Raw genomic sequence first — 71,245 nt, 5'->3', positions numbered from 1 at the left:
TAACTGCTGCACCCACCGCTCCCCAACACACACACGCACACTGACAACAACAACAACAACCGCCATTGGCCACTAAGTGGCGGTGACATCACCACGACGCTTGTGCCAGGCCATGTGCACCACATGAAGTGTCGAACGCCCGCGGGGCAGACCCAGGTGCCACAGGTCGACTGACTGAGATGACCGAGATGACAGGTTAACACACACACTGACACATTGACACATATACTAACACACACACTGACACATTGACACATATACTAACACACACACATACCGAGAAAACGAAACCCACCCTACTACGAAGCAAACAATTTTTTTAAAAATAAAATTAAGAAGTGGCACAAATATCATTGACACAAATACCCCCATCCGAACCCCTCTGGTTATGGTATCTTTTCTTTGTTCCAAATCCCCAGAAATCCCCGCACGACGGAACACATCCACATATTAGAATGCCATCACCAGCATCACCACCACCACCATAATCAGCTGAATAAAAGTCACCATCATCATCATCACACCACCACGAACAGACAACCGCCGTTCGCTGACGAGTGGCGAGGTAACATCATCCCCACGGCGCTTGTGCCAGGCTAGGTGCACGTGGAAGGCTGTTGATGCAGAGAGTCCCAGGTGTTACGGGTTGCGCTGACTGAAATGCTCCCCCGCCGTGCCGTCCCTACTGGAGATCTGTGAAAAAGAAAGAGCTTCATAGCTCTTCTTCTTGGTTCTTTCGGTAAAGTCATCACGTAGAAGTAAAATAATTAAAATAAAACATAATAAAATAATTTTCACGACGTTTCGGCCACAACGCAAGCAGCCGTCCTCAGGTGAAGAAACAGGTTTGTCGGAAAGACAGCGTCTGAATGAATGTCTTTCCGACAGACCTGTTCTTCACCTGAGGACGGCTGCTTGCGTTGTGGCCGAAACGTCGTGAGAATTATTTTATTATGTTTTATTTGTATTATTTTATTATTTCCATTCTACGTGACTTTACCGAAAGAACCAAGAAGATGAATCCCTGCAGTCACGAAAGCTTTAAATCGAAGCTTCGTAGCTCATTGGATTTCTTCAGGATAAATAAACATTCAGATTTTAATGCACAACATCATACATTTTATATATCTATCCCGGGTGGCTTACAGAGTTGGGGCAAGTGCGTTGATGACGTCACCCTGCTGCTGCTCTATATAAGACCGGGAACCAGAGTAGAGCCTCTCACCATTCTGGCGAATTGCCCGATGATGCTGGATCTAAAAAGTGGAAAATTTTGGAAAAAATTTTTCACGAAAATAAATTGTCACGCACAACGAGTCTGTGTGCAAAATGTCAGCTCGATTGGATCACGGGAAGTGGGTTAAAAAACGACCGAAAATATTTGCACGGTTGTAAGCGCGCAAGCAAGCAAGCAAGTGAACTTAATATAAAGGATTTAAAAATACGTGGATTCCCGATCCGGTATTCCTTATATCGGCAAAATCACGCCCAATAACTCCACATCTGGGCCAAAAGCACGAACATAAGCGATCATTCATTCTATCGCACATTCATGTTATCCTCTTACAGCGCCCATCACGTAACCGACATCTCACATCGCAGTTTTTTGTTTAAGCCTAGGGGAGTCCCGGCTAACGGAACAGTAAGAAATCGTCGTGGGGCTCACTCACCTCGCTCAGCTCGCTCCGTTCGTGGTGGGTGCAAGTGGCCGGGTGGCGGCGTGGATGGGTCGTGGACAATTCGCGGTCCCCACGCCGATCCGAAACCAACCCCTAGACCAGATCCGACCGCTCGCCCAGTGGAATTCGCGAACTCCGACTCCTCCGCGTGCCAAACAAGTCCAGTAGGTTCGCAAGTAAATAGTAATAGAATAATTGCTTCCAGAGACCGGTAGTCTGAAATATAATAGGTGAATACATGTGTCACAACGGCGGGGTGGGCAATGAACGGGTTCCGCGCCTACGTGGAGACGGAGCGATGGAACGAGGCCACGTCCCAGCTGCCAAGGTGGATTCGTCGCATCGCAGCATCGGCGATTTTTCGTCTGTTTGGGAGGCGTTCGTCCGGCCGTGGGCTTGACCGTGACATCCCTCCCATCCCACGGCGATGAAGATAACCAAACGCTGCGATTTTGACCTCTTAAGAACGGCCGCGTTTCCCATCGTTGCGTGACCTCGGCCAGGACTCAAACGTCTCGCCGAATATGCCCCGCGGTGTCCGCTGGTCGGCTGGAGTAGGTGGGGCATCTCTTCGTCAGCCACGGAGACAATATACGTCGAGTTGAATTATCTTGACGGGTTGATTTTTTTAATATGGCTTGGTTCTTTCGGCAAAAGTCACGTAGAGAGAAAATTAAAATTAAATTAGAATTAAATTAAAAATAATAAAAGCTAAAAAGCCACGACGTTTCGATCGCAACACGAGGGGTCTTGATCAGGCGGAGAGAGAAAAGAAGAGCCATTCTACCTACGTGACTTTACCGGAAGAACCAAGAATATGAATTCCTGCAGTCAAGAAAGTGAAAAGTCAATAGTTAATGTTTTGATTGCCACCGTGGGTCAACAGGGCCCATCAATTGATTTTCCTCCTCCTCCTCCTTGTCCATCCAACGGGCTATTTACAATTTTTTTTCAATCGAATTATCGTTTGTTTGTACACCACTCTGCGTGATCAATTCGGAGCTCAAGAAAGAAAAAACGAAAAATCCGATCTTCTCATCTCAACGAGATGTCAAATGGCGGCGGCTTTTCCGAGGCTTCTTGTTGTTTTACGGGCAACTTGCTGGAGCAGTCAACACCTGATGACGGTTGCTTGTGTTGCTTCCGAAACGTCGTTGATTTAATTGATTTTTTTCTCTTTTTATCCTACGTGACCTTACCGAAAAAAAACAAAAAGTATGGACCCTTGCAGTCACGAAAACTTCAAATCTAGAATTATACAATTGTGACGGAGGGCGATACGATGATTTCAAGATGAACAATTGGGTTATTCTATGAGACCTCCTCTACCAGTGGCAAAATATAGTGATAGGTTTTTACCCTTTAAACTGGTACAAAAACTGACAAGGCATCATGTTTGCAATAACCACAACACAAGCAGTCAAAATGCAAACAAAAAGAAACAACTCTGATAATGATAATGATATGCACTGTCCTTGAAGTTGATTGGTCCAATCAACTTCAAGGACAGTGCATCTGGTCCAACACCAATGGAGACTAGGCTCTAAGAAAAGCTGTCTCGGGTGTGCACCAATCAACTTCAAGGACAGTGCATATCATTATCATTATCAAAGTTGTTTCTTTTTGTTTGCATTTTGACTGCTTGTGTTGTGGTTATTGCAAACATGATGCCTTGTATAAAGGTGTCAGTTTTTGTACCAGTTGAAAGGGTCAAAACCTATCACTAATTGGGTTATTGTGAGCGGCGGCGTAGTTTTGATGGCAGTCAAGCAAGAGGGATTGATGAGGAGGAATGGAAGGGGGTGGGAGGTGGGGGGATGGGGCCTGGGCGTAACACTTGGGGCGAGCGGGCGATTGAAAGCTTGGGAACTTAACAATAATTAGCAATAAATAACTGTATTCTTTGGTTCTTGATCTGAAGCTTTTGTAACTGCAGGAATCCATACTCTGTGGTTCTTTCGGTAAAGTCACGTAGGTAGAAAATAAAATAAATATTTTTTATGAAATAAAATAAATACATTTTTTTAAATAAATCATTTTATAAAATAAATCATTTTTATATATAAAAAAAATCTTTTTTATAAAATAAAATCAATCATTTTTATATTTTAAAAAAATCATTTTATAAAATAAATACATTTTCTACCTACGCGACTTTACCGAATGAAGCAAAGAGTATGGATTTCCTGCAGTCACGAAAGCTGCAAATCAATCAATAACTAACAAACGACGCATGCTTGTCAACGTTGTACAGAGCGCTTAACAAACAGAAAACGTTTTTTTTATCACTTCTGAGAATTTGCAACAAACAACCACGATAAATTCGCTCCCCCCGGAGTTCTGGAGACCACCTGGAGAAGATTCCAGGCGGCGCCTTGAGAATTAACATACATTTGTTATCACATATTCTTGGTTCTTTCGGTAAAGTCACGTAGAAGGGAAATAATAAAATAATAAAAATAAAACATTAAATTCTCACGACGTTTCGGCCACAACGCAAGCAGCCGTCCTCAGGTGAAGAACAGCTTAAAAATACGCTGTCAAGGTTAGCAGTGTTCATTAGGACGCTGTCTTTCCGACAGCCCTGTTCTTCACCTGAGGACGGCTGCTTGCGTTGTGGCCGAAACGTCGTGAGAATGTTATCACGTTTTATTATTTTATTATTTTTTTATTTCCCTTCTACGTGACTTTACCGAAAGAACCAAGAATATGAATCCATGCAGTCACGAAAGCTTTAAATCGAAATTTGTCATCACGTTACAGTAATTTTTTTTTCATTCAAAAACGATAGTCGCATTTCAGTGTTCACAAAAATGTGAATCACCCCTGTGTGTGTGTATGTATGCTACGAACCCCGGCCACCCGAGTTCGATTCCCGCTCACGGCCAACACCGGTGACGATTATCCGAACCGGTCGTGGGCCTCCCCTAGGTGGACTCAGCCTCAATTGAGTTCCTGGTGCGGTGTGTAAACCTCGCCACTAGGGGAGACAAAGGCGGCCGGGCGTGGTGCTGGCCACCCACCCCCTCGTTCGTGTACCGTTCCGGCCTTCATAGGTGCTGCTCGCTAACAGCACTTGCCCCTACAGTCTGTTAAGACTACACGGGGGATATTTGAACGTTAGTGAACGTCAGCGTGCGTAGGCCCAGGGTTATTCGAAAGGTTAAAGGCGCAAGCCCAGCAATGTTACCAGGCGAGGCACCGTGGCTCGTTTTTTTTTAAGAAGCGATCTTCGCCTAAACATTTCGAAGAGGCCACTTTCGAGATTCGTCTACCACGTGCTCGGTACGGGCACATCGGACAAAGCTCGAACGCCACGCGTGTAAATCACAAAGCGGTGGGGCGGGGGGGTGGTTGTCTTTTTGCTGTAGACCACGTAGCTACTAGTCAAGTACTATTACAGTATTATTAATAATAGGGGTTTTCCCCTTTTTTCTGGCAACAAAACTGAAACCTTCTTACAAGGAATCATGTAGCTGCATTAACCACAATACTTGCAGTCAAAATGCAAACAAAAAATATACTATGATAATATATGCATTGTCCTTGAAACTGATTGGTCCACACCAGAGACAGCTTTATTTTTAGCCTAGTCTCAAACGATGTTAGACCAGAGGACGCCAAAAGGCGTACAGCTCAAAGGCAATGCACTATCAGAGTAATGAAGGCTTTAATTGTAAATGTTGTAGTGGGTTTACTCCCCAACATACAACCGGTTAGTGCTGTGCTAGTATGCTCCACGATCACACTACACGATACACCACACGATACACTACTATACACTACTATACACTACTATACACTACACTATACACTACACTATACACCACACTATACAGCAATTGTAAACGTTGTAGTGGGTTTACTCTCCAACACACAACAGGTTAGTGCTGTACTAGTATACTACAATATACACTACATGATACACCACACGATACACTACTATACACTACACTATACACTACACTATAATTGTAAATGTTGTCGTGGGTTTACTCTCCAACGCACAACCGGTGCAGTGCTGCACTAGTACACTACACTGAACACTACACTATACATTTCACTATACACTACACGATACACCACACGATACACTACTATACACTACACTGAACACTACACTATACATTTCACTATACACTACATGATACACCACACGATACACTACTATACACTACACTATACACTACTATAGACTACACTATACACTACACTATACACTACATGATACACCACACGATACACTACTATACACTACACTGAACACTACACTATACATTTCACTATACACTACACGATACACCACACGATACACTACAATACACTACACTATACACTACTATAGACTACACTATACACTACACTATACACTACACGATACACCACACGATACACTACAATACACTACACTATACACTACTATAGACTACACTATACACTACACTATACACTACACTATAGTTGTAAACGTTGTAGTGGGTTTACTCTCCAACACACAACCGGTGTGGTGCTGAACCAGTAACGAATTGGCCACGTTCTGTTGACGTGACAGAACCATCACTTATTGGCTGTGCCAGGTGGTGGCGGTTTTAACGACACATTTGTATTTTTCGATTTAAAGCTTTCGTGACTGCAGGGATTAATCTTCTTGGTTCTTTCGGTAAAGTCACGTAGAAGGGAAATAATACAATAATAAAAATAAAACATGATAAAATAATTCTCACGACGTTTCGGCCACAACGCAAGCAGCCGTCCTCAGGTGAAGACGCTGTCTTTCCGACAGACCTGTTCTTCACCTGAGGACGGCTGCTTGCGTTGTGGCCGAAACGTCGTGAGAATTATTTTATTATGTTTCATTTTTATTATTTTATTATTTCCCTTCTACGTGACTTTACCGAAAGAACCAAGAAGACACATTTGTACTTTCGCGATCTAACCCAACAACAACACGCCTCTATTATGGAGCATAATTATTATTACAACAACTATTAAAGCCTACGTGTTCATCATTATTCTTAGAAATAACAGAGTGGGCAGATAGGGAATCAGAACGAATTCCTGAAGCGACATCCCTCCCGGGAATTGGATGAGACGGGAAGAATTATAAACTCAGCTCCCCGTTTCCCACCCCTTTTCCTCCCTCCGCAATTTAGAAACACGCGTTGAGATTATTTAGATAATTTTACTGGTAGGAACCCACTGGTTCCACCAGCCCACAGGGGATTATTGTGTCCGTCCATCGTGCAGGGAGGGGCTGGTTGGGGAGGGTGGGGAGGGGCTGGGTGGGGAGGGTGGGGCTGGGTGGGAGGTGGGAGGGGTGGGGCTGGGTGGGGAGGGGCTGGTCACCCCGTGGTGTCCTTATAAAACTCAACGTTTAACCTACTCACGCTGGCTTGTGCCCGCCCTCACAGTCGGCCATATTTGCGGAATACACCACGCCGCCGTTAACCCTGGCCATTGACCGAGCAACCCAACGTTCCTACCAGCTCCCTCCGCAGGAATGTGTTTTTTGCTGCTCGAAATGTCCAAATGATGGGGGGGGGGGTGGCCACTTTGTTGAGCGGCTATCATTTGTGGTCGCCAGGTCGCTTCTGAAAAACAAGTTCACAGCCTCAGTGGGGCTTTGCCTGGTAGGATGGGGCATGGTTGAGTGTAGTATTTGTAGATTTGAAGCTTTCGTGACTGCAAGGATTCATATTCTTAGGGTTTTTCTGTAAAGTCACGTAGGTAAAAATTTTAAAGCAATAAAACCTATCGTGCTGTGACGGTTCCACCTGAAGACGGAAGCTTGTGTTGCCTCCGAAACGTCGTGATTTTTATTTTATTTTTTATTTTACATTTATAAATTTTTTACCTACGTGACTTTACCGAAACCTAAGAATATGTAGTATTTGTGTCTGTGTCTGGGTGATGTGTTTATCCGTCTTGTACTTTGTACACCTATCGTGTTTTTTTGTGTAATTGTTGTTGTTGCAACGTTCTTAGCCCGTGCCCCCGACTGGACATCTGTGGAAAAAAAAGAGCTTCTCTAGCTCATCGGATTCCACCTGCAGTTGAAATACCAAACAAATATTCTGCAGAGAGATAGAGTAGGAGGGGTGGGGGGGTGGGTGGAGATTGTTGGGATGGATTCCAAAATCCGCAGCTTCGTTACAGCTGCGTCGCCTTCCCTTGATGATGTCTGCATCCAGGTCGACGGAACGAGCACGATTGAAACCTTCCACGATTTCAAGCCGTCGCTGTTAACGGACCCCTTGGTATCAAATCCTCCCTCCCCCACCTCGTCCTCGACGGAAACAAAAATCTCGACTAATTTGCATTCAAATCCTTCGTTGGAAATCCATGTCCGCGTTTAAGCCTCCATCACGATCCGGGCAGAGACGCAGTTACACCAGAGGTCGCAAACGGGTTTTGATCCCTTACCCGTACCCGTACCCGGCCGCACCAGGGTCGCAAATGGGTACCCGTCAGAGGTGTGGACTCGAGTCATGTGACTTGGACTCGAGTCAGACTCGAGTCATGAATTTGATGACTTGCGACTCGACTTGGACTTGCATAACAATGACTTTGTCCCACCTATGAGATGTGGACTCGAGTCATGTGACTTGGACTCGAGTCAGACTCGAGTCATGAATTTGATGACTTGCGACTCGACTTGGACTTGCATAACAATGACTTTGTCCCACCTCTGGTACCCGTAGCCGGGTATCGGGTAGGGTACGGGTATCGGGTACCCGGTTGCGACCTCTGAGTTACACCAAATTTACAGCAGCAGCAGCAGCGGCAGCGGGGCACAAGGCTTCATTGTTTTTCCCTCCCCACACAAAAGCACGAAGCGACGTTAAAAAAAACCCCACAAAAGTCGATCGTGCCGCCTGTACGTTCAGGTCCATCCGCACACCCCAAACGCGGCATTCCGAGTTCTAAATCGAGTTTGATGGGTGTTCACAAAACAAACGAATATTCCAGAGCCGTAGCAATAATTATTGCTAGTTCATCGCGCCTGTGTGTGAGAGTGTGTGTGTGTGTTAGTGTGTGTTAGTGTGTGTGTTAGTGTGAGAGAGTGAGTGTGTGAGAGTGTGTGTGAGTGTGTGTGTGTGAGAGTGTGTGTGTGTGTGTGAGAGTGTGTGTGTGTTAGTGTGTGTGTTAGTGTGTGTTAGTGTGAGAGAGTGAGTGTGTGAGAGTGTGTGTGTGTGTGAGAGTGTGTGTGTGTTAGTGTGTGTGTTAGTGTGTGTTAGTGTGAGAGAGTGTGTGTGTGTTAGTGTGTGTGTTAGTGTGTGTTAGTGTGAGAGAGTGAGTGTGTGAGAGTGTGTGTGAGGGTGTGTGAGAGTGTGAGAGTGTGAGTGGGTGAAAGTGAGGATGAGAGTGTGTGTGTTAGTGTGAGAGTGTGTGTGAAAGAGTGTTATTGTGTGAGAGTGTGAGTGTGTGAGAGTGTGAGTGTGTGTGAGTGAGTGTGAGAGAGTGTGTGTGTGAGTGTGTGACTGCCCATACCTGGGCAGTGTGCTCATGACCGGCTCCAGTTTATCAGCAGAGGTCTCACTCCGAATCAGTCGAGCGGCAATATCTTTTCATCGGTTGCGTAACGCTGTGTGGAAGCTACCTGGTCTGTCGCTCCGCACGAAGCTTCAGGTCTTCTCGGCCACGGTCATTCCCTCCCTTCTCTATGCTTGCGAAACGTGGACCCCCCTAGTGGAGCATCTTCGCCGGTTGGAAACATTTAGGCTGGCCTGCCTACGATCCATCCTGGGTTTAACCAGGCTGGATTGTGTGAGGAGCTCACAAGTCCTTGAAAGATCTGGGCAAAGTCCCATCAGTGAGCTCCTCCGGCAGGCAAGGCTGCGTTGGCTGGGTCATGTAGCCCGCATGCCCAGCCACCGCATGCCTAAACAGCTTTTGTTCGGCCGGATCGAGGGGGCTAAACGGGCGCGGCACGGGCTAGAGAAGAGATGGAGTGATGTGGTACAGGAGGACGTGGAGCTGAGTGGACTTGCCGATGACTGGTACCAGCGGTGTCAAGATCGGCCTCAGTGGAGGAGGCTCGTGAAGGACGCTACTGGGCAGTTGGAGGCAGTCGCCCTCCAACAACAACGGAGGGCGGAGGAGCGACGCTCACAACAACGAGCGGAGCGCCGGGTGGCTAAAGCACAGCAAGTTGGCACAGTAGGGGGCACAGGTGGTGCATCAGCCAGTCATCTCGGTCATCTCGGTCAGTCGACCCGTGGCACCTGGGTCTGCCCCGTGACCTCCTGCCAGCGGGCGTTCGACACTTCACGTGGCCTCAAGGTGCACATGGCCTGGCACAAGCGTCGTGGTGACGTCACCGCCACTTAGTGGCGAATGGCGGTTGTTGTTGTTGTTGTGTGAGAGTGGGTGAGAGTGTGAGAGTGTGTGAGAGTGTGTGAGTGTTTGTGAGGGTGTCTATGTGGGGAGCGGTGGTGTAGTGGTTAGCGCCCTGCACTACGAACCCGAGTTCGATTCCCGCTCAAGGCCAACACCAGTGACAAATATCTGGGCCTCCCCTAGGTCGACTCAGCCTCAAATGAGTACCTCGTGCTATGTGTCAAAAAAACATCGCCACTAGGGAGACAAAGGTGGCCGGGCGTGGTGCTGGCCACCCACCTCCTCGTGTGCCGTGCCGGCTTTCATAGATGCTCGCTAACAGCACTTGCCCCAACAGTCTGTTGAGGCTATACGGGGGAACTTTGTCTTACTTTACAGAGCACCTTAAAGAATCGGGAGAACACGTTAACTCGAAATGCAGCGAAGCCGATTGATTTTTTTTCTTTTTCAATCTACAGCGTGAAAGATTCTTGGCGAAACGATAAAACTTGCAGCTGCCCCTCTCGATGTTTTTCCTCGGCATTATAAACGGGCGCGATTTGCACGCAACTTGTTAGCTCACGACACTTGCCCCAACAAAAATTTTGACTTAAAACTTTCGTGACTGCAGGAAATCATATTCTTGGTTCTTTCGGTAAAGTCACGTAGATAGATTTTTTTTAAAAAAAAAAAGTAAAAAAAATAAATTAATTGAAAATAATAAAAGCTTTCAATATAAATAAAAATAATAAATAGAAAATAATAAAAGCTTTCGCGACCAATATTATTCATAATAAACGTTTTTGGGTTTAGATCGCGTTATTTATAAATGTGTCGTAACCCTCCACCACCCGACATGGCCAATCAGTAAAAAAAGTTGTCACGTTGACAAAAGACAAAATAGTTCACTACACTATGGGAACCTCATTTGCCAGTAAAAATATGATAATTGGTTCTTTACCCTTCTATCTGGCAACAAAACTGACACCTTTTTACAAGGAGTCATGTTTGCATAGACCGCAATACCTGCAGTCATAATACAAACAAAAAACATAACTCTGATAATGTGCACTGTCCTTGAAGTTGATTAGTCCACACACCGAGACAGCTTTCCTTAGAGCCTAGTCTCATATGGGTTGGACCAGATGACGCCAAAAGGCGCACAACTCAAAGACAATGCACCATCAGAGTATGAGAGCTCGGGGCAAGCATCTACACTATGGGAACCTCATTTGCCAGTAAAAAAGGTGTCAGTTTTGTTGCCAGATAGAAGGGTAAAGAACCAATTATAATAGTTCACTACTTTAGCCCACCGGTGTGTTGAAGAGTGAATCCACGACATTTACAATTTTATTTTATTAAATTTGTATGATTTACATTTTTAATGTAATAATTTTTATTTATTTAATTTTTTGTTTTCCATCTGCGTGACTTTACCGAAATTGCCCCCTAAAAGTCTGCTGAGGCTACACGTGGGGTGGGGTTGGGATCTGTGTCTTCGTTGCGAGATTTCTTCCGCTTGCAACGGCGCTGAGCAAATGTTCGACAACGTCAGGGGGGGGGGGGGAGGAGGGGGGGCTCGTCGACGACGAACGTTCGTATAACGTCATCATCATCATCACCACCACCGTCGTTATACACAGACTCGTGGCCAAATCGTTCAACTTACAACTGAGCGCTCGCTCTGCATTTCAAATCGACGAAGCGCTTTGTAATTGTACATCTCGGCATATCGCGAACAAACAAAAACATTATTCCGCATCCTTCAAGCTGCCCTCTTGCGACGTGAAGAACAGCAGACGGCGTTGTACGCGAACAGGACAATGGCAATGCAATTGTGTCCCCGGGGTGACCAGCTACATCACGGGGAAGTGGAGGCCAATCAGAGGCGTAGGCCTCAATGAGTTTCAAAGACAATGCCCATTATAGTAGTAGTCGGTTTTTACCCTTTCAACTGGTACAAAACTGACACCTTTATACAAGGCATCGTGTTTGCAATAACCGCAACACAAGCAGTCAAAATGCAAACAAAAAGAAACAACTCTGATGATGATGATAATGATATGCACTGTCCTTGATGTTGATTGGTCCACACCCGAGACAGCTTTTCTTAGAGCCTAGTCTCCATTGGTGTTGGACCAGATGACGCCAAAAGGCGTACAACTCAAAGACAGCGCACCATCAGAGTATTGAGAGCTCGGGGTAAGCATTTACACTATGAGACATCTCCTTTACCAGTGGCAAAATATAGTAGTAGTTTTTTACCCTTTTAAACTGGTACAAAACTGACACCTTTATACAAGGGACAATGCCCATTGTATGAAACAGATACTGGATGTAACACGATTTTTGTCCCTGGGTAGTAAGTGTTATTTCCTAATTGCTTATGCCTCAAAGGTATAGAAAATACAGTAAATCTAGCTGTGACGGTCCCACCTGAAGACGGAGACTTGTGTTGCCTCCGAAACGTCGTGTTTTAATTGATTTATTTTCATTTTTCGATTTAAAGCTTTCGTGACTGCAGGGATTCATCTTCTTGGTTCTGTCGGTAAAGTCACGTAGAAGGGAAATAATAAAATAATAAAAAATATCTTTCTTTTATTATGTTTTATTATTTTGTTTTATTTTTATTATTTTATTTTTATTATTTTATTATTTTCCTTCTACGTGACTTTACCGAAAGAACCAAGAAGATTATTTTCATTTATTATTATTTTATTTATATTATTATTATTTATTTTTCCTACGTGACTTTACCGAAAAACACCTAAGAGTAAAAATGCCAATTGTTCCCCACAAACTTTGCTTTTGTGACCAGGAATGGCACAAATGCACAACACGTTTTGTCATTGAAAATAGGTACATTTATAAATATCAATGTCCTCGTCACAAAAGCAAAGTTTGTGGGGAATAACAGCAATTTTCTATACGTTTGAGGCATACGCAATTAGGAAATAACACTTAGTACCCAGGATCAAAAGTAAAAAAAAATGTTCGTTACACGGTGAATAACACTGGTCAACAAAAAAAACATTTTTTTCTGGCCTGGACTTTTGCAGCTGTTTTAGACTAATTTCAGGGTGCTGATTCCAAATCTGATCTCAGATTTGCTCTATCACATCATTTTTATGCTATCGGCATACCCCATTTTCATTGATTTTACCCGAAATTAACTCTGTCACTTATGATTGCAAGTTGAGTCAGTGACTGCGTTAGTGTTAAAATATGGTGCTGTATTTTTAGGATAGTGTGTTTATAATATCATTTTATGTAGATATCCACATTCATTTAATATTTTTCTTCTGTAGTTTTTATTGAAAATGCAATATTTGATATCTCAAAAACCTGATGTGATGGACAAAAACTGATGCCAGATTTGGAATCAGCACCCCAAAATTACATTAAACCCGTTGGAATACCTTATGCCAGAAAAAAGTGTGTTGACCAGTGAATTATCAGAGTGTTGTTGTTTGCATGCTCAGCACTGGCACTGCGTGTGGTGAACGCAGTAAGGTGATTCCTGGCAACAGGAATCATTTATTCGGCGTTCGAATATCTCAACGCCTCCTGTTTGATTACCAGAGAAGGCAGACACCTATTATTATTATTATTATTTTTCACACTTTGATATTGCCAGAAAGGTCCCCGTGTTGTATAATTGTACACCGCCGATGGCACAGGTGCCAACACAAAGACAAAGATCCCCCGTGTAGCCTTAACAGACTGTCGGGGCAAGTGCTGTTAGCGAGCAGCACCTATGAAGGCCGGCACGGCACACGAGTGGGTGGGTGGCCAACACCACGCCCGACCACCTTTGTCTCCCCAGTGGTGATATTTGTGTTTTTACACGTAGCACTCGGTACTCAATTGAGGCTGAGTCGACCTAGGGGAGGCCCGGTAACGGTTCCCGACAATCGTCACCGGTGTTGGCCGTGAGCGGGAATCGAGCTCAAAGCGCAGCGCGCTAACCACCACACCACCGCTCCCCCACCACAGGTGCCAACACAAAGACAAAGATCCCCCGTATAGCCTTAACAGACTGTAGGGGCAAGTGCTGTTAGCGAGCACCTGCCAAACACACACATACACAGAAACACACACACAAAACACCCCCCAATGAATATTCCTTTGCCCCCCCCCCACTCCACCCCTGCCACCCCACCGACAATCGTGATGCGAAATCATCGTCACACGTCGGTTCTAAATCCCGCGTGCTCGGGCAGGTGGTTCGTCACGTGCGCGCCGAGTTCCAAGCTCTTGTTGAACGACAGCCCGTCACCAGAGGCGGCGGCCCTCTCGCTCTGCACGCTCATCTCGCTGCTCGTGCGCTTCAAGAAGTCTCCGTCATCGTCGTCGTCATCTCCTGCTGCTGCTGCTGCTCCTCCTCCTCCGTTCACGTTGAAGCTGGACACGTGCAAGTACTGACCCAGGTCCTCGCCGTCCGTCTCGCGGTGGTAGAAGTAGTTGAAGTTGGAGACGATCACGGGCACGGGCAGCGCGATGGTGAGCACGCCCGCGATGGCGCACAGCGAGCCCACGATCTTCCCCCCGACGGTCTTGGGCCACATGTCTCCGTATCCGACCGTGGTCATCGTGACGACGGCCCACCAGAACGCGTCGGGGATGCTCGTGAAGTCCGTGTCGGGCTCGTCCGTCTCGGCGAAGTAGACGGCGCTCGAGAAGAGGATGACGCCGATGAAGAGGAAGAAGACGAGCAGGCCGAGCTCACGCATGGACGCGTTCAGGGTCCTCCCGAGTATCTGCAGCCCCTTGGAGTGTCTCGACAGCTTGAAGATCCGGAAGACGCGCACGAGCCGGACCACTCGCAGGATGGCGAGCGACATCGTCTGTTGCCCGTTTCCCTGCCGCTGCGCGAGCTCCGTGCCGAGCGTGACGAAGTAGGGCACGATGGCCACGATGTCGATCACGTTCATGATGTTCTTGAAGAAGGCCGGCTTGCTGGGGCACGCGGCGAAGCGCGCCGTGAGCTCGAAGCTGAACCACACGATGCAGACGGTCTCGATGATGAAGAACGGGTCGGCGAACGAGCCGCCGACGTCCGGTCCGCTGGTCCCGTTGTTGTTGTTGTTGACGAGTGGAGACGCCTCCACCTCCTTCTCGTCGCGGAACTCTGGCAGCGTCTCGAGGCAGAAGACGATGATCGAGACGAGGATGACGACCACCGACACGATGGCGATGCCGCGCGCCGCGCCCGAGCTCTCGGGGTACTCGAAGAGGAGCCAAACGTGGCGCTGGAACTCGCTCGCCGGCATCGGCCTCTCATCCTCCTCCTCCTGCCTCGCGTAGCCCTCGTCCTCCCGGTAGCGCACCATCGCCTCGTCGCCCAGCTCGTAGAACCTCACCTCCTCGGCGAAGATGTCGAAGGGCACGCTCGCCGGCCGCCGCAGCCTGCCGCCCGACTGGTAGTAGTAGAGGATGGCATCGAAGCTGGGTCGGTTGCGATCGAAGAAGTACTCGTTGCGCAACGGGTCGAAGTAGCGCGAACGCCGATCCGCGTCGCCCAGCAGCGTGTCGGGGAACTGCGCCAATGTGCGCAGCTGCGTCTCGAAGCGCAGCCCCGACACGTTCACGAGCACGCGCTCGCAACCTTCGTGATGGTGGTGATGCTGGTGGTGATGCTGCAGCAGCACGCCCGATGCTTCTCCGACACCTCCACCATCATCATCATCGTCACCACAGCAACCATAGCCGCCTCCTGCTGTTGCTGCTGCTGCTGCTGATGCTGCTGCTGCTGCTCTACACGACTCCGCGTCGCCGTGTCTCGGCTCCATTCTCTCGTCTCACGCATCTCCAAGCACAGCGCTTCCTCCCTCCTCCTCCTCCTGCTCTTCCCGCTCCCGTCGCTACGGCTGCTTCTCTCCCCTCCTCGTCCGCTCGTCCCGATGGCACGCTGAGACCCCCACGGGCAGATGTGAGGCTGGGAGGCGGTGGCATCTGCGTCGATAGCAAGCAGCAGGCGCGTTCGTCACGAAGAGCGCGGTGGTGGATAGAGCGGAGTAGTCGTGGTTGCCCCTCCTCTGTCTCCTCCTCCTCTTCCTCCTCCTCCTCCCCCCCACTCCTCCTCCTCCTCCACTCGCCATCGTTGGCTCCTGCTGTTCTTTGTTTCTGCTGCTGCTCCTGCTGCTGCTGCTGCCCGTGCGGTTTGTTTGGATGCGAGATGACGGGAGAGGCGAGGGATTGACGGTGCGCAGCGGAGAGCCAGCCACCGCTGGGTGGTTGTGGTTGTTGTGGTTGTTGTGCTGCTGCTGCTTGGTGGTGGTGGTGATGGTGGTGTTGTTGTGTTCAAGTGGTGGATCCAAGGGGGGGGGAGGATGGAGAAGGGAGGGGGTGATGGGGCGATTGCCGCCCCCCCACACACACACAGGTTGAGACACGACCAAAAAAACACATTTTGTTTTATTAATATTTAACAGACAAAATACATTGACTGCGTTTTTTGTTTCGTATTTACTAATGCAGGGCTCTTATTTTTTTAAGCTTTAAATGTAGGGTGACATCCACCCACCACCACCACCACCACGTCCTCCCCCCTCCACCCCGACCCTCTGAAATCCCCTCGAGAGGAGCGGCTCCGTCTCCACGCGGAAGTCACCCCGCACCTCCCGCGTGGAGACGGAGCGACTTTTCGATCCCAAAATCGCCGCTCATGCAGCCGCGACCCGCCACGATCGCAGGAGGCGGCAGTGGCTGACCCCCCCCCCCCACTACCCCCCACCGCAACCAGCCCTTCATCCAGCAGTGGAGTGACTGGTCGCAAGGATGATGATGGTGGTGGTGGTTGTTGTTGATGGGGAAGGAGGAGGGGAGGGAGCGGTGGCGCAGCGGTTAGCGCCACGCAGCGCTACGAAACATGCAACGCCGAGATCGATTGACGCACACGGCCACCAAGACCGGCAGTGACGATTTATCTGAACCGGTCCCGGGCCTCACCTAGGTCGACTCAGCCTCAAATGAGCACCCGGTGCGTTGTGTAGTAAACATCGCCACTAGGGAGACAAAGGCGGCCGGGCGTGGTGCTGGTCACCCACCCCCTCGTGCGCCGTGCCGGCCTTCATAGGCTGCTCGCTGTAGCAGCACTTGCCCCTACAGTCTGTTAATGCTATACGGGGGTGGGGGCTCTTTTGTCTTTGTACGTTGAACTTCTTTAGCACCGTACGTAGCCGACCGTGATAACCGGAGTTGAGGATGGAAGGAAAACAAACTAAACAATGTACGTTGAACTTTTTTCGCACCGTACGTCGTAGCCAGACCGTGATAATCGGATGTGCGGTGGGGTGGGTGGAGGGGTTACTCCAACATCTTCCGAAATGTTTCGATTTCAATTTAGATTTTTAAAGCTTTCGTGATTGCAGGGATTCATATTGTTGGTTCTTTCGGTAAAGTCACGTAGAAGGGAAGTATAAAAATCATAAAAATTTAACATATTTATTTTATCATGTTTTATTTTATTTTTTATTTTATTATTTCCCTTCGACGCGACTCTTCTGAAATTCATACATGAAATTAAAATTAATAAAAATAATTAATTTTAATTAAAAATTAATAAAAATAATTAATTTTTATTTCATTTTTTACCTACGTGACTTTACCGAAAAAAACAAGAGTATGAATCCTTGCAGTCACGAAAGCTTCAAATCTAGAATCTTCTGAAAGTGTTTAAGCGAGCGCTGAAGAGGAGGCGAAATGAGAGGCCGAGTTTCTCGACTCTCAAAGTCTCCTCGATGGCTCCATCTGGTTGACGAAGGCACCTTCCCCCCCCCTCTCTCGCGAGGCAGTGGGCGCCAGGAGATGCACCGATGGACAATTTAAATGAAAAAATAAACACATTCCTGCGGAGGGAGCTGGTAGGAACGTTGGGTTGCTCAGTCAATGGCCAGGGTCAACGGCGGCGTGGTGTATTCCGCAAATATGGCCGACTGTGAGGGCGGGCACAAGCCCGGCGTGAGTAGGTTAAACGTTGAGTTTTATAAGGGCACCACGGGGTGACCAGCCCCTCCCCACCCAGCCCCACCCCTCCCACCCCCCATCCAGCCCCATCCTCCCCACCCAGCCCCTCCCCACCCTGCCCCTCCCCACCCTCCCCTCCCCACCCAGCCCCTCCCCACCCAGCCCCTCCCCACCCAGCCCCTCCCCTCCCTCCTCCCACCCAGCCCCACCCTTCCCACCCAGCTCCTCCCCACCCTCCCCACGCAGCTCCTCCCCACCCTCCCCTCCCCACCCAGCCCCTCCCACCTCCCACCCAGCCCCACCCACCCTCCCCACCCAGCTCTTCCTCACCCTCCCCACCCAGCCCCTCCCTTCCCACCCAGCCCCTCCCTGCACGACGGACACAATAATCCCCTGTGGGCTGGTGTAACCAGGAGGTTCCTACCAGTATAAACTCTAAATGTATTTATACTTTCACCTGCGCTGTAGCTCTTTTTAAATCCTTTATATTAAGTTCGCTTGCTTGCTTGCTTGCGTGCTTGCTTGCTTGCTTAGGACCGTGCAAATCTTTCGGTCGTTTTTTAACCCACTTCCCGTGATCCAATCGAGCTGACATTTTCCACACAAACTCGTTGTGCGAGACAATTAATGTTCGTGAAAAAAAATTCCCAAAATTTTACACTTTTTAGGACAAAAATATATTTAATTACCAATTGCTTAATGGTGCCATGCAATCATCTGACCCATAGGTGGCAGCCATCTCAAGCCAGAGGACGAGAGAACTCTAGCCGCCACGCATATAAAGGATTTATAGTGAAAAACTTTGTTTTTACGGGTTATACTTGTTATTATTATTTTACACGCTTTTGTTTAACTCACTCTGTCTGTTGTCGTAGTTGTTGTTGTCATATCCTCAAATATTGTAACTCAATTTCAACCCACTTCCCAATGTGGTATCGATTGCAAACTTCGTATACTTATGTCATACTGATGACAATAATATATTATATCATAAAAAAATAGAAAAAAGTTTTTTAAACATTCTTTTTATATGTCATGTTTCGCCTTGGGTCTAATTGTTCACGCTCAACTGACGTTGGCTGAAAAGCCACCACTGCCCCTTACGTTACGGCAAGCTTCGGGACCACTTCCTGGAGTCGTGCAGTTCTTCCATTACGAGTACGGTACATTTCATTAAGGCGTGTTTAAAAAAAAGTTTTTTTAAATGTTAATTATTCAGAAGAGACTTTGCCATCACGAATGAGAGCTCAACAAAGTGGCCTTGTCTTTGGGACATTTATAGCAGCAAAATCGAATCTAAATAATAATCTCAATATCCGGTAGAGGCGGCTCAGAAAGTTACAACAATAAACAAAACGCACGCACAAAAAAACTATGTAAAAACTAAGTTTTTCACTATAAATCCTTTATATGCGTGGCATCGGTTTTAATTTATTATTCATTTGTTTTTCTTGAGTAAGAGTTTCATTTTTATCACATTGGTATTTGAAATTAAATATGAAAATTTTTTTTCCTAAAAAGTGGAAAATTTTGGAAGAGAATTTTCACGAAAATAAATTGTCACGCACAACGAGTCTGTGTGCAAAATGTCAGCTCGATTGGATCACGGGAAGTGGGTTAAAAAACGACCGAAAGATTTGCACGGTCGTAAGCGCGCAAGCAAGCAAGCAAGTGTTCTTAATATAAAGGATTTAAAAACACACGATGGGAGTGTAAAGTATAAGAAAGGTCATAATCACTAAAAATAAACTCTTTTTTATTATTTTTTAACCAGGTAAGGCCCCACTGAGCTATGCAGTTCTTTTAAAGAAGCGACCTCGCCCGTCACAGATGACAGCTCGACGAAGAGAGTGGCTCATTATCGTCGCGTGGACATTCACAGCAGCCGCAGACTCGAAGCGCGTGACGTCGGTTCTAAATGTGGAGGGGAAAACCGGAGGACCCGGAGAAAAATCCACGCGACCACGGGGAGAGAGAGACACCGAAAACTCCAAATATACAGCAGCAGGCATCAGGGATCGAACCCATGACCTCCTGCGTACCAGGCGAGGTAGTTAACATCTCCTAGCCACCGTGATGATGATGAGAGACGCAAACTCCAAATACAGCAGGCGTCGGGGATCGAACCCACGGCCTTCTGTACACCAGGCGAGGTAGTTAATATCTCCTAGCCACCGTGATGATGATGAGAGACGCAAGCTCCAAATATACAGCAGCAGGCGTCAGGGTCGGGATCGAACTCATGACCTCCTGTGTGCCAGGCGAGGTAGTTAATATCTCCTAGCCACCGTGATGATGATGAGAGACGCAAACTCCAAATATACAGCAGCAGGCGTCAGGGTCGGGATCGAACTCACGACCTCCTGTACACCAGGCGAGGTAGTTAACATCTCCTACGACGATGCTGATGATGGAATCTTGATGATATCCTCCGCCAAAGATAATTCCCAATTTCCGCGCAAAGGAATCCTGCCGGCAGATAACAGGAGTCGTTTGCGTTTTAGATTATTGATGTCTTCCCCTACTTTGAAGCCTATCCTCTTATTGATGTGAGCCAGCTCCAGGCATGCTTCTCGGAGGCTCGCAACGGGACACAACGGCGGAGATCGGTCCCGTGCCCTCCCTCTCTCTCTCTCGCTGTGTCTCTCTTTTTTTTTACGATCAGTGGAAACAAGAAGATGCTCGGTGTAATCGGCACTTTGCTTCGTTCATCATTTCGTAAATTTTTTTTTTGACATTTTTAAACTTTGCTTTATGTAAACCCTCACCTCTCGCTCACTCTCTCTCGCTCGCTCTCTCGGTCACTCTCTCGGTCATTCTCTCGCTCACTCTCTCGCTCACTCCCTCCCTCGCTCACTCTCTCGCTCACTCTCTCGCTCACTCCCTCGCTCACTCCCTCGCTCACTCTCTCGCTCACTCTCTCTCGCTCGCTCTCTCGGTCACTCTCTCTGTCATTCTCTCGCTCACTCTCTCGCTCACTCCCTCCCTCGCTCACTCTCTCGCTCACTCTCTCGCTCACTCCCTCGCTCACTCTCTCGCTCTCTCTCGTTCTGCACGCAGCCCTTCTCGCAGTCCGACGGCCTCCGACAGGTCTCTCTCGCTCGCTCGCTCGCTCTCTTTACCCTGAATTAGCTCCATCCTTATACTGGTAGGAACCTCCTAGTTCCACCAGCCTACAGGGGATTATTGTGTCCGTCCGTCTGTCGTGCATCTAAAAATGGGAGGGGTGGGGCTGGGTGGAGAGGGGAGGGTGGGGAGGGGCTGGGTGGGGCTGGGTGGGGAGGGTGGGGTGGGGCTGGGTGGGGAGGGGCTGGTCACCCCGTGGTGCCCTTATCAAACTCAACGTTTAACCTACTCACGCAGGCTTGTGCCCGCCCTCACAGTCGGGCATATTTGCGGAATACACCACGCCGCCGTTGACCCTGGCCATTGACCGAGCAACCCAACGTTCCTACCAGCTCCCTCCGCAGGAATGTGTAATGAGTGTCGCGCGGTTGTGCGTTCGTGACGACTCAAGTTGAATTCCTATCCTGCCAAAAACTACAAACAATGTATTTTTTCTAACCAGTTAAGGGCCACTGTATGTATGTGGAACTTCTTTTGCACCGTACGTAGCCAATCTTGCTCATCGAAGGTACAGGGGGAGGACAACAAACTATGTGTCTCTGTGTGAGTCTATGGGTCTCTGTGTGAGTCTATGGGTCTCTGTGTGAGTCTATGGGTCTCTGTGTGAGTCTATGGGTCTCGGTGTGAGTCTATGGGTCTCTGTGTGAGTCTATGGGTCTCTGTGTGAGTCTATGGGTCTCTGTGTGAGTCTATGGGTCTCGGTGTGAGTCTATGGGTCTCTGTGTGAGTCTATGGGTCTCGGTGTGAGTCTATGGGTCTCTGTGTGAGTCTGTGGGTCTCTGTTTGAGTCTTTGGGTCTTTATGTGAGTCTGTGGATCTCTGTGTGAGTATGTGGGTCTCTGTGTGAGTCCATGGGTCTCTGTGTGAGTCTATGTCTCTCTGTGTGAGTCTATGGGTCTCTGTTTGAGTCTGTGGATCTCTGTGTGAGTCTATGGGTCTCTGTGTGAGTCTATAGGTCTCTGCGTGAGTCTCTGGGTCTCTGTGTGAGTCTATGGGTTTCTGTGTGAGTCTATCGGTCTCTGTGTGAGTCTGTGGGTCTCTCTGTGAGTCTATGGGTCTCTGTGTGAGTCTGTGGGTCTCTGTGAGTCTGTGGGTCTCTGTGTGAGTGTATGGGTCTCTGTGTGAGTCTATGGGTCTTTGTGTGAGTCTATGGGTCTCTGTTTGATAATTTGGGTCTCTGTGTGAGTCTATGGGTCTCTGTGTGAGTATATGGATCTCTGTGTGAGTCTATGGGTCTCTGTGTGAGTCTATGGGTCTCGGTTTGAGTCTGTGGATCTCTGTGTGAGTCTATGGGTCTCTGTGTGAGTCTATGGGTCTCTATATGAGTCTATGGGTCTCTGTGTGAGTCTATGGGTCTCTATATGAGTCTATGGGTCTCTGTGTGAGTCTATGTTTGTTGAACTTCTTTCGCACCGTACGTAGTCAACCGCGCTAATCGGAGGTGCGGGGGAAGGAAAACAAACTAAACACAAACCGCAGTTCTAAATAGATGAGTTTCCATGGTGCAGCGTCTATGGCTGTGGTTCCTAACCTCGACTGCAGCCTTGCCATCCCATTCCTTCTCAATCGTTCCAAGTGTTTAATGTCAATAGACACACACTGTATGTTTGATGGAACAAAGCAAGCTCTACGTTCTTGCCCGTGCTTTATTTGCGTTGTCGATGATTTTCCTTCAAAGAAAATCCGTCCACGTGTCGCACGCCCCCCCAGAACGGGCATCTCGCACCCCCAGGAAATGCCAGATGCATCCCAGGATAAGAAGAACCACCGTACTCCTCGGTGGTTGACTTTACCGAATGGCTCTCTGGTTCTTTCGGTAAAGTGACGTATAAAGATTAAATAATAAATTAAATACTAGCATACGACGTTTCGATCGCAAAACAAGCGATCATCATCAGGTACAAATGAAATAGAAACACAAATCTAGTATGCTAAGAAATGTAATGTAATACAACAGAGAGTCGGATAACGTAACGGTCAACACCCTACCTATACACTACTACACTACACACTACACTATACACTACACTACGACACTATACACTACACTACTATACACTACACTACGCACTACTACACTACACTATACACTACAATACACTACTACACTACACTATACACTACTACAACAGAGAGTCGGATAACATAACGGTCAACACTCTACCTGGTTGATTACGTTCTTCCTGAGAATGCTAAATTTGAGAGAGAGAGACAAAACACAGAACCAGAGACATATAGACAGACATATAAGCAGAGACAAATACCACAGAGATACATAGAGAGAGAGAGACACGTACATAGGCACACAGAGAAACCACGCCTCTGTGTCGAGGCCTTAAATAGAGAGAGGGGGCGGAGAGAGAGGGAGGGGTTAGATAAATTAGCATGTCAATGAGTGGCACGGTGAGTGGCACGTGACTTTACCGAAAGAACCAAAGAGTTTGGATTCCTGCAGTCACGAAAGCTTCCAATCAAGATAAGAACCAACCGGTCTAGGCTGTCCAAGGTGCACCGTGCAAGCTGCTCGTGGTGGGGTACAGGAGACGGACTGATGCGGTGCAGGAGGATGTGGACTTGCTGACGACAGGTACCAGCGGTGTCAAGATCGGCCTCTGTGGAAGAGGAGGCTCGTGAAGGACGCTGCTGCTGCTGGGCTAGGGTGGAGAAGCGACGCTCAGAGCACATTGAGACACTTGAAATGCCTCAAGGTGCACCTAGCCTGGCACAACAGCTGTAGCGACGTCACCACCACTTCGTGGCGAACGGCAGCTGTTGTTTGTGTTTGTGGAGTGTTAGGCATGACCACCGTTGACTGCGACGCAGTGTTAATATAGACTGGCGTATGGATTGGCAAACAAGACTGTATATCATGAAATTACACCGCTATTCTTAGTAACGCCATCAGCACCAGCAGAGGCATCCCCCTATAGCGTCATCATCTGTAGCACCGCCACCACCGCCAACATCGGTAAACTACTCAACATTGTTACCACCACCATTATTAATTGCAAAATCGACCACCAACACCACCTATCATCATCATCATCATCATCGCCGCCGCCGCCTAAATTACCATCGTAATCTATTTGGTTATTTCGGTAAAGAACACGTAGAAAGAAAAAAATATAGTAATAGAGTACGACGTTTCGATTGCAACACAAGCAGCCGTCATCAGGTAGAAAACAAACCCAGTGAACTTAGAAACACAATGCAACCCAGCACAGAAAGTCGGCTAACACAACAGTCAGCACATTACCTAGTTGATTGCGTTCTTCCAAAGATTGCTAAATTTGAGAGAGAGACAAAACACAGACACGGAGATACACAGACACACAAGCAGAGAGAGACACACACAGACACACACAGAGAGAGACACACACAGAGACACAACATAGACACACAGAGACACACAGAGAGAGACACACAACATAGACACACAGACAGACACTTAAGCAGAGAGAGACACACACGCAGAAACACACAGAGAGAGACACACAACATAGACACACAGACAGACACACAAGCAGAGATATACAACACAGAGACACAGAGAGAGAGAGACACACAGACAGACACACAGAGAGAGACACACTGAGAGAGACACACAACAGACACATACGTACATTGTATATGTGTTGTGTGTCTCTCTCTGTGTGTCTCTGTGTGTCTCCCTCTCTCTGCTTGTGTATCTCTCTGTGTGTCTATGTTGTGTGTCGCTCTTTCTCTCTCGGTGTCTCTGTGTGTCTATGTTGTGTCTCTGTGTGTGTCTCTCTCTGTGTGTCTCTGTGTGTGTCTCTCTCTGCTTGTGTGTCTGTGTGTCTCCCTGTCTGTGTTTTGTCTCTCTCTCAAATTTAGCAATCTTTGGAAGAACGCAATCAACTAGGTAAGGTTCTGACTGTTGTGTTAGCCGACTTTCTTTGCTGGGTTGCATTGTGTTTCTAAGTTCACTGGGTTTGTTTTCTACCTGATGACGACTGCTTGTGTTGCAATCGAAACGTCATACTCTATTAGTGAATTATTTTCTTTCTACGTGACTTTATCGAAAGAACCAAAGGGCAATTCCTGCAGTCACGAAAGCTTAAAATCAAGTTTTACCATCGTAAATTACCCCCATCAATACTCGTTTGCATCCACAACGGGCATCACAGCGCGGGGCGATGATTACTGTATTTTCCAAAAATTGAGCATCATATTTCTGGCACAGCACAACAATAACCTTACATATTCTTGGTTCTTTCGGTAAAGTCAAATAAAAAAAATAGTAATTTTTATTTAATTTTTTTTATTTCCCTTTTACGTGACTTTACCGAAAGAACCAAGAATATGAATCCCTGCAGTCACGAAAGCTTTAAGTAAAAAAATTACTTTACATTTTAAATGGAAAAATTCGTGATGCCAGCACACATGACCCCTCTCTCTCTTTTGGAAGACCATCACTGGGTCTGGAACATCCACCGTGGTGCACATGGCGCGTCGTGCATATAAGTGACATTGTATATATTTCTCACGGATATTATAACACCGCAGTATTAACCAGGGCGGCCGCGTGGTGCGAACCACGGACCTTTGCAACGAGTGGCGAACGCACTAACGACGCTGGGCCGTGTAAATGCCCCCGTGTGTGTGAACGTAACGAATGCCCCCCCCTTCCCATGTGTGTGAACGTGAATGCCCTCGTATGTGTGAACTTGAAGAATGGCCCCGTACACGTGCGCGCGTGTGTGTGCGTGTGTGCGCGTGTGTGTGTGTGCGCGCGTGTGTGCGCGCGCGTGTGTGTGTGTGCGCGTGTGCGTGTGTGCACGCGTGTGTGTGTGTGCACGCGTGTGTGTGTGTGTGCGCGCGTGTGTGTGCGTGGGCGCGGGCGTGTGTGTGTGTGTGTGTGCGAAGGTGAACTCACCTTTTGCACGCAGGCCATGAGACGACCAGGGGCTTGGAAGCCAGTGCATTCCAACGACCCCCTATCCGAACAGCTCCCTCCAACGACCCTCGATCAACTCCCAGCCCCAGCAACAGCTGAGCGCGTAATAAATAACGGTACATCCGTGGAAGATTCGTGGGAATTCACGGCGTTCTCTTCAGAACAGGCAAACGAGGCACAAGCTCGGTAGCTCGAGACCACGTTCCTTTGCACATTCCGAGGGGAGGGGTGGGGGGTCACGGCCTTGCCCGTGTGACCTCTCTCTCTCTCTCTGACCTCTCTACTCATTTGCTATGAAGAGAGGAGGGCCATTGCCTGAAACGTCGCCCACTGTAGACTTGTCTTCGTGCGACACTTCAGACGCAGTGTCGCCGGTGAATTGCGTTGAGGTTTTTGTGGGTTTTTTATTTTTCGTTCGTGTCGTTTGTCCGCGCGAGTGCACTTTGAGAGCGAGAGAGCGAGCGAGCGAGTGATGTGCGTTATCTTCTTGGTTCTTTCGGTAAAGTCACGTAGAAGGGAAGTAATAAAATAATAAAAATAATAATAAAACATAATAAAACAATTCTCACGACGTTTCGGCCACAACGCAAGCAGCCGTCCTCAGGTGAAAACCAGGTCTGTCGAGGCGACAGCGTCTGAATGAAACAGCACACGTGCTTGGAGCGTGTCTATACGCTGGGTTGGAAGGGGGGAAGAAAGGGGGAGCCTTGAAAAAAGAATATGCATATCAAGAGGAATGATGTGCGTTCGCGCCGACCATTTTTTTTTCGTCTGGCCTCTTTGAGTGGCCAGAATTCCCTTTGGAAGGGGACAGCCAGCCGAGTCTTCAAGTCGTCTTTCTATATATCCGGTCCGGCTTTGTCCATTCGCAACAATTGCTGCTGTTATCATCATCATCATTGTTATCATCATCATCACCATCGGCATCATCATTGGTCGTAAAGTTGAATTCAACCCGAAAGTCCATCGCAGTCGCGAACCGACCCAACTTTGCACCTCGCGTCAAAACTCAATGCCAGTTTGGCTCACAAGTAAGCCACTCAAGATCTTGAAGTTGCAGGGTTACTCTTTGGCAGGGTCTCCGTTATTTTATTTTTTTCTCTCTTCCTGCAGCTCCCCCCCCCCCCCCAAAAAAACCCTTGTGTCCATTCAATTGGATTACAGCAACAACAAACAATGCAGGTGTGTGGACTCTGAGATGATGTCGAGGCGAACCCACACTGAGAGTGGTGGTCGTTGGGTTCAGTCTGTTTGTTTGCGAGGGTCGCGGAAGCCCGCACAACGGAAGTGGTGGTAGCAGCAGTAGTGTGGGCATCCCAGCAAAGTAAAATTAACGGACAAAACTCAGCGCATTCGTCAATAGCAATATGCAGTGCCGCGTGGTAACGTGTATAGCGGGCAACGTTTCGGGCAATGTCCCATTTTTGTGAGCTCTGAAGAAATGGCCATTGACTCAAATACGTCGTCGATTTGATATACATTCCCCCCCATGTTAAAGCCACACACACAGTGTTACTATTGACGAAGGTGCTGACACATTGTTAGCTCTACTATGGGAACCTCATTTGCCAGTAAAAATATGATAATTGGTTTTTTACCCTTCTATCTGGCAACAAAAGGTGTCAGTTTTGTTGCCAGATAGAAGGGTAAAAAACCAATTATCACATTGTTAGCTGTGTCACTGCCAACGCAGCAAAGACGGCGGTGGGCCAACTGCATCGACGAGCGGCGCTTTCAGGACGCATTGCTTCCGCGGCCGTCTGGAACGCTCTCTTCCCTTCCGATACCAGGAAGCCACTTGGAGCTGTGCAATTTTAGATCATCTCGATCAGTGGTTCTAGACCCTTCACTGCAGCATTGCACCCCAATGGTTTGTCAGTCGTTAAAACAGATGCGACAATTTAAATTTTGATTTAAAGCTTTCGTGACTGCAGGGATTCATATTCTTGGTTCTTTCGGTAAAGTCACGTAGAAGGGAAATAATAAAATAATATTAATATAAAACAATAAAAATTCTCACGATGTTTCGACTGATGATGATTGCTTGTGTTGCAGTCGAAACGTCGTGAGAATTAATATTTTTTATATTATTTTATTATTTTCCTTCTACGTGACTTTACCGAAATAACCAAGAATAAGATGCGACAATGGTAATAGCTGCACAGCGGGTTTGATGAAACGAACTTAAGTTGCTCCTTACGTTGCCCCGTGCTTAATTTATGTTTTCGATGATTTACCTTCTAAATAAAATAAAATTTGGCCACGTCTCGCATTCCCAGAAAGGGCATCTGGCATCCCCAGTGGGTGCGTGATGCACCCCAGGCCAAGAATCACTGCAGTCCAAGATTGACAAACTAATTTCTTGACATACTCTTAGGTGTTTTTTTCGGTAAAGTCACGTAGGTAAAAAATAAAATTTAAATTAAAGTAAGTAATAATATAAATAAAATAAAATTATAAATCACTAAATCAATAAATCAAAGTTGTGATTGATTATTTTATTTTATTTCTATTATTACTTTTATTAATTTGCAGTGACGAAAGCTTCAAATCTAGAATTAATTTCTTGACGACTGCCTTTTTTTTTTGCTTTCAGTTTGATGCCCTTCGCCCGCACCTCCGAGTTTCGATGGTTGGACTACGTACGGCGGTGCGAAAGAACTTCAACATACACACACACAGCAGCAGCACCACCACCAGCACTGAATATTGTGTTCACATAAGTATCGCAAAGTGACAAGCGCATGCGTGACCAGACAGCAGGAGAGGCAGACCACACGAGGTGGAAGTGGCTCACTCCTTCAATGGCCCAGTAAAACAACAACAACAACAACACACTAAAGCACATGCACAAGCATCCCACCCACCACCACCCATCCAGCCCCGCGATATTAATTCAGAGCCAAAGGGTCAAAATCACTCCTCGACAATGGAGGGCGACTTCGTTTTGCTCGCCCGGGCCTCTTCCCTCTCTGTCCGGGCGGAGAGCGGGGCCCCAATGGCCGGTTCATCAGGCCTGTCCTTGAGGCGACAGCCTACGCCTTGCATGATTAGGCCTCTTGTTACAAGGTGGTTTGGACTCTGAGTTGGCACTGCCCTCAGGCCTGTCCTTGAGGCGACAGCCTACGCCTTGCATGAATAGGCCTCCTGCTACAAGGCGGCGGACAATCTGTGTTGGCACTGCCCTCAAGCATGTCCGTGAGGCGACGGCCTCATCTTGTAGGAGTAGGCCTACTCCTCCATCTATAAGGCGGTGGACACTCTGAGTTGGCACTGCCCTCAGGCCTGTCCAGAAGGCCGTCAATGGCCTCATCTTGTAGGAGTAGACCTCCATCTATAACGTGGTGGACAATCTGAGTTGGCACTGCCCTTAGGCATTTCCAGAAGGCCGTCAATGGCCTCATCTTGTAGGAGTAGACCTCCTCCATCTATAACGTGGTGGACACTCTGAGTTGGCACTGCCCTAAGGCCTGTCCGTGAGGCGACGGCCTCATATTGTAGGAGTAGGCCTTCTCCTCCACCTGCTATAACGCGATGGACACTCTGTGTTGCCACTGCCCTCAGGTCTGGAGTCAATGAGACGGCATCCTAACCCAGCAAGAGACCTCCTGCTATAAGGCGGTGGTGCGTGGTGGACTTGTTGTGGTGGCACTTCCCGCAGTAATGTCGTTGAGGGTGGCGGCCTGACCTCGTAGGAGGAGGCCTGCTGCTGCTATAACGGCGGTCGACTGTGTGTCGGCACTGTCCTCAGGTGTGTCGCGAGGCGCGGGCTTAACCGGACAGGAAGAGGCCTCCTGCTACAACGCAGTGGAACGCGCTGGGCGTTTTGTGTTGGCACTACCCAAAGATCTGTCGTCAATGAGGTGACGGCCTAACATCCTTCTGCGTTGGACTCTTTTCATTGGCACTGCTCGCAGATCTGCCGTGAGCTAGGCGGCCTAACCCCCTTGCAGGAGGCATCATCTTGCTGTCACGTGGTGAACTCTTTTTATTATTACACGCTTTCTATTAACTCACTCTGTCTGTTGTTGTCGTTGTTGTATCCTCAAATCTTGTAACTCAATTTTAACCCGCTTCCCAATGTGGTATCGACTGCAAACTTGGCATACTTTTGTCATACTGATGACAATACTATATTATATAATGAAAAAAATAAAAAATCAATTTTTTAACCATTTTTTTTATATGTTATGTTTTATTGCACGCTTTCTATTAACTCACTGTCTGTTGTTGTTTTATCCTCAAATCTTGTTATTCAATTTTAACCCACTTCCCAATGTGGTATCGACTGCAAACTTGGTATACTTATGTCATACTGATGACAATACTATATTCTATCATTCAAAATTAAATATTTTTAAACAATCTTTTTTATGTTATGTTTCGGCTTGGCTCTAATTGTCCACACTCAACTGACGTTGGCTGTAAATCACCACAGTCCCTTACGTTATGGCAAGCTTCGGGGCCACTTCCTGGAGTCGTGGAGTTCTTCCATTACTCGTACGGTACATTTCATTAAAGCGTGTTTTTTAAAAAGTTGTTTTTAATATTACTTCTTGTTCGCACTGCCCAGCAGGTATGCCATGAGGCGCAGGCCTCAACTTGCAGGTTGGGGCCTCATCCTTCTATAACGCGGCGGGGCCATCTGTAACCTCACGCGTTTCTCACGACGATTCGATTCTATCCTTGCGTACGGCAATACAATACTGCATATCCGATCACGGTGGTGATGATCTTGTGCTTTATTTATAGAGCGCCTTGAAGGCGCTTAACATAATTTAACACAGACGGTATATACAAATACACAATTTCGATGGCAGGGACGTGCAGCGGACGAGAAACGGGTGATCAAGATGGAGAGGTTCAATAGGGGTGAGGGTAGGGGAACAGTGGAGGGGGGAAGGAAGAGGTGGAGGAATGGACGGTGGAGAAGAAGTTTGAGGCTTTAAGACAGGAACGTAAGGAGGTTAAGGAAGGGAGGGGGGGTGGGCGGCATAATGTGATGAAGATGAGTGGATGATAGGGGCCGGCCTCATAGCAGCAAACATGCTCAGCTTGGGTTACTCTCGAGGAGCAAATATCGGCCACCCCCACGTGCCCACATCCCTCCCAAGTGCCCTCCACGCATACCACGTGGACAAATCGTTGGTCAATTAATCCCCATGATCCACGTGGCATGGCCAGGCCGTCGCTCAGCAGCGGATTGACACAAATGGCTGTACGAGTGGCTGTCCACGACAAAACGTTTCTCTTTGGGCGAGATCGCGTGAATAGAAATGTGTCGTTAATCCGCCACCACCCGACACAGCCAATTAGGTTTGTAACGTAAACGAAACGTGCCCAATGCGTTACCACTTCCTCGCTTGGGCAATTGCTATCTTGGGCTATTGCATTCTACGAACAAAACGGGCATTTTGTACAAAAGAAGAAGGTAATGAATCTGAACAGTGTCAGTAATGGAGGCCTCGCCTTGTCCACATGAGCAGTAATCACGCGAACTCAAGTCATCCTCGCAGCAGCGAGCGGCCTTTGGCTGAGCCATCGATAAAAGACGGTCACCGCTTGGCACGGCGCTTTCAGATGCGCTTCTGCGTCCATCTGCAATGCTCTTCCGATGTTAGGCAGCCACCGGGAGATATTCTCTTTTAAATCTCGTTTGTTGTCCTTCCCCCGCACCTCTAATTATCATGGTTGGCTACGTACGGTGCGAAAGAAGTTCAACACACACGCACAAAGACTGCCGATTCCCCCGCCGTGGCACTTGCCGCAATAGCTGTCCAACATCAAACACCGAGGAGCTGAGGAATCGGTGGATATCTGAACACACTGCCGCCACCCACGCACGTGCAAAGCATCTTCAGCCCAAACATCTGAAATTATTATCATCAAATATCCCCCCCGCGCGTCGTTCTGTTGATGCCACCGTTCAGGAAATGTATTTCTCAGCTCAAGACAGCGTCTCAGTGCTCCCGACTCGTTGATTTACTCACAGCTTGATGCACGGAATGGGAATTATACCTCCGATTCTTGCTGTTGTTTCCTTTGCGTTTCATTCGATGAGCGATCATGCGGGTCTTTTAAGTCGACCGTCAATCCTTTTGGCGCGCTCCATCTGCATTACCGCCAGCGAGTCGTTTAAGTTCACGATTGTGCTCAAATTTTCGTTGTCAGCTTAATTTAAAAACTGTTGATACATGCATAGCAGCCCTAAGAAACCTGCCCACGTAGTTCTCAAGGATATATCTTCATTGTGAACCCAAGTCGTTAGCGGGTACAAATAAAAAAAATCTGAAAAAAATGTCTGTGAGCACAAGCTTGCATGCTTATATAGAAAAAAAAATTCAGATCTAAAATATTGACAAATTTGGACTCATTAGAGCCATAAGAACTGTGAGTAGGATGTATGTGAATACCATTGGTTTGGTTGATCGAACTGCGAATAATACAATAATCCACGATTATAGCAGCTTCTTTTGTGCCTCCTGGCTTTGCAGTTTTAACTCGGAACTAACGTTTTCCATGATCGCCCTTTGCTCATTACAGATGACTTCTCGCATGGCGCTGCATCTTCGTGTCCACAGTCTCGCTCGAGTCTATTTTTACGCGCCGAGCACATCGTCGGCGCCGTCTGCCGCACGTGCGAAACCTCCTCTGCGCCGATGATGTGACTTGGCGGGCACTAGGCAATGAGTCCTAGCCCCGTCCGCTCAGAAAGGTTATTGGGGACTTGTCCAGAATCCACCTCCTTGAGGATTGCCACCACGTCAGCCCCGTCGCCCCTGCCGCTCTGCGGGTTGACCTCCGTGGACATTTGCTTGAGAACTTCTTCATCGCCTCCTCCTCCTCCTCCACCTCCTCCGTCGTCATTGGTGTTGAGGCTGGACACGTGCGAGTACTGAGCCTGGTCCTCGCTGTCCATCTCGCGGTGGTAGAAGTAGTTGAAGTTGGAGACGATCACGGGCACGGGCAGCGCGATGGTGAGCACGCCCGCGATGGCGCACAGCGAGCCCACGATCTTCCCCCCGACGGTCTTGGGCCACATGTCGCCGTAGCCCACCGTGGTCATCGTGACGACGGCCCACCAGAACGCGTGCGGGATGCTCGTGAAATCCGTTTCGGACTCGTCCGACTCGGCGAAGTAGACGGCGCTCGAGAAGAGGATGACGCCGATGAAGAGGAAGAAGATGAGGAGGCCGAGCTCGCGCATGGAGGCGCTCAGGGTCTGGCCCAGGATCTGCAGCCCCTTGGAGTGTCGCGACAGCTTGAAGATCCTGAAGACGCGCACGAGGCGGACTACCCTGAAGATCGCGAGCGACATCGTCTGCTGCCCGTTGCCCTCCTGCTCCGCCAACTCGGTGCCCAGGGTGATGAAGTAGGGCATGATGGCCACGATGTCGATGATGTTCATGATGTCCTTGAAGAAGGCCGGCTTGCTGGGACTTGCGAGAAAGCGCACCGTGAGCTCGAAGCTGAACCACACGATGCAGACGGTCTCGATGATGAAGAAGGGGTCCGCGAACGAGCTGCCCGAGGCCTCGTCCTCTGCCTCAGTGCCGTTGACGAATGGCACGGCGAGCGAGGCGTTCTCCCTCTCCTCTCGGAACATGGGCAGCGTCTCGACGCAGAAGATGATGATGGAGACGACGATGACGAGCACCGACACGATGGCGATGACGCGCGCCGCGCCAGAACTCTCGGGGTACTCGAACAGGAGCCACACGTGGCGCTGGAACTCGTTCGCCGGCATCGGCCTCTCCTCCTCCTTCGCGTAGCCCTCGTCCTCCCGGTAGCGCACCATTGCCTCGTCGCCCAGCTCGTAGAACTTGATCTCCTCGGCGAAGATGTCGAAGGGCACGCTCGCCGGCCGCCGCAGCCTGCCGCCCGACTGGTAGTAGTAGAGGATGGCGTCGAAGCTGGGCCGGTTGCGATCGAAGAAGTACTCGTTGCGCAGCGGGTCGTAGTAGTGCGACCGCCGCTCCGCGTCGCCCAGCAGCGTGTCGGGGAACTGCGCCAGCGTGCCCAGCTGCGTCTCGAAGCGCAGCCCCGACACGTTGAACACCACTCGCTCCACGTCATCGTGCTGCTCGCCCGGTCCCTCTCCCGCCCCCCGTCCGCACGCCTCCGCGTCGCCGAGTAGCGCCTCCGTGTCCTCTTCGACGAGAACGCCGATGATACCCTTGGGCGGTAGAGATTCGGACCCCTCCGCCCGAATGCCCGTGGACCCGGTCGATTCCAGGCTTTCTTTCCTCTGCTTTCTCCTGCCTGCGCCCGTCCGCCTCTTCCGTTTCTCGTTGCCGTCGTCCCTTTTGTCTTCACCGTCGTCGTCGTCGCCGCCGCTGCTGCCGCTGCTGCTGTGGCTGCTGCTGGACGCAGGGGACGGGGCGGCGAGGGCGGACGCGGCGGCGACGCGCTGGTCCTTGAGGCCGGTCATGCGGGCCGTGCCGACGAAAAGGGCCTGTGCGGTGCGCGGGAGGTGGTGGTGGTGGTGGTGGTGGCGATGTCCATGAGATCCGGAGACGGCCGATTCCATCCTGGATCGATAACGGCGGCGGCGGCGGCGACGACGGCCGACGACGAACTCTCCTGCCTCGCGCAAGTTGATTTTGGGACGCGAAATTGAAATTGAAAGACGTGTCGATGATGAACGAGGCACGGCGGCAAGGAGGCGTTGACTGCAATCTCACCGTCTGCTCCCGATCAGAGCGTCGAGAGCACTCTGGGCACACTGAGACTCACACGGTAGCGGCTGACTTAACACCCCGAGTTCGGTCCAACAGCACACACGTGTACCAGCGTCTCATTTACATCCATTCGGGTTTCTCAAAAAGGCTCGGTGGGGGTGCACTTATTTATTCCTCGTCCCCCCCCCACCCACCCACCACCCTTCCACTTGTGAAAACAAAAATCCGCGAAAAAGACGGCAACACGCCGCTTCTCCGCTTCTCTCGCAAACAAGGCCGTGTAGCCCCTTGGCACGCGAGCGCCCTGTCGTCTACAAGCCGTGTCTTCGTGTGTGTGTGTGTGTGTCCCCGCAACCACCGATCTCATCGCAGGCAGAAACGAACATGATACAGAGAGAGGGGAGAGGGAGAGAGGAGGGGAGGGGGGGACGGAGAAGGTAGGCAGGCATGCGTTCATTAAAAATAACCCTGGCATCAATGACCGTGTTCATCCAGTGCCACAAGGAAAAGTAAGACGACTGGCACGAACCAGAAGCCAGAGGGGTGTTCTTGCAACCCTGAGCCTCCTGCTTACAAAAATATAGCGTGGAATGTATCAGGGTTTCCACATGCAGGGGGGTTGGGGGTGGCTGGGGGGGGGGGAGTCAGTGGAATTCGTGTAGCTCTCCCTGACGAAGCTCAAAGCATTGCAAGCGAAACGTCGGCGCGGGTTTTTTGACGGCGAAGTCTGGAAGGCGTCCGCGGAGTGGAGCCGCAGCTGAATCATTCCATCCGAGAGAGAGAGTGTTTGCTCGACTAGAAACCAAAAACTAGATTTCACGTTGCCAGGTAAGGCACCAACCACCGAGCTATATGCCGCGCTCTCTCTCTCTTTCAGAGAAGCGACCCGGACACGGATGGTAGCCCGACGAAGTGGCAAATCGCGTGGCATTTAAAGGCAGCGGACAAAATCCTCTTAAACGCGTGGTGACGTCGGTTCTAAATGTGGAAGGGAAAAACCGGAGGACCCGGAGAAAAATCCACGTGACCACAGTGAGAGAGAGAGACACCGCAAGCTCCAAATATACAGCAGCAAGCGTCAGGGTCGGGGATCGAACCCACGACCTCCTGTATACCAGGCGAGGTAGTTAACATCTAGCCACCGTGATGATGATGAGAGACGCAAACTCCAAATATACAGCAGCAGGCGTCAGGGTCGGGGATCGAACCCACGGCCTCCTGCAGACCAGGCGAGGTAGTTAACATATCCAAGCCACCGTGATGATGATGAGAGACGCAAACTCAAAATATACAGCAGCAGGCGTCAGGGTCGGGATCGAACCCACGACCTCCTGTACACCAGGCGATGTAGTTAACATCTCCTAGCCACCGTGATGATGATGAGACACGCAAACTCCAAATATACAGCAGCAAGCGTCAGGGTCGGGGATCGAACCCACGACCTCTTGTATACCAGGCGAGGTAGTTAACATCTCATAGCCACCGTGATGATGATGAGAGACGCAAACTCCAAATATACAGCAGCAGGCGTCAGGGTCGGGGATCGGACCCACGACCTCCTGTGTACCAGGCGAGGTAGTTAACATCTCCTAGCCACCGTGATGATGATGAGAGACGCAACTCCAAATATACAGCAGCAGGCGTCAGGGTCGGGGATCGAACCCACGACCTCCTGTACACCAGGCGAGGTAGTTAACATCTCCTAGCCACCGTGATGATGATGAGAGACGCAAACTCCAAATATACAGCAGCAGGCGTCAGGGTCGGGATCGAACCCACGACCTCCTGTATACCAGGCGAGGTAGTTAACATCTCCTAGCCACCGTGATGATGATGAGAGACGCAAACTCCAAATATACAGCAGCAGGCGTCAGGGTCGGGGATCGAACCCACGACCTCCTGTACACCAGGCGAGGTAGATGATGATGATGAGACACGCAAACTCCAAATATACAGCAGCAGGCGTCAGGGTCGGGGATCGAACCCACGATCTCCTCTATACCAGGCGAGGTAGTTAACGTCTCATAGCCACCGTGATGCCCAAGGGAGGAGGTGGAGCGGGGGGGGGGGGGTACATATACCGCTCACCCTAACCGGATGAGTGGGATATACTTCTCAGTGGGATACCTATCCCATAATCCGAACCGGGTGAGTGGGATCAATATCCCGCTCATCATCACTGGATGAGAAGCAGGCAGAATAGTCCTCGCCAACTGTGTTTAATAATGATGTACGTTCTTTTTTAAGGGCTACTTGTTGTTGACGAGTGTGCTTGTGCATTGCCTGCCAATGCTGCAGCATCAACAAATAATTTATTCAAGCAGATGGATTATTTGATGATGATTCTAGTATATTTAGGATTCGTCGCTTTGCTAATTTTGATTCATATGTAGTTTTTTTCTGACTTTATGTGAACGAAAATACACAAATTCGCCAGTTTTCTCATTGAAAATAGGAGAATTTCTAAATATCACTGTCCAGGTCACAAAAGCAAAGTTTGTGGGGAATAAAAGCCGTTCTTTTCAGGCATAAGCAATTAGGAAATAACACTTACTATCCAGGAACAAACAAAAATAAAAAGTTGGTTACACAGTGTCATGATGCATTGGCAGTGGTGCACGTTTAACAAAACAACCAATTAACAGCTTTGTCATTAACACCGCGGCCTTAAAATAAATCATATCGTAGGTGATGTTTGGGGCATTCTTCATAGCGCATGCATGATGCAAGAACAACGAAACAAACCCCCGTTTTAGAGCATCTTTAGCGCAAGAACTCAACGGCAGGGATGGAGTTCCCCACCAAACGTTGAACCCCTTCGGTGCCGCTCCTCCAGTGGGCATCGCTTCTCAAGAGCGTCCGTGAGGGCATTTAGGCACTCGCCCTCCCTCCCTTTGCCTTATCCTGCAGAGGCGTCGGCCAAGGGAGCGAGGTTTGTTGCGATGTTGATTTGAAGCTTTCGTGACTGCAGGCATCCATACTCTTTGGTTCTTTCGGTAAAGACGGTCGCTTGTGTCGCGATCGAAACGTCGTGATCTCTTCATTTCTTATCTACGTGACTTTACCGAAAGAACCAAAGAGTAAGGTTTGTTACAGTTTATTGAAACGATTTATTGAAACGATTTATTGAAACGATTTATTGAAACGTGCGGTTTAAGACGGGTTTCCATTGCGCTGAAATCCGCCGCGTGTGCTTTGTGCTGGTGTCTAAACCCCCAAATTCATATCCCCCGCGGTGCTGTGGGAGCTGAATGGTCTCGCTCAATATTAATAATAATAAAGTACTTTTGGGGAGGGAAAAAAAGACCCCACCGGCGAAGAATGTTAATGCTACCCCCATCCCCTCCCTTTGATGCTGCTAATCCTGCATAATGATCGGGCATAATATGACTTTGAAACTCCTCCTACGCATTTCCCATAAATATGTTAAATTCCTCTTGATATGCAAATTATTTTGTCAAGGCGCTCTTCTTCCACCCCTCCAACCCAGCTTAAATATACGCACCAAGCTTGGTGGTGTTTCATTCTTCACCTGAGGACGGCTGCTTGCGTTGTGGCCGAAACGTCGTGAGAATTATTTTATTATAAAAATCAAACATGATAAAATAAATGTTTTATTTTAATTATTTTATTACTTCCCTTCTACGTGACTTTACCGAAAGAACCAAGAAGATGAATCCCTGCAGTCACGAAAGCTTTAAATCGAAATTTAAACCCCACCGGCGGTTTTACGAAGCCGCGTTTACTGTGAGCCTCGGTAAGCTACACTGCACCGATGAGTCCTAAGCACGACGAAACCAGTCCACAGTTGTCGTTCGGTCAGTGTTGGTGCTCAAACTCAATGTGACGGTGACCCCGAGACCAGGGGTTGGGGGGGGGAGATCATGCTCAGGTTGCGAGGACTCTGCTGCCTGCTTCTCATCCGGTTAGGATGAGCTGGACATGTATCACACTCACCGCGAGAACGCTCGCAAAGCCGTGCAGCGTTTATCATCCGAGGGAACACATAACACTGGTCAACACACTTTTTTTTCTGGCATAAGGTATTCCAACGGGTTTAAGGTGCTGATTCCAAATCTGGCATCAGTGTTTGTCTATCACATCAGGTTTTTGAGATATCAAATATTGCATTTTCAATAAAAACTGCGGAAGAAAAATATTAAATAAATGTGGATATCTACATAAAATGATATTATAAACACACTATCCTAAAAATACAGCACCGTATTTTAACACTAAAGCAGTCACTGACTCGCAACTACTTGCAATCATAAGTGACAGAGTTATTTTCTGGTAAAATCAATGGAAATGGGGTATGCCGATAGCATAAAATGAGATGTGATAGAGCAAATCTGAGATCAGATTTGGAATCAGCACCCTGAAATTAGTCTAGAACAGCTGCAAAAGTCCAGGCCAGAAAAAAATGTTTTTTTGTTGTTGTTGACCAGTGTTATTGACGGGTAGAGCTGCAAGTTTGATCGCTGAGCCGGACACTTTAGAACTGTAGCAACAACAATCTTAATTTTGGAGCTTTCGTGACTGCAGGAATTATTCTTTGGTTCTTTCGGTAAAGTCACGTATAAAGATAAAATAATAAATTAAATAATAGCATACTACTGTCTATAGTTTTCTGGTTAGATTTTTGTTGCTATTTCTTTTATACCTGATGATGATTGCTTGTGTTGCAATCGAAACGTCGTAGTATGCTATTATTTAATTTATTATTTTATCTTTGTAGCAACAACAACAAAACATCGATCGGCTTTTGGTGCATTTGGAGTTACCGTTGTTCTCCGGGACTCTTTAGGGTGCTCCGGTAAGTTAGACGAATCGCCAAAATCCGCGTGGCCGGTGTCAATGTGGTTCACACAAACTCTGGTCTCACAAAGATAAAGATCCCCTGCACCGCATAGCCTCAACCGACTGTTGGGGCGAGTGCCGTTCGCGAGTAGCATCTTCGTGAAGGCCGGCACGGCACACGAGTGTGTGGTGTGGACCAACACCACCCCCGGCCGCCTTTGTCTCCCCCAGTTGAGATTTTTACACACCGCCGCGCCAGGTACCCATTGAGGTGGTGGGGTGGTGGGGAGTGTGTCTTACAATCTGGAGAACGCGGCAAAGTCAAATGACATTCACAAGACAGAATCGGAATGTTTATTTATCGTGGAGAAAAGCCGATGAGCTGTGAAGATGTTTTTCCGCAGACGCCGTTGAAACATCCTTCAGGACTTTCGATTTTAAAGCTTTCGTGACTGCAGGGATTCATCTTCTTGGTTCTTTCGGTAAAGTCAGACTCTGTCTTCTCGACAGACCTGATCTCCACCTGAGGACGGCTGCTTGCGTTGTGGCCGAAACGTCGTGAGAATTATTTATTATGTTTTATTTTTATTATTTTTTTCATTCTACGTGACTTTACCGAAAGAACCAAGAAGATGATCCTTCAGGACGTCAGCCGGATTTCGAAACGCTCAATGCGCTACTTAAGATCGGTTGTCTTCCAGAAAATATAAACGCATGAAAACCAAAAAGAAGCGAGTACCGTATCTTTGTATTTTTTTTTTATCTCTTTCAAACAATAATTTAAATTAAAGTGCTACACTTTTTAAACGAAAACCAAAATCAAAAAAGTTATTCGAAACTTTTTTTTTTCAACAGCATAACATCACAGGCAAATCTCGGTTCTTTTTATATTCGCGAGCCAAACTACTGCCCAGCAGAAGTTTAGTTTATTTTGTCAAGAAAGACCAAAGCCCAGAGGTGTGGACTCGAGTCATGTGACTTGGACTCGAGTCAGACTCGAGTCATGAATTTGATGACTTGCGACTCGACTTGGACTTGCATAACAATGACTTTGTCCCACCTATGAGATGTGGACTCGAGTCATGTGACTTGGACTCGAGTCAGACTCGAGTCATGAATTTGATGACTTGCGACTCGACTTGGACTTGCATAACAATGACTTTGTCCCACCTATGAGATGTGGACTCGAGTCATGTGACTTGGACTCGAGTCAGACTCGAGTCATGAATTTGATGACTTGCGACTCGACTTGGACTTGCATAACAATGACTTTGTCCCACCTATGAGATGTGGACTCGAGTCATGTGACTTGGACTCGAGTCAGACTCGAGTCATGAATTTGATGACTTGCGACTCGACTTGGACTTGCATAACAATGACTTTGTCCCACCTATGAGATGTGGACTCGAGTCATGTGACTTGGACTCGAGTCAGACTCGAGTCATGAATTTGATGACTTGCGACTCGACTTGGACTTGCATAACAATGACTTTGTCCCACCTATGAGATGTGGACTCGAGTCATGTGACTTGGACTCGAGTCAGACTCGAGTCATGAATTTGATGACTTGCGACTCGACTTGGACTTGCATAACAATGACTTTGTCCCACCTATGCCAAAGCCCCCTTTCGCACAGGTGACAAGAGCAGGAATACACGTGTGGTGCATCGTTAGCACGAACATCAAGAGCATTGACATGTGAATTGTTAATTATCATCATCATCATCACTTATACTTGTTTTATTATTACAGATTTTAATTTAGTGTTTCTTGGTAAACCGTGTGCTTTACCAACGGCACTTTTTACGACTAATGTTGCACTTTTCTAATTCCTTAACTCAAAACTTTTAAAATATTTATTTTAGATTTGAAATTACATAATTTCCTAACTTCATTCTCTAATTCATTCATTTGTATTCATCGTTTACCTTTTCTCTGTTACGTCCGTCACGGAAAACGGTGTTGCGCGTGCGTGCGTGTTTTTTTTCTAATTTATGAAACCCGACTTAAAGGAGGCCTCTTTTAGCTCCCAGGGCACTTCACAATAAACTGAATCGACCCATCACGGCGAGCCAGGCAGGCCCAGCTGTAGCCGCTGGGCGGTCGGGACAGCCTGCCGGCTGGCCACGGAACATTCGTGGGCCACGAGGGTGGGTGCTCAAGGTGAAAAAAAAAAAATCCTGCCCAGTGGCAACGTTTAACACGTAGGAGACTTTCGCGATCAATATCATCCATAATGCAGTTTTTTTTTTTTTTTGGGGGGGGGGGGGCGGTTAGATCGCGTAAATGTAAATGTGTGTCGTGAAATCCGCCACCACCCAACGCGGACAATTCGTAAGGTTTGTCACGTGGACAACACGTGGTCAATTCGTTACTAGTGCACCAGCGTGGTTGGTGAAGAGTAAACCCACACACCGGCAAGAGATGTCCATTGTAATGTATATACATCATAGCTACCCTTCTATTTAAGAACCAAACGGGATGGATTTCTCCACAAATCTGTCTGCCGCCTGATGATGCCGGTTGTAATTACTGGTGAAACGTCGTACTCGGATTGTGAGCGTCGTGGGTTTGACTCTCCAACACACAGCCGGTTAGTGCTCTACGAGTAACGTTTTGGCCACGTTTTGTTTACGTGACAAACCCCTTACTAATTCTAGATTTGAAGCTTTCGTGACTGCAAGGATTCATATTCTTAGGTTTTTTCGGTAAAGTCACGTAATTAATAAAAGTAAAATAAAAAAAAAATCACGACGTTTCGGAGGCAACACAAGCTTCCGTCTTCAGGTGGAACCGTCACAGCACGATAGCTGTATCAAGTGAGAGAAATTCCAAGAAACAGTATTTGTATATATACTGGTTGAGGGTGGGAGGAGCCAAGGTAGGCCCTGAACCTCACAAAATAATATTCACGTGAGAATTATTTTATTATGTTTTATTTTTATTATTTTATTATTTCCCTTCTACGTGATTTTACCGAAAGAACCAAGAAGATGAATAATATTGGTCGCGAAAGCCTACGTGTTCAACTGGTTCTTCTCTGCTCTGCCAAGAAAGTGTGGTGGGGGGGGGGGTTGGTGGGGGCAGGAGGCAGTGGGCAGGATTCGATTCACGGAGCCACGCGATATATTAATTGTCAGCATCAGATGCACGAGATATTAATACGGAGCCTGACGTCAAATCACGCCGCGGATTAAGTGCGAGATATCGTCTCCCCCGCTGCGCTGGCTTGCAACAGCCGACTAAATTTGGAAGCACGTTTCCACAGTCGTGCCTGCCTTCTCTGTTTTATCACCGATCGGGGGAGGGGGAGCCCCCCTTTCTTCCTCATGACCCCCACGCCTTCAGCATGTGATCGGTGTCATCGGATGCGCTCGGTGAATCTGGGCACGGGCCACGAGAAGTTGTGCCAAATAAGCGAAACGATTTTTATTTTTTTTACGCTACCGGGCGAGGGCTTACCGAGCTCTGTGAAGCTCTTTTTGTTGTATTCTTTGGTTCTTTCGGTAAAGTCACGTAGGAGGGATATAATAAAATAATATAAATATTAAACAATATTATTTATATTCTGCGTGACTTTACCGAAAGAACCAAGAATATGAATCCCTGCAGTCACGAAAGCTATAAATAAAATAAAAACTTCGATTTAAAGCTTTCGTGACTGCAGGGATTCATCTTCTTGGTTCTTTCGGTAAAGTCACGTAGAAGGGAAGTAATAAAATAATAAAAATAAAACATAATAAAATTATGTTATTATGTTTATTTTATTTTTATTTTATTTTATTACTTCCCTTCTACGTGACTTTACCGAAAGAACCAAGAAGAAAAATAAAAACAATTTTTTTATGTTGCAGAAATGACCTGGCACCACACACTGATGGCTCGACGAAGTGGCTTATCATCATCACGTGGAAACCTAGAGCGGCCAAATACTGTTCAACGTGTGTTTCTGAATGCGGCGGGGAGGAACTGGATGGCCCGGAGAAAAAAAATCAACGCAACCACGGGGAGAAAAATCATGCAAACTCCAAATATACAGCAGCAGGGGGGGGATCGAACCCACGACCTTATGTATACCAGGCGAGGTAGTTAACATCTCCTAGCCACCGTGATGATGATGAGAGACGCAAACTCCAAATACACAGCAGCAGGCGTCAGGGTCGGGATCAAACCCACGACCTCCTGTGTACCAGGCGAGGTAGTCAACATCTCGCCCGTGTGGCGCCCCAGGTTTTGCTTTCTGCGTTGCTGGCGCTGCAGCCTCGAGTCAACACTGGACTTTGGACTCGTTCCCGACACCAGAGTCTTGCCAGAGACGACGATAGCGATGCACCCGTTATTACCCCTCTCTCTCTCTCGTGTCGTCTGTTACAGCGTCCTTAAGGTAGAGAAGTCATCAAACTCATCGTCGTCACCATCATCATCACCACCTTTTTCAACGGGTTAACTTAACTTGTAATCAAAAGTTTCGTCTACTTCCTGTTGTCAAAATCAATTCAAAATTATGCACACGTACTCAGATCCGGTGACAATGCGTGCATGTATCAAAATCGGCATCAATTAATCAATAATATTGATTATATTGAGACTAGGCTCTAAGGATAGCTGTCTCGGGTGTGGACCAATCAACTTCAAGGACAGTGCATACATTATCAGAGTTATGTCTTTTGTTTGCATTATGACTGCAGGTATTGTGGTCTATGCAAACATGACTCCTTGTAAAAAAGGTGTCAGTTTTGTTGCCAGATAGAAGGGTAAAAAAATAATTATTATATTTATGTATTTTATATTTAGTTTTTTCACATCGGTTTATTGTATGGAAGTAGGGTAGTTGCAGTTTTTTAGCGTCAATATGTTAAATTCCACCGTTGATATGTAAACTCCTTTGTCAAGGCACTCTGCTCCTCCCACCCAGCTTAAATATACGCTGCTAAGCTTAGCGGTGTTCATTACGATGCTGTTTTTTTCAGACAACTCTGTTCTTCACCTGAGGACGGCTGCTTGTGTTGTGGCCGAAACGTCGTGAGAATTTTATTTGATTGTTTAATTTTTTATTATTTTATTATTTACCTTCTACGTGACTTTACCGAAAGATCCAAGAAGATGAATCAATTAATTTGCTACTTTAAAGCAATTTACATTTTGTATGGACGCCTTATTATTGATATATATATATTTGTGTGTAGGTCAAAAACGCTGCGGTCCCAAAACTCTCCAATCACCTCGCCCAAGAACCAGGCGCCACGTGTCTCAGGCGCGTCAGTCGTGATTAAAACCGTTGTTTTTAAAAACAACTTTTTTAAAGGAGTTTTTTTCTGTGCCTTTCAATGCAGCACTGACGCCAGCAATACCAAGTTAAGCGGCAGGCTGCTGGGGACACCTTCTTGTCTTGCCGAGGGGCAGTAATACGATTTTTCAAGTATCTTTCACAGGCCACGCGTTAACGGACGCCCTTTGACCCCCACTGCCGCTGCAAATTTGCGGCAGCGGCAGTGGCGGCGTTAAACCCACACCGACTTTTAAGACGCGTATTTCAGGCCCCCATCTCCTCTGTCGCCTGGCTTTATGAGCCTTTATGAGCCAGGCGACAGAGAGAAGATGGGGAGTTGGTGTGAGGGCCGCCGGGCCCCTTACGCCCGTGAAATATTACACGCAGTCAAGAAAAAACGCATCATCATCACCACCACCACCACCACCATTATTATCATACAATTTTCACGCGAGAAATAACGGGGGCTCCTCGCCGTTTGCCGCGCGCCAATGCGACGCGCCCATGATGGCCGTGGGCCGCGTGAAATGAAGACGCGGGCCAGTGATGGCCCACGAGCCGTGCGTAGGCCAACCCGGGCCCTCGCATAGGCCCGACTTTGCGCGACTTAAATTGTCGCCACGCGGCGCGGGGAATCCGGGCCGCGGTACTCGCCGCAAGTCATGGACGCGCGACAATCCTGGTGCCAGGCCACGTGGGGCTGGAGTAGGGTTGACACCTCTCGGGCCGCAAGGAAACCAGAACAAATCGTCGGCAGGAGAGGAGGAGGAGGATCAATGTTTGACGGTGCAGCCAAGGCGAGATGTCATCTCCCTCGCCTGGTATGCAGGAGGTCGCGGGTTTGATCCCGAGCCCAGCGGTCGCGTGGCTTTTTCTCCGGGCCACTCCGGTTTGCCCCTCCGCGTTTAGAATGGGCAACCCACGCGTTTCGGGGAAGTTGGCCGCTGCTATGAATTTCCACGCGATAAGCCACTCCGCTGAGCTTTCATTTGCGGCCGGGTCACTTCTAAAAAAAGAAGCTGCATTGCTCATTGGGGCCTTGCCTGGTAAAATAGAAAAAATTGACGAGCGAATACGTATTCCTGCCATGATGCCGTGACGTCTATTCCACATGGGAGGAGGCCTTTGCGTGCCGTGATCCACGTCTGAGAAAGTAATTTGGAAATTCCTCAATTGGGAAATATAAACGTGGCAATCATCGCCCCCTTCCTTCCGTAAAAAACGACTGCAGACCATGGCCGTGAATCACAGCGCCTTCGTGAAAGCCTCAAATGACTCAAATACCTCATGGACTGATCCTTCCCCCACACCGAGCCATGAATAATCGTAAGCGAGTATTATTTAGTAAATTGAAAACTCATTATTTTTGTCAACTCCTTTTTTGCATTTCGTTTATCATCGTTCCCCCGGCACCTCCGATCAGCGCCGTTGGCTACGTACGGCGTGAAAGAAGTTCAACAAACATTGTTTAGTTCGTTAACCTTCCCCCGGCACCTCCGATTAAGCGCCCTTGGCTACGTACGGTGCGAAAGAAGTTCAACACGCGTACGCTATTACCCCACCGACGAAACACCGGGACTTTCAATGTTGCCCGGGAAGAGCGCCGCTGAGAGATTTCCCGAGACGGCCGCTTCCATCCCTGGGAAAACCAGGACAGGTGGCAACCCCCAGGTTAAAGCCGCGGGGGGGCGGGGGTGCAGGGGGGGAGGGGGGGGGTGGGGGGGAGGGGGAGCGGGGCTACTACCCCAGCTGTAATCCCACAGGTCCCCAACCGACGCGCACACCGGCGACACACACACACACGTACACGCGCGTGCGTGTACGTGTGTGTGTGTGTGTGCGAGCTGGGATACACGGAGGTGGGAGGGAGCAGCTGTCGCGGGCGGAGATCTGGGTTCGGCGGAGATCTGGGACCCTCGGGGTCGGGAGGGGAGCGGGAGGAGATCTGGACACTCGGGCTCGGGAGGAAAGCGGGAGGAGATCTGTGACACTCGGGAGGGGAGCAGGAGGAGATCTGAGACACTCGGAGTCGGGAGGGGAGCGGTGGAGATCTGGGACAGTCAGAGTCGGGAGGGGAGCGGTGGAGATCTGGGACACTCGAGGTCGGGAGGGGAGTGGGAGGAGATCTGGGACACTCGAGGTCAGGAGGGGAGCAGGTGGAGATCTGGGACACTCGAGGTCAGGAGGGGAACGGGAGGAGATCTGGGACACTCGGAGCTGGGAGGGGAGCGGGTGGAGATCTGGGTCTCTCGGGGTCGGGAGGGGAGCGGGTGGAGATCTGGGTCTCTCGGGAGGGGAGCGGGTGGAGATCTGGGTCACTTGGAGTCGGGAGGGGGTGAGTGGATGGAGAGCCGGGCTACACGGAGGCGGGAGGCGAGCGTCCGTCGCGGGCGGAGATCTGGACTCGCCGCGCCGTGTCCCGGCGGAGGAGGCGTTCGTCGGACGCGCGCAGGGATTCGGCGATGCGCCGGTTGTGCTCCTGCACACGCTGCTCCTGCGCCTCCTGCGTGCACGCACGCGGACAAAGATCTCCCGTGTAGCCTTAACAGACTGTAGGGGCAAGTGCTGTTAGCGAGTAGCGCCTATGAAGGCCGGCACGGCATACGAAGGGGTGGGTGGCCAGCACCACGCCCTGCCGCCTTTGTCTCCCCAGTGGCGATGTTTACACACCGCACCAGTGCACTCGTTTGAAGACGAGTCGACATTACGGGAGGCCCCCGGGGAACCGGTTCAGATATTCGTCAAACGGCGTTGGCCCGCGAGCGGGAATCGAACTCGGGGCGGGCGGAGGTTCGCAAGCGCGGCGTGGCGGTCGAGCGGCCCCGGGCAAGACACGGCGCGCCGATGGCCCCCTCCCGCCACCCACCCAGTCGACGCCGTTCGCCACGGCGGCATAAACTCGCTCTTCGCCCCTCCATCCAAGCATAAATAGTCGCTCCAAGCCTGGGGCGTGCCATTCAGACTCTGCCTTCTCGACAGACCTGTTCTCCACCTGAAGACGGCTGCTTGCGTTGTGGCCGAAACGTTGTGAGAATTATTTTATTGCGTTTTATTCTTATTATTTTATTACTTCCCTTCTACGCGACTTTACCGAAAGAACCAAGAAGATGAACTCGCCTGCCGACGGCCCTCCTTCCTCTCGGCCGCTTCGGTGGCGGCGGCCCGCTGCCCGTCGTGGGCCCGCTGCCGCTCGGCGGCCGCGCGCAGCCGGGCCCGCTCGCCCTCGCGCGCGTCCCTCGCGTGCGAGCGCGCCAGCTCCTCGGCGCGGGAGAGCGCCGTGCGTCGCGCGGCCAATGAGTCGGCCTCCTGGCGCTCGCGGTCGCGCAGCCGCGCGGCCTCCCCCGACAGGCGCTCCAGGGTGCAGTTTCTGCCGTTGGGGGGGGCGGAGGGGGGGGGGGTGAGAAATGTGAATCGCGGTGACGGCGACGGCTTGTGACGTGGCGGTGTCGTTGGTTGAGATGGACGGACGGACGGAGGGGTAGGGAGAGAGACTTGGAAGCGCCGGGAGAAGCTGGGAGCTCAACTCCCTCGCGGGCACTGCCTGCCTGCCGCCTGAGTTGGCGCGACTCTGGGCGGCTTCCAGGTTTATCTTCTTGGTTCTTTCGGTAAAGTCACGTAGAATGGAAAAAATAAAATAACAAAAATCAAACATGATAAAATAATTCTCACGACGTTTCGGCCACAATGCAAGCAGCCGTCTTCAGGTGGAGAACAGGTCTGTCGAGAAGACAGAGTCTGAATGACACACGCCAGGCTTGTTGAACGTGGCCGAACGTGGCCGAGCACGGCGCAGATTTCAAGTTCTGTTGCAAATCTGAACAAACAAATAAACGAAGCTTTTCAATGTTACCAGGTAAGGCCCCGCTGAGCTACGGAACTCGACCTGGCCAACACAAATGATAGCTCAACGAAGTTGGCTTGTTCATCGTCACGTGGAGTTTCCTAGCGGCCAAATACTCTTAAACTGAAACTGCGCGTTTCTAAATGTGGAGGGAAAACCCGGAGGAGGCAGGGAAGATTCCAAGAACACAGGATGAGATGCTACTATCCTTTGTACAAGCACTTCCAAGAGTTCATGAACAGTGAGCCTGGTGAAATTTGGGGAGCGCATCGTCAGTAGTGAACCTTTGGTCCCTAGGGTGTTTCGCCTTTCTCACTATACACCCTCCCCAAAGGCGGCCAGCGACAGGGTGATCAATCCTACGCTTGCGTCCCATGCCCAATTAGTCATAGGAGTTGACTTGTTGATAGCCAACATCCCCACAACCGCTAGGAGAGAGACGTCGCAAACTCCAAATATACAGCAGGCGTCAGGGTCGTGATCGAACATACAACCTCCTGTATACCAGGCGAGGTAGTTAACATCTCCTAGCCACCGTGATGATGATGAGAGACGCAAACTCCAAATATACAGCAGCAGGCGTCAGGGTCGTGATCGAACCCACGACCTCCTGTATACCAGGCAAGGTAGTTAAGATCTCCTAGCCACCGTGATGATGATGAGAGACGCAAACTCCAAATATACAGCAGCAGGCGTCAGGGTGGGGATCGAACCCACGACCCCCTGTATACCAGGCGAGGTAGTCAACATCTCATAGCCACCGTGATGCCCAAGGAAGGAGGGGGAGCGGCGGGGTAGATATCCAGCTCACCCCAACTGCTCACCCTCACCAGATGAGTGGCATATACTTCTCAGTGGGATACGTATCCAAGAATCCCAACTGGGAGAAAAGTGTGAAGGCGGCAGCAGGCGCCAACAATTGCCCACGTTCAGGGGACCTCTACATATTAAGGTGGAGGCCAGGGCGAGGAGGGAAGGGGTGGCAGCGTGGCCTGAGTGAGGCCTCAAGGTCAGAGGTCGTGGGGAGAGACATCGAGCCAAGGACACGGTCATTGGCAGAAGGCTACAGAAGTCGAAGTGGCACGGGGCGCGGTGACCAGTGTCACAGTGGATGGTAGTGCAACGGTGGGGTGTCAGCGTCACAGCGGGGATGGTAGTGTCACAGTGGGGGGGGGGGGGGGGTGGTAGTGTCACGGTGGGGGTGGTAGTGTCACGGTGCGGCTAGATGCTTACATATAAAAAAGTCTCAGGCCACTGTGCTCGCAATCAAAAGACTGCTCGCCTACGGGGACACGCGTAGGGTAACTCGGGGATGATAAAAATAGCAGCATCCTCTACAGCACAGAATGTGCAAGGAAAAGCGACAAATCGCCACCAGCGCAGAGACGCAACAGCCACGGCACGCGGTCGGAGGTCCGATGCTCGAAGGGACAGCGCCGGTGAGTGACAGTGTTGGTGAGTGACAGTGTTGGTGAGTGACGGTGTTGGTGAGTGACGGTGTTGGTGAGTGACAGTGTTGGTGAGTGACGGTGTTGGTGAGTGACAGTGTTGGTGAGTGACAGTGTTGGTGAGTGACGGTGTTGGTGAGTGACGGTGTTGGTGAGTGAGTGACAGTGTTGGTGAGTGACGGTGTTGGTGAGTGACGGTGTTGGTGAGTGAGTGACAGTGTTGGTGAGTGACGGTGTTGGTGAGTGACAGTGTTGGTGAGTGACAGTGTTGGTGAGTGACAGTGTTGGTGAGTGACAGTGTTGGTGAGTGAGTGACAGTGTTGGTGAGTGACAGTGTTGGTGAGTGACAGTGTTGGTGAGTGAGTGACGGTGTTGGTGAGTGACAGTGTTGGTGAGTGACGGTGTTGGTGAGTGAGTGACGGTGTTGGTGAGTGACAGTGTTGGTGAGTGACAGTGTTGGTGAGTGAGTGACAGTGTTGGTGAGTGACAGTGTTGGTGAGTGAGTGACGGTGTTGGTGAGTGACAGTGTTGGTGAGTGACAGTGTTGGTGAGTGAGTGACAGTGTTGGTGAGTGACAGTGTTGGTGAGTGACAGTGTTGGTGAGTGAGTGACAGTGTTGGTGAGTGAGTGACGGTGTTGGTGAGTGACAGTGTTGGTGAGTGACAGTGTTGGTGAGTGAGTGACGGTGTTGGTGAGTGACAGTGTTGGTGAGTGACAGTGTTGGTGAGTGAGTGACAGTGTTGGTGAGTGAGTGACAGTGTTGGTGAGTGACAGTGTTGGTGAGTGAGTGACAGTGTTGGTGAGTGACAGTGTTGGTGAGTGACAGTGTTGGTGAGTGAGTGACAGTGTTGGTGAGTGAGTGACGGTGTTGGTGAGTGACAGTGTTGGTGAGTGACAGTGTTGGTGAGTGAGTGACAGTGTTGGTGAGTGAGTGACAGTGTTGGTGAGTGACAGTGTTGGTGAGTGAGTGACGGTGTTGGTGAGTGACAGTGTTGGTGAGTGACAGTGTTGGTGAGTGAGTGACAGTGTTGGTGAGTGAGTGACGGTGTTGGTGAGTGACAGTGTTGGTGAGTGACAGTGTTGGTGAGTGAGTGACAGTGTTGGTGAGTGACAGTGTTGGTGAGTGAGTAACAGTGTTGGTGAGTGACAGTGTTGGTGAGTGACAGTGTTGGTGAGTGAGTGACAGTGTTGGTGAGTGACAGTGTTGGTGAGTGACAGTGTTGGTGAGTGACGGTGTTGGTGAGTAACAGTGTTGGTGAGTGACAGTGTTGGTGAGTGAGTGACAGTGTTGGTGAGTGACAGTGTTGGTGAGTGAGTAACAGTGTTGGTGAGTGACAGTGTTGGTGAGTGACAGTGTTGGTGAGTGAGTGACAGTGTTGGTGAGTGACAGTGTTGGTGAGTGACAGTGTTGGTGAGTGACGGTGTTGGTGAGTGACAGTGTTGGTGAGTGAGTGACGGTGTTGGTGAGTGACAGTGTTGGTGAGTGACAGTGTTGGTGAGTGACGGTGTTGGTGAGTGACGGTGTTGGTGAGTAACAGTGTTGGTGAGTGACAGTGTGGGTGAGTGAGTGACAGTGTTGGTGAGTGACAGTGTTGGTGAGTGAGTGACAGTGTTGGTGAGTGACGGTGTTGGTGAGTGACAGTGTTGGTGAGTGAGTGACAGTGTTGGTGAGTGAATGCCGGTGAGTGAGTGACAGTGTTGGTGAGTGACAGTGTTGGTGAGTGAGTGACAGTGTTGGTGAGTGACAGTGTTGGTGAGTGAGTGACAGTGTTGGTGAGTGACAGTGTTGGTGAGTGAGTGACAGTGTTGGTGAGTGACAGTGTTGGTGAGTGAGTGACAGTGTTGGTGAGTGAATGCCGGTGAGTGAGTGATGTTGCTGGTGAGTGAATGCCGGTGAGTGAGTGATGTTGCTAGTGAGCGACAGTGCTGGTGAGTGACAGTGTTGGTGAATGACAGTGTCGGTGAGTGACAGTGTCGGTGAGTGAGTGATGTTGCTAGTGAGTGACAGTGCCGGCAATGGATCTATAGGACCAGGGAATGAGCGCTAGTTAGAGGCGGCCTGGAAGTTCCGAGGACAGCCTCCTAGAGAGCCACACGTTGCTCCTATGGAGACGATGGCATGCCTAGCAACATTCACGCTCTGCAGATCACAATGCAGCAGCAGCAGCAGCACCCTGTTATTAACATCGCAACCTATCAATAGCGTGGCCCTCCAGGTGATCAAACAGCCTATCAGCTGCGAGCGGGACCGATCGCATCGGCGCAAGCTAACCGGTGACACGCTGCACCGCGTACACAGGCCGTGCGCCACCCTCGCCGCATGTGAACGCTTCGGCAAGTGGCGTAGCGCAGGTTGGCATGAGCCCTGGCACCAGACGGGGGCCCCCAGTTCCTTGTGGCCTGGAGCCTGGGTCCCCCATCCGGCCTGTGGAGGCTCAGGTGCAGTCTCGCCGCCTGCGCGCTCGCCAGCTGCTCCACTCTTACTGGGCAACGCGCGCGGGGGGCACAGCGGTAGCGGCGAAGGTTTCGCGCCGGTATTTGCGGGCGCGTGTGTGGAACGTCTTTCGCGCCGCACGTAGCCGACCGTGGAAATCGCAGGTGTGCGGTTCGGTCAGCACGGCGGGGTCGACCACGTGGGCCCGCGGCAATGAGGCCACCCACCACGTGTGGACACTGCGTGCACCTTGCTGAGTTGCCCATCGGCGTTTGTGTCTGTGTGTGTGTGTCTGTGTGTGTGTCTGTGTGTGTGTGTCTGTGTGTGTCTGTGTGTGTGTGTCTGTGTGTGGGTGTCTGTATGTGTGTCTGTGTATGTGTCTGTGTGTGTCTGTGTGTGTGTCTGTGTGTGTGTGTGTATGTGTCTGTGTGTGTGTCTGTGTGTGTGTGTCTGTATGTGTGTGTGTCTGTGTGTGTGTCTGTGTGTGTGTGTCTGTGTGTGTGTCTGTGTGTGTGTCTGTGTGTCTGTGTGTGTGTCTGTGTGTGTCTCTGTGTGTGTCTGTGTGTGTGTGTCTGTGTGTGTGTGTCTGTGTGTGTGTGTCTGTGTGTGTGTGTCTGTGTGTGTGTCTGTGTGTGTGTCTGTGTGTGTGTCTGTGTGTGTGTCTGTGTGTGTGTGTCTGTGTGTGTCTGTGTGTGTGTCTGTGTGTGTGTGTGTCTGTGTGTGTGTCTGTGTGTGTGTCTGTGTGTGTGTCTGTGTGTGTGTGTCTGTGTGTGTGTGTGTCTGTGTGGGGGGCGAGGCAGCGCTACGGGTGTTCGACCCACGCGGCCGACTCCTGCAGCCACCCACTGGTCCCACTCACGTCGACGCTGCCAACCGACCAGCCCGCCACATGACAGAAGAAAAAGAAGAATAAGAAGACTCCGGTGTTTGGCACCTCGCCGGTCCGCCCGCCTTACCGCCTGTGCCGCTCGGTGAGGACCTGCCGCTGCTCGGAGCGCGAGTGCCGCCGCTGTTCGTCATCCAAGCGTCGCCACACCTCCTCCCGGCGGCCTCGCTCGGCCTCCGTCTCCTGCCGGGCGCGAGCTCGGTCCGACGCGCCGAGGCGGTCGAAGAGAGCGCCCGGGCGGGCCGCGCCTCCCTGGCACGGCGGCAATGACAACGTCGGCGTCAGCGTCTTCGTTGTGCCAGGAAAGCGTCACCGTCAGCGTCGTCGTGATTATTTATACGCGAGCGTCTCACGCGCGTCTCACGTGTGGAGGTGCCCGGCACGGGATCGTGGCGCGGTGAGGTCATCGCTGCTAAGAGAGAAGGGGAGCGAGGGTCACGGCACGTGACCCCCCCCCCCGCTCTCAAACCGAGGGCACGGTGTGGCTACGGCGTGGTTGTTGGGAGGTCACGGCGAGTGAGTGTGTGTGTCAGTGTGTGGGTGGGTGGGTAGCGGTGGTGCAGCGGTTAGCGCTACGCTGCGCTACGAACTTGCCGACCCGGGTTCGATTATCGCTCACGGCCAACATCAGTGAGGATTATCTGAACCGGCCCTGGGCCTCCTCTAGGTCGACTCAGCCTCAAATGAGTAGCTGGTGCGATGTGTAAACATCGCCGCTAGGGAGACAAAGGCGGCCGGGCGTGGTGTTGGCCACCCACCCCCTCGTGTGCCGTGCCGGGCCTTTATAGGTGCTCGCTAACAGCACTTGCCCCGACGGTCTGTTAAGGCTATATGGGGGATCTTTGTCTTTGTGATCTCGGTTTTGTGGGAGCATGTGGTGGCTGTGAGATCGTGGTGTGGAGAGGGCACGGTACTTTAAGGTCACGACACTTTGAGTTCGTGACAGAGCGAGTTCACGGCGCTGTGAGATGCTAGCATTGCGAGGTCATGTTATTTGTCATGTTACTCATCCTGATTTAATTGAAGATTCTATAATACAGGTTTTTTTGGGGGGGTCAGATCGCATAAATATCTGAATGTGTCGTTAAATCCGCCACCGCCCGACACAGCCAACTAGTAAGGGGTTTGTCACGTAAACAGAACGTGGCCAATTCGTCACTAATACAGCACTAGCATATAGTGTAGTGTATAGTAGTGTATAGTGTAATGTATAGTAGTGTATAGTGTATTGTATAGTGTAGTGTATAGTGTAGTGTATAGTGTAGTTATTAGTGTAGTGTATAGTGTAGTGTATAGTGTAGTATACTAGTACAGCAGACCGGTTGTGTGTTGGAGAGTCAAGCCACAACATTTACAATCTAACCCAAGAAGAAAAGAAAAACCTCTCTATTATGGATGATATTGGTCGCGAAAGCCTACGTGTTAAACTTGATTAAAGATTAAATGTTGATGTTCTATGGGTCTTTCGGTAAAGCCACGAAAATAGAAGAATAAAAATATAAATGTATTATTTAAGATAAAAAAATGTATTAAATTATTATCATTTTAAATAATTAATTTAAATTTTTCTATTTACGTGACTTTACCAAAAGACCCATAGAATATGCATTCCTGCAGTCACGAAAGCTTCAAATCAAGATTAAATCAAGAGTCAAAATTTAATCTTTGATTAAATCTTGTTCAGCATTGGCTGTGTCGCGTGCCCTCCCTGAATTTTTTGTGCGCCCCCCCCCTTAAACATGGTCACCGATCTCGCGTAAATGTTGTTCATCTCATTGCACGTCGCGAACATTCAAATTGGAAGCAACTATTGCTTCGACAGCGACAAACGACAAAACGAATTATTGACGCGAACTCGCGTCCGACCTTGAACATGAACTCCTCGATTTAAAGCTTTCGTGACTGCAGGGATTCATCTTCTTGGTTCTTTCGGTAAAGGTGAAGACCAGGTCTGTCGGGGAGACAGCGTCTGAATTAAACAACACCACACATTCAGACGCTGTCTCCCCGACAGACCTGGTCTTCACCTGAGGACGGCCGCTTGCGTTGTGGCCGAAACGTCGTGAGAATTGTATTTTATTATGTTTTATTTTTTATTATTTTATTATTTCACTTCTACGTGACTTTACCGAAAGAACCAAGGAGATGAACTCCACCTTACCTTGGAGCCGGTGGTATAGTCCAGGCTGGCGTGTGCGAGGATTGACGACTGGACCGCCCCACTCCTGCGCGGGGGGTTCACCACCGCCGAGAACATTGAGCTGGTGTTGATGGGCGGCGCGGCTTCGGCGACGACGGCCGATCTGATGTCCCCGGCGCTCAGGCTCCGTGGCCTAGGCGAGCGCGAGGAGCCTGTGGGGCCCAGGCGTGCCGACACAGCGCGGTTACACAAGTTTAAAGTTTTCAAGTTTTTAAATCCTTTATATTAAGTTCGCTTGCTTGCTTAGGACCGTGCAAATCTTTCGGTCGTTTTTAAACCCACTTCCCGTGATCCAATCGAGCTGACATTTTCCACACAGACTCGTTGTGCGTGACAATTAATGTTCGTGAAAAATTTTTTCCAAAATTTTACACTTTTTAGGACAAAAATATGATATTTAATTACCAATTGCTTAATGGTGCAATGCAATCATCTGACCCATAGGTGGCAGCCATCTCAAGCCAGAGGACGAGAGGACTCTAGCCGCCACGCATATAAAGGATTTATAGTGAAAAACTTTGTTTGTACGGGTTATACTTATTAAGTTTCATTTATTAGGTGTATAGCCCTGTGAGCCATGCGGCTCTTGAGTCGGGTACAACCGCAACAAACAAAATATGAACAGAGAAACATCCCAAAGCGATGACGCGTAACAGAAACATCCTGGAATAAACCACCCCAAAAAAAGTATTAAAACGCTGTGTGAAAAAATCACAATGTGGTGCAAGCCAACAACAACAACAACCATAAGACAATTTAGATTAACCATATGTTTTCAAATCACTAAAATAAAGCTATAAAAACAATGTAATAACAGTAATCATAGGAACTGTGATCTTAATTGAACAATAAACGATATACATAACACGTATGACCAAACTTGCAGCCATAGCTGGCAGCATGACACTCACACTCTGCATCTAGTAATAGGCTTTTACCCTTTCAACTGGTACAAAAAACTGACACCTTTATACAAGGCATCATGTTTGCAATAACCACAACACAAGCAGTCAAAATGCAAACAAAAAGAAACAACTCTGATGATGATGATAATGATATGCACTGTCCTTGAAGTTGATTGGTCCACACCCGAGACAGCTTTTCTTAGAGCCTAGTCTCCATCGGTGTTGGACCAGATGACGCCAAAAGGCGTACAACTCAAAGACAGCGCACTATCAGAGTATTGAGAGCTCGGGGTAAGCATTTACACTATGAGACATCTCCTTTACCAGTGGCAAAATATAGTAATAGGTTTTTACCCTTTCAACTGGTTCTTTTTGTTTGCATTTTGACTGCTTGTGTTGTGGTTATTGCCAACATGATGCCTTGTATAAAAGTTTTTGTACCAGTTGAAAGGGTAAAAACCTATTACTATATTTTGCCACTGGTAAAGGAGATGTCTCATAGTGTGAACACTCTGCGTCGTCGTCGTCGTCGTCTGATACTTGAGATGTACCACATCGCCCACAACCGCCAACGGATTCACAACAGGGCACCGCACACACAGGGAGCAAGCACAGATAACTATGTTCGTTATATTATGATAACGTTCACGTATTTAATAGCCTATTTACGTATTCATTTAAGGTAATTAATCTTTTTAAAAAATTTGTTTTTAGTGGGCCAATATTATTATTCCGTGAAATGTGACAGTCACGGGCATCACCAGAACGTGTCCCTCGCGAACAACCGGGGGGACAGGTACAGAGTGACATTGCCACCTAAACACGCGGGAACAACCGTGACGCAGACACATGTCATGTTCCAAAGTAACGGCAGGCCGCATTTACCCAGCGCAGCTGGCGAGCAATTAGACCCGTCTAAGTTTAGCTTTCTTAAAACGACGAATCGGCCCCCCCCCCCCCAAACAAAATGATGCCTCTCGCTGCACAATTGAGCATTTTAAAAGGGCACGTGGTGAACGGACGGACGGCTGAATTAGCATCGAGGGAGAGAGTTCTATTTTTTATTGAAAGTTGCAAATGCAAACGCGAAAGGCGTATTGTCAACCGCAAGCACTTTCGTGTAGTTGTGTTATATCCAACGAATCGCAGGTGCTGCTCACGAACGGCACTTGCACCAGCTATGTCGGTCACGGTTGGACAAATACCTTGGCACCGTGTAAATGATTCTATCTCTGTCTTTAACATGACTAGAAACGAACTACAGTAAAACCTTGGATTGCGAGTAACTTGGTCTGCGAGTGTTTTGCAAGACGAGCAAAAATTGTAAATAAATATTAATTTGATAAACGAGCGAGGTCTTGCAATACGAGTAGTACGTGCATACGCTTTGTCTGCCGAGCGTCACGTGATCACAACTGATATAGTGCTTTGATATACGAGTGCTTTGGATTACAAACACGTTTCCGGAACGAATTATGCTCGCAATCCAAGCTTTTACTGTAGTTTTTTTTTTAATTTCACCAGGTAAGGCTCCACTTGAGCTACGTGGCTCTTTTTCAGAAGCGACCTGGCCGCAAATGATAGCGCAACGGAGTAGCTTGCCGCGTGAAAATGTATAGCCGCAGCCCAATACTCTAAACGCACGTTGATTCTAAACATGGAGGGAACCAGAGAAAAATCCACGCAACCACGGGGAGAACATCTAAACTCCAAATATACAGGTGTTAGGGTCGCGATCAAACCCACGACCTCCTGTATACCCGGGCGAGATAGTTAACATCTCGCCACCGAGGAAAGAAAGCTGTTTGGCCGATTCCGTTTGAAACCCGAGTGCTTTTGGCGGTGTTTTTCCACTGCAGGAGCCGAGCCGTGCCACGGACGTCGTTAAACGACGCAGCGACGCCTGCGTTCCGAGTTGTACCGATTGGCCTCGCGCACTCGTCCGCTGGCCCTGCTTGTCCCCGAGCCAAAGTAAAGACGTCTCGTGAGCCCGGCAAATCACCGCTTGGGCACGGCTCGGCTCCGCTCGGCAAACAGCGATGGAGGGGGGAAATAAAAACGGGCGAGGGCTCGGACGTGTCTCGCGCCGGGAGAGAAAGGGGCTACACGAGGACTCCGCGGCTCACCCGGCTTGCGGTGGTGCGGCGATGTCGCCGTGCCGGCCCAGTACTTCCACTCGGGCCTCTCTCTCAGCGAAGCCTGGCTCGGTCTCTCCGCGCGCCGCTCCCGCGTGCCGCGGTCGGCGTCGCTGGCCCTGCGCGCCTTCGACCGGCGCGCCCTCGAGCGGCCGCCCCCGAACCCCCCACGCTCCACATCCACGTCGTCGTCCGACGATGAAGACGAACTCGACGACGACGAAGACGACGACGACGACCTGCGTCGCCCCGACTTGACCTCTTTGCCGCCGAGCGCCGGCGGCGGCGGCGGTGATGCCGGCGGCGTCGGCGGCAGCCACCCCGTGCCGTCGTGAAGGAGGTCCCAGGAGTGGCACGTGCAGCAGAGCGGGTGGCGATGCCCGTCGCACAGCGCTCCCTCGGGGCAGGCGCAGGTCAGCGCGGGCATCCAGGACGTGGGGTAGATCCGGCCCGTGTCCACGCAGCACGGGGACATGGAGCCGGTGGAAAATCCTGCGCGATGCAGCCGGGGAAGCGTGGGAGTTAGCGGATGTGGGTGGCGCAGAGGCGTTGATTTTGATGTTCAGCAAGGGTCGTGATGGAAATGTTCATGAATGAACGAGTGGACAAAGATCCTCGGGTACGGCGAAGTTTTACTGCACCCCGCCGAGGATGAAACGGTGACTGATTATGACGAGGCACAATTAACGATGGTAATGATGATGATGATCTTGATTTGAAGCTTTCGTGACTGCAGGAATCCATACTCTTTGGTTCTTCCGGTAAAGTCACGTAGGTATGAAATAAAAAAATAAAAATCACGACGTTTCGGGCGCAACACAAGCGTCCGTCATCAGGTGGGAAAGCATGCTTTGTGTTGCGCCCGAAACGTCGTGATTTATTTTATTTTATAGCTACGTGACTTTACCGAAAGAACCAAAGAGTATGATGATGATGATGATAATGGCGATGCTAAGAATCACGATCATGACAATGATGACGACAATATTGATGGTGAATGATATTGATAACAATAACGATGACAATGGTGAGCGATGATGATGATGCATGTTGAACTTGAACTTCTTTCACACCATACGTAGCGAACCGTGCTAATCGGAGGCGCGGGGGAAGGACAACAAACTAAACACAAAAAGCAGTTCTAAAGAAATGAGCTTTCAATCTCGATCATTTAAAAGTGCACAGCTCCAGTGGCTTCCTAATATCGCAAGAAGGTTCCAGACGTCCGCAGAAGCGCGTCTGGAACGCGCTCGACGCGGCCACCACCGTCTTTGCTCGACGCGGCGCCAAAAGCCGTCGCCGCTGCGAGGACGACCAGAGTTCACGTGACGGCTCACGAGGTCAGCGAGGAGTCGTGGTCGACGTGACCGGCGAGCTGCCGCGGTTCAATCGCGGCAAGCGCTTCGGCGCGGTAAAAAGCGCCGCAGTGGGACGGCTCGCGCGGGAGTCACCGTGGAGGCAAGCGAACGGCGCCGACGCCGACGCCGGCGGCAGAGCGAGCCCGTGGCCGCTCCCCGGCGGTGACGCCGCACGGAGGCGCCGGCGGGCGCTCAGCGGCATCTGCAACTCGAGCACGACGCGCTCGTAGAGGCGGCGTGGCACCCACACGGCGACGCCGGGCGCCACGCGCTCCGTGCGCCCGTTCCAGAAGTTCACCACGATGGGCGCGGCACCGTCGGCGGCGTCGGCGCGGAATTCGTCTCCGGCGTGCCCTGCGCGGAGAGAGTTGGATTGTGATTGATGTCGGGTGGGAAGGGAACCCCTCGATTGCGAAATGGGCGTCCTGCGAACGGGTACAGATGTCGTAACGCTGGGGGATCGTTGGTCACGGTCGCGGCTGCAAAGGTCGCGACACAAACGGAGTCGGAAGGAACGCCGGGGACGGGGAGAGGGTTTAAAGTCCCAATGTTGCTTGCGGGCCGTTTCGAAAGTGGCGGGCCTCACGTGGCTGATGGGCCGTAATCCAGCTCGCTCGCCGTACGTCCCCCCCCCCACCCCGTAGATTCAGGGCGACCCGAACGCGTCAATGGCGGAGACGTCAACGTCGCTGCGTCGCCCGGGTGACCTCCTGACCCCCCTGACCTTGTCCGAGCGCGAGCTGCCGGCGCGGCTCCACGCCCTGCAGCACGGTGCCCGGCCCGTATCGGTCGGCAAGCGGCCTCCACGGAGCCAGCACGCGGTCGCCCGGCAGGACGGGGTGTCGCAGCGCGTCCGTGTGCTGGATCACGTCGCTCAGGCGCGTCTCCTGCATGCGCGCCCGCGGGCTGGCGGTGGCCGTGCCGCCGCGACCCCGCGACCCCGCCGGCAGGTCGAACTCCACGAGGAATCTGCCCAGCGGGCCCTGCGGGCGGGGACAGGAGGGACCCGAAGCTGCAACGCGATAGTTGAGGCCAGTTGGCTCTATCGAAGGGGCGTGATATCGAACGTGCGACTATCACAGCTGTGGCAAAGAATAATGTCTCCCGTGCTGTGCCGAAAACTGTCTCTATATACATACACACACTTTGAAGAACTCGTGGGTTACTTGTTTGGCTCTTGGTCTGTTACAGTTTGGCCACCCCTAGTTTCGACGGGCAGCCGTGGGGGCTTAAGGGGTCAGAGATTCCGAGTTGATAAAGCTGTCACCCGCCCGCGATAAATCCTAATGAGTTGGTTCAGGATTGCATTTTGGGTCAGGTCGCCACATCTACTAACATCACGCGCCCCAACAGGCTGTCGAGGCTACGCGGTGTGGGGAGAGGAGGGGGGGGAATCGTTCCCTTCCTTACCTCCAGCTCCTGACAGACGGTGCCCCGGTAGTAATATCCGTCGGGCTCTCTTCTCGCGAGCACGCGCGTCCCGCGTAGCAGCGCTCCCGCGCCAGAGTGGACGCAGCTGTCGCTGGTGCCAGCGCTCACGTGCGCGTGCAGCAACGCGCACCGGCACGGTCCCACGCACGCGCACGCCGCCACGCACGCGGGCACGCACGCGCACCGTCCCGCGCACGCGCACACGGGCACGCACGCGCAGCGTCCCGCGCACGCGCATGACACGAGGTGGCGGCAAGCCGTCACGCTGAGAAGAGAGTGCGAACAACATCGTCGTTGTTTATGAAACCCGACTTAAAGGGGGCCTCTTTCAGCTCCCAGGGCACTTCACAATAAACTGAATCGACCCATCACGGCGAGCCAGGCAGGCCCAGCTGTAGCCGCTGGGCGGTCGGGACGGCCTGCCGGCTGGCCACGGATCATTCGTGGGCCACGAGGGTGGGTGCCCAAGAGAAAAAAACAACAAAAAATCCTGCCAGTGGCAACGTTGAACACGTAGGAGGCTTTCGCGACCAATTTCATCCATAATGCAGGGTTTTTTGGGGGGGGTTATATCGCGTAAATATATCAATGTGTCGTTACTAGCAACAAACTGTACTTGTAACGACTTGGCATGTTCAGTTTACGTGACAGACCTCACTAATTGGCCGTGTCGGGTGGTGGCGGGTTTAACGACACATTTACAGGGCGCTTCAAAAAAATGTTAACAGTTACATGGGACAATCGTTTTTAATGGAAAAATACACCGTAACATGATAACAAATGTATGTTAATCGCTTCAAAAAGTGAAAGAGCATATCACTTAATAATAATTGGGTTTTACCCTTTTAACTGGCAACAAAACTGACACCTTTTTTACAAAGGAGTCATGTTTGCATTGACCACAATACCCGCGGTCGGAATGCAAACAAAAAACACAACTCTGATAATGTAGGCACTGTCCTTGAAATTGATTGGTCCACATCCGAGACGGCTTTTCTTAGAGCCTAGTCTCACATGGTGTTGGACCAGATGACGCCAAAAGGCGCACAACTCAAGGACAATGCACCATCAGAGTATGAGAGCTCGGGGTAAGCATTTAGGTGTCAGTTTTGTCGCCAGATAAAAAGGTAAAAAAACAATTATCATATTTTGCTACTAGGAAACGGAGGTTCCAATGGAGTCTCTCACTTGCTCGCCATCGTTGTCAACACTCGACTGGAGATTTCTCCAGGTGGTCTGCAGAACCCGGATGCCACATTTCCCGTGGTACCGTTGCAAATTCTCAGAAGCGTTCACATTTTTTCCGTCGGTCGAATTGCCCTGCATATATCCTTGACCCACTTTGCTTTCAACTCCGTCTAAAGCGGGCGGGCGCTACAGGCGTGGCGACGGATGCGGGCGTGTGGGGGGGGGGGGTGCGGGAGGGGAATCGTCAAACCAGCGCCGACGATGCAGCTCGTGGCGCAAGGAGTGGGCCACGCCGTGTGGCCAACGCTCGGCGGCTGCGAGGCTGCCCTCGGCGTCAACGCCCTGCAGCAGCGGGTTGTGCTCCAGCGACGTGGACACGGTGCAGCGCTTCACGCCGCCCACGGCCCACGGCGGCGTCGCACTCACTAGCACCGGCACCATCTGACCGGCAAGGAAGGAGGGGGGGGGGGGCGGCGGTGCCGTCGTGAGGGCGCGGCTGTGCCGAGCGTCCCCTCTTGACGGGATGACGGCGCCGCACGGACGCCCGGTCAGTTAGGCACGTCGTGCCGATGACCGATGCACCGACGTCACCGCTGCGCGGAATGCGTTAGGTTTCTCTTCAGATCGAGCGCCGCTGTGGCTAGAGATGTTAACTACCTCGCCTGGTGTACAGGAGGTCGTGGGTTCGATCCCGACCCTGACGCCTGCTGCTGTGCATTTGGAGTTTGCGTCTCTCATCATCATCACGGTGGCTGGGAGATGTTAACTACCTCGCCTGGTTTGCAGGAGGTCGTGGGTTCGATCCCGACCCTGACGCCTGCTGCTGTGTATTTGGAGTTTGCGTCTCTCATCATCATCACGGTGGCTAGGAGATGTTAACTACCTCGCCTGGTGTACAGGAGGTCGTGGGTTCGATCCCGACCCTGACGCCTGCTGCTGTGCATTTGGAGTTTGCGTCTCTCATCATCATCACGGTGGCTGGGAGATGTTAACTACCTCGCCTGGTATGCAGGATGTCGTGGGTTCGATCCCGACCCTGATGCCTGCTGTTGCTGTATATTTGGAGTTTGCGTGTCTCCCTCTCTCGCTGCGTGACCGCGTGGATTTTTCTCCGGGTCCTCCGGTTTTTCCCTCCACATTTAGAATTAACGTGCGTTTATCAGAATCAGTTTCTGTATTAACACTGGAAGAATCCTATGAGCTAGAAAGCTATTTTTAACAGATGCCCAGTAGGGGTAGGTCAGAACGCTATACATTTCCAAATGTTGATAAGCCACGTAGGTAGAAAAATAAATAATAAATCACGGCATTTCGATCGCAACACAATCAAACGTCATCAGGTGGAAAGATACAGCAGTAGAACTGCTGTTCTGCGATCGAAACGTCGTGATTTATTACTTATTTTTCTACCTACGTGACTTTACCGAAAGAACCAAAGAGTATGGATTCCTGCAGTCACGAAAGCTTCAAATCGAGGGTCATAAGCCACTTCGTTGGGTTATCATTCGTGGCCAGATCGCTCGCCTCTAAAAAATATCTCTATCGCTCAGTGGGTCTTACCCAGTAAAATTAAAACAGTTGAGTTTAGTTGAGTAATTCCGGCTAACTCGAGCCTGGCCTCGTGAGGTTTTACAGCAGGACCGTGGGATCGCGACCCGGTCTCTCTCACGTGCTCGACGGCGCCTCCCCTCGCGAAGCGCACGACGTGCAGCGACCCGCCCGTCTCCCTCGCCAGCCGCTCCAGCGCCGCTCGGTCTCCGCCGTCCGCCCTCTCGCTCTCGGCCAGGACGCACACGATGTGAACGGGCCGCCCTCCCGCGACGGCGGCCCCGGCGGCGGCCACGCATCCGTCCCGGCCGGCGTCGCCCCCCCCCGCCGCCGCCACCAGCAGGCAGACGGCGTCGCAGTCCGCGTCGGAGAGGGCGGAGCGGAGTGCGTCGACGGCGCCGTCGGAGCCGGGGCGGCAGCGCAGCGAGCGGAGCCAGCGGACGGCCTCGCGCGCCGCGCGCGGGGTGCACGGCACCATGCGCTCACACCAGCGCGTCACCTGCGGCGGGATACACGCGCTCAAGCGGCGGCTCGGCCTTCTCCGCTTGCTTGCTTGCGCGTACCGTGCCGAGCTGGCACGGGGCCAGTACGGCACGGGATCTACGTGTGAGCCTGTGGGTCTCTCTGTGAGTTTGTGGGTTTATGTGTGAGTGTGGGCCTCTTGTGCGGGTCTGTGGGTCTCTCTGCGAGTCTGAGTCTATGTGTGCATCGTTAGGTCTGGGTGTGGGTCTATAGGTCTCAGTGAGTCTATGGGTGCCCATCTGAGCCTGTGAGTTTATGTGTGAGTGTGGGTCTCTCTGCGAGTCGGCGGGTCTCCACGCGAGTGGATAACAGATGCGCTTGCGAGACCGCCCGTAGACTTGGGCATGACCAGCTTATGAGCACAGGGAATGAGCACACGCCACGATAAACGTCGTACCCAGATCGTTAAACGCCGTGAGCTCGCCCTCCAACAACACAGCAATACGTCGGCACGTCTGACCGTCGTGCGACAACGCGATTCACTGGACCTGGCCGTTGAACTCGACGATGTTGAAGAGCGTGTGGGCGCCCGCCTGCGACCTCTCGAGCAGCGTCCTCGCCACGAGCTCAGTGACACCCGCCAGGTGCGGTTCCATTGTCAGCGTGGTGCCCAGCACGAACGCCACGTGCCGGTCAGCGCTCAACGCGAGGGTTCCTCCTCCCATGGAGCCACGGTCCGCCACGAACTCCGGCATTTCCTTAAAGGCACAGACGCCGGCGGTTGGATGAAATGTTAGGGTTTTTTATTTTTTTACGCAGAATAATTATATGTTGTTTGGGTTGCTCGATCAATGGCCAGGGTCAACGGCGGCTTGGTGTATTCCGCAAATATGCCCGACTGTGAGGGCGGGCACAAGCCGGAGTGAGTAGGTTAAACGTTGAGTTTTATAAGGGCACCACGGGGTGACCAGCCCCTCCCCACCCAGCCCCACCCCTCCCACCCCCCACTCAGCCCCTCCCCACCCTCCCCACCCAGCCCCTCCCCACCCTCCCCACCTAGCCCCTCCCTCCCCACCCAGTCCCTCCCTGCACGACGGACACAATAATCCCCTGTGGGCTGGTGTAACCAGGAGGTTCCTACCAGTAAGAGTCTACCAATAAGTGCAACTTCACAATCTACACGGCCGTTCCGCGGAGCTTCCAGACGCACGTGAACTCATACTCTTTGGTTCGTTCGGTAAAAGTTACGTAGGTAGAAAAACTACACTGGTCAACACACTTTTTCTGGCATAAGGTATTCCAACGGTTTTAAGGTTTTTGAGATATTAAATATAGCATTTTCAATAAAAACTGCGGAAGAAAAATATTAAATCAATGTGGATATCTAAATCAAATGATATTGTAAAAACACACTATCCTAAAAATACAGCACCGTATTTTAGCACTAAAGCAGTCACTGACTCGCAACAACTTGCAATCATAAGTGACAGAGTTACTTTCGGGTAAAATCAATGAAAATGGGGTATGCCGATAGCATAACAATGAGATGTGATAGAGCAAATCTGAGATCAGATTTGGAATCAGCACCCTGAAATTAGTCTAAAACAGCTGCAAAAGTCCAGGCCAGAAAAAAATGTTTTTTTTTGTTGACAAACAAGCAGTTTTTTTAAAATCTTTTATATTAAGTTCACTTGCTTGCTTGCACGCTTACGACCGTGCAAATCTTTCGGTCGTTTTTTAACCCACTTCCCGTGATCCAATCGAGCTGACATTTTGCACACAGACTCGTTGTGCGTGACAATTTATTTTCGTGAAATTTTTTTCCCAAAATTTTCAACATTTTAGGAAAAAAATAATTATATTTAATTACCAATTGCTTAATGGTGGCAGGCAATCATCTGACCCATAGGTGGCAGCCATCTCAAGCCAGAGGACGAGAGGACTCTAGCCGCCACGCATATAAAGGATTTATAGTGAAAAACTTTGTTTTTACGGGTTAATTTTTTCTTGCTGTGGTTGTCCCACCTGATGACGATTGCTTGTGTTGCGATCTATTATTTTTCATACCTACGTGACTTTACCGAAAGAACCAAAGAGTATGGATTCCTGCAGTCACGAAAACTTCAAATCAAGATTGCGCGTGAGATCCTTTCGCCAGCAGTGGTGTTGAGCGAGCAATTGCGGGGCTGTACCTTTGCCTCGTAAACAACGAGAGAGGCTGTGGATGAGGAATTTGACAAACATTGGAAGTGGGACCCCCTGCAATCCTCAACGAGAGTCTCGAAACGCCGTGATGCGTGACTGGTTAAACACGGAAAGCGTATGATTGTCGCTAGGCGAAACTAAACTATATTCTTGGTTCTTTCGGTAAAGTCACGTAGAAGGGAAATAATAAAATAATAAAAATAAAACAATACAATTCTCACGACGTTTCGATTGCAACACAAGCAAATTGTCTTGCTGTGGTTTTCACACCTGATGATGATTGCTTGTGTTGAAATCGAAACGTCGTGATAATTTTATTGTTTTATTTGTATTATTTTATTATTTCCCTTCTACGTGACTTTACCGCAGCAGGCGTCAGGGTCGGGATCGAACCCACGACCTCCTGTATACCAGGCGAGTTAGTTAACATCTCCTAGCCACCGTGATGATGATGAGAGAGACGCAAACTCAAAATATACAGCAGCAGGCATCAGGGTCTGGATCAAAGCCACGACCTCCTTTACACCAGGCGAGGTAGTTAACATCTCCTAGCCACCGTGATGATGATGAGAGACGCAAACTCCAAATATACAGCAGCAGGTGTCAGGGTCGGGATCGAACCCATGACCTCCTGTACACCAGGCGAGGTGGTTAACATCTCCTAGCCACCGTGGCGTGCCCAGACCTCTGGCCAAACAGACAATGTCAATCAAATATTGAAAGCTAAGCAGGTTTAAATCCTGGAAAGTGCAGCACTTGGAAGCACAGACAGGCAGTCGTGGGGCTGCTACAGGCTGCGTCTTAGTGAGCACAAGACAAAGATCCCCCAGTGTAGCCTGGTGAGTGCAAGTGCTGTGAACGAGTAGCAGCACCTATGAAGGCCGGAACGGCACACAAGGGGGTGGGTGGCCAGCACCGGGCCCGGCCGTCTTTGTCTCCCCCAGTGGCGATGTTTACGCACCGCACCGAGTTCTAATTTTGAGGCTGAGTCGACCTAGGAGAGGCCCCGGAAACGGTTAAAATAATTTATAATCGTCACCGGCGGTGTTGGCCGTGAGCTGGGAATGGAACTCGGAGCGCCGGGTTCGTAGCGCAGCGCGCTAACCGCTGCACCACCGCTCCCCACACCAACAACAATATCCGGCCATTGGCCACTATTTAAATGACGGTAACAGTCACCACGGCGCCTGTGCCAGGCCAGGTGCACTTTGAGGCTACCGCGTGAAGCGTCGAAGGCTCGCTGCTAACAGGAGGAGGTCTCGGGACAGACCCTGCAGGTGCCACAGGTCGACTGACTGAGATGACCGGTAGATGCACCACCAGCTGTGCCCACTACTGTGCCCCCCAAACACACGACACACAGGTACAGGTAGCGGCAAACACACACGACACACACACAGGTACAGGTAGCGGCAAACACACACGACACACAGGTACAGGTAGCGGCAAACACACACGACACACACACAGGTACAGGTAGCGGCAAACACACACGACACACAGGTACAGGTAGCGGCAAACACACACGACACACACACAGGTACAGGTAGCGGCAAACACACACGACACACAGGTACAGGTAGCGGCAAACACACACGACACACACACAGGTACAGGTAGCGGCAAACACACACGACACACACACAGGTACAGGTAGCGGCAAACACACACAAAACACACACATGTACAGGTAGCGGCAAACACACACGACACACACACAGGTACAGGTAGCGGCAAACACACACGACACACACACAGGTACAGGTAGCGGCAAACACACACGACACACACACAGGTACAGGTAGCGGTAAACACACACGACACACACACAGGTACAGGTAGCGGCAAACACACACGACACACAGGTACAGGTAGCGGCAAACACACACGACACACAGGTACAGGTAGCGGCAAACACACGACACACACACAGGTACAGGTAGCGGCAAACACACACGACACACACACATGTACAGGTAGCGGCAAACACACACGACACACACACAGGTACAGGTAGCGGCAAACACAACGCGCGTCCACTGCCGTCGTCACCACCACCGCCACCACCGACACTGCTCACGAGAATGCTCGGACGTAGACTTCACGCGGCTGCTGCTGCTGCTCCTGCTGCTGCTTCTGTTGCTGCTCCTGCTGCTGCTGCTGCCGCTGCTCCTGCTGCTGCTGCTGCCGCTGCTCCTGTTGCTGCTGCTCCTGCTGCTGCTGCTCCTGTTGTTGCTACTGCTGCCACTGCTACTGCTGCTGCTCCTGCTGCTCCTGCTGCTGCTGCTGCTGCTCCTGCTGCTGCTGCTGCTGCTCCTGCTCCTGCTGCTGCTTCTGTTGCTGCTCCTGTTGCTGCTGCTGCTGCTGCTGCTCCTGCTGCTGCTGCTGCTGCTCCTGCTGCTGCTGCTGCTGCTCCTGCTCCTGCTGCTGCTGCTGCTTCTGTTGCTGCTCCTGTTGCTGCTGCTGCTGCTCCTGCTCCTGCTGCTGCTGCTGCTTCTGTTGCTGCTCCTGTTGCTGCTGCTGCTGCTGCTGCTCCTGCTGCTGCTGCTTCTGTTGCTGCTCCTGCTGCTGCTGCTGCTGCTCCTGCTCCTGCTGCTGCTGCTTCTGTTGCTGCTCCTGTTGCTGCTGCTGCTGCTGCTGCTCCTGCTGCTGCTGCTTCTGTTGCTGCTCCTGCTGCTGCTGCTCCTGCTGCTGCTGCTGCCGCTGCTGCTCCTTCTGCTGCTTCTGTTGCTGCTACTGCTGCTGCTGCCGCTACTTCTTCTGCTCCTACTGCCACTGCTGCTGCTGCTGCTCCTGCTGCCGCTGATGGCCAAAAACGTTTCCGGAGCGTCTCCACGGCTCCCGCCACCGCGGCTGTTTACGCGTCGCCATGGCAACCGCAGGGGGTGGGGTGGGGGGGGCATCCCCCCCCCCTCGTAGCCACGAAGACAAAGATCACAAACACAAAGGGGCCGTCCATAAATGACGTCACGCACGTGGGGGGGGGGGGGGTCAGACATTTGTGACGATGTGTGACGAGGTGGGGGGGGGGTTTGAGAAATGTGACGTCACATCAAAATGCGCAACTTTGAATAAATATAGACAACACTTTCTACTTAATTAATTAGATTTTTTAATACATTTTTCTCCTACAACATCAGAGTGCAGCGCCACATTAAATACGCACTACAATGACAATAGTTTAAAGCGATTTGAAGCAAGTTTTTTTGTGGGGGGGAGGGGTGGGGCAGAGCTTTGTGACGTCATATTCGAGGGGGGGGGTCTGACTTTTTGTGACGCCGTGTGACAAGGGGAGGGGGGAGGTCAAAAATCGTCCAAAATCGCGTGACGTCATTTATGGACGGCCCCTTAGCGAGTAGCAGCAGCAACCTTTGAACGGCGGCACTGTGGAACATGATGGGGTTTGGGTGGCCAGCAACCAAGGCCCGGCCGCCTTTGTCTCCCTAGTGACGACGTTTTACACAACGAACCGGGTACACAGAGACAAAGATTCCCCGTATAGCCTTGACAGACTGTAGGGGCAAGTGCTGTTAGCGAGCACCTATTTTACTTTATTCTCAACGTCAGTACATTGGTATCATTCGTTTTAACGTTAATATGTCAACAACAACATTACAAAAAATTTTGATTTAAAGCTTTCGTGAATGCAGGGATTCATATTCTTGGTTCTTTCGGTAAAGTCACGTAGAAGGGAAATAATAAATAATAAAAATATTAAACAATAAAAATTCTCACGACGTTTTCTTGCTGTGGATTTCACACCTGATGATGATGATTGCTTGTGTTGCAGTCAAAACGTCGTGAGAATTTTTATTGTTTGATGTTTTTATTATTTTATTATTTCCCTTCTACGTGACTTTAGAACCAAGAATAGAAGTTTTTTTATTAAATAATAAAAATATAAATAAATAAATAAAATATAATAATAATTAGCATTAAGGTCAATTACGTCATCGACCTCTCGTCCAATCACGCGCGCGGGGCCTGTAGCGCCCAAGTCCCACCGCTGCGCGCGGTTCGTGTGGCGTTATCCCCCCTCGCACTCTGTCGCCTTCACTAAACTCACAACGCGTGAGACTTTAACCTCTCATTTTATTACAAAAATTAACTTCGTAAAGTTAACGCTTACGACAAGGCTTGGTTAAGCGGACGCTGTCGGTCAACGTTGTTAGTTGGTTTAAGCCCAGCGAGCTAACGCTGCTGTGCGATTACCTCAGCGCACAAATATTTAACCGAATGTTACTTTATAAAAAATAATACTTTTGAACCTCCGCCAAGTGTTTAATCGCGCTTATATTAACACACGGGGTGGTTTGGCGGGGGGGTTTTCGTACAGTTGCCTGTACTGCAAGATCTGCATCAGCCGTCGGAATGGGTGAGAAGGGTTATTCTGGATGCTAGGTTTAGTAATACAGTATGTGTTATGTATGTCGCTATTGTTAAA

General features: G+C 50.1%; 4 protein-coding genes across 4 annotated transcripts in view; 1 reads left to right on the top strand and 3 right to left on the bottom strand.

Annotated features, from left to right (window-relative positions):
* Positions 1–14,185: 14,185 nt before the first annotated feature.
* LOC144737055 (potassium voltage-gated channel subfamily A member 1-like) lies at positions 14,186–15,955 on the bottom strand. The gene has a single exon (XM_078619704.1). It carries the CDS (start codon positions 15,788–15,790, stop codon positions 14,186–14,188), a length of 1,605 nt encoding a protein of 534 aa, XP_078475830.1. The 5' UTR covers positions 15,791–15,955.
* A 16,734-nt stretch (positions 15,956–32,689) lies between these two features.
* On the bottom strand, positions 32,690–34,441 carry LOC144737054 (potassium voltage-gated channel subfamily A member 1-like). The gene is made up of 2 exons (XM_078619703.1): positions 34,380–34,441; positions 32,690–34,268 (listed from the first exon to the last, which is right to left on the bottom strand). Exons 1-2 carry the CDS (start codon positions 34,439–34,441, stop codon positions 32,690–32,692), a joined length of 1,641 nt encoding a protein of 546 aa, XP_078475829.1.
* Positions 34,442–47,116: 12,675 nt separating this feature from the next.
* LOC144737053 (uncharacterized) lies at positions 47,117–64,612 on the bottom strand. Its single transcript, XM_078619702.1, has 10 exons — positions 64,256–64,612; positions 62,847–63,027; positions 61,378–61,709; positions 60,692–60,950; positions 60,061–60,576; positions 58,601–59,101; positions 55,531–55,721; positions 53,440–53,621; positions 47,878–48,127; positions 47,117–47,263 (listed from the first exon to the last, which is right to left on the bottom strand). Exons 1-10 carry the CDS (start codon positions 64,610–64,612, stop codon positions 47,117–47,119), a joined length of 2,916 nt encoding a protein of 971 aa, XP_078475828.1.
* A 6,164-nt stretch (positions 64,613–70,776) lies between these two features.
* Positions 70,777–71,245, top strand: part of SAAL1 (serum amyloid A like 1) — a 28,398-nt gene continuing 27,929 nt past the window's right edge. The window contains exon 1 of the mRNA XM_078619670.1: positions 70,777–71,176. Within this exon, the coding sequence (XP_078475796.1) occupies positions 71,173–71,176 (4 nt within the window). The 5' untranslated portion in view covers positions 70,777–71,172. The remainder of the gene's footprint in view (positions 71,177–71,245) is intronic.

This window comes from Lampetra planeri, chromosome 64 (genome assembly GCF_965212315.1).
Source record: "Lampetra planeri chromosome 64, kcLamPlan1.2.h2, whole genome shotgun sequence".
In the NCBI taxonomy this organism is placed as follows: Eukaryota; Metazoa; Chordata; class Hyperoartia; order Petromyzontiformes; family Petromyzontidae; genus Lampetra; species Lampetra planeri.
This window is presented reverse-complemented; position numbering and strand designations above follow the sequence as displayed.

Coding starts and splice junctions, on each gene's coding strand:
- LOC144737053 (XM_078619702.1), bottom strand. CDS start 64,612: ATGGTGCCGTGCACCCCGCGCGCGGCGCGCGAGGCCGTCCGCTGGCTC. Junction 59,102..60,060: donor GCCGTTCGCTTGCCTCCACG/GTGACTCCCGCG, acceptor TGCATCGCGCAG/GATTTTCCACCGGCTCCATG. Junction 47,264..47,877: donor GGAAGGAGGGCCGTCGGCAG/GCGAGTTCATCT, acceptor GCGTGCACGCAG/GAGGCGCAGGAGCAGCGTGT.
- LOC144737054 (XM_078619703.1), bottom strand. CDS start 34,441: ATGACCGGCCTCAAGGACCAGCGCGTCGCCGCCGCGTCCGCCCTCGCC. Junction 34,269..34,379: donor CTCGCCGCCCCGTCCCCTGC/GTCCAGCAGCAG, acceptor GGGCGCAGGCAG/GAGAAAGCAGAGGAAAGAAA.
- LOC144737055 (XM_078619704.1), bottom strand. CDS start 15,790: ATGGAGCCGAGACACGGCGACGCGGAGTCGTGTAGAGCAGCAGCAGCA.